The 72,089-nt window shown below is 38.3% G+C and overlaps 1 long non-coding RNA gene across 1 annotated transcript; it reads right to left on the bottom strand.

Moving 5' to 3' along the window:
• Nucleotides 1–22,714: 22,714 nt before the first annotated feature.
• LOC118908208 (uncharacterized) lies at nucleotides 22,715–63,572 on the bottom strand. Its single transcript, XR_005023100.2, has 3 exons — nucleotides 63,456–63,572; nucleotides 33,410–33,515; nucleotides 22,715–22,909 (listed from the first exon to the last, which is right to left on the bottom strand). It is a non-coding gene; the product is annotated as an uncharacterized LOC118908208 (long non-coding RNA).
• Between the last annotated feature and the right edge of the window lie 8,517 nt (nucleotides 63,573–72,089).

The following is a 72,089-nucleotide window of genomic DNA, read 5'->3' as shown; positions in this document are numbered from 1 at the left end:
TTTTGGTTTTGCATCTTCCTTTTTTCACATAAATTATCTTTGCCTAATCCTGTCATGGGCAGAGAAAACACAAAATCTTCAAATTCAGCCTGAGTATCAAAATGGCTTTGACAAGCCCATAATAAGGCTTCAAATAAGCAAAATGAAAATTCAATATGGATGATCATAGCTCAGCAAATTGAGGAAATAAGCTCTAGAAATGGTAGAATATTATGCACAGCAGGAAGATCTTTAGAAACTAGTTGTCCATGGGCTTCACACGGATTAGCAATGTAGGCACATGATGAAATAATGGTAAAAAAATAGATTTTGATAGGATATCATAGAAGAAACATAACATGAATTCCCTATAATAGTAATTTGTTTTCTCCCCAAGAAAAAAATGAACTATTATCAGAGAATTGTTTTTCTGTTATGGGGATTTATGATTTGTGGATATGTCTTGAAAACAATAATCATAAAAGCATACATCCATTTACTGAAACATTTATTAAATACCTATTACATACCAGGCATTGTGGCAGGGTCACAGTGAAAAGTACAGTCCCCACCACAAAAGAACTCGAGTGTAGCCTTAGAGATTCGCAGATAAAAGACAACGAAATCTGAAAGAGGTATATGCACAAGATGCTCAAGTAACAGAGAGCAGAAATGTCTAAGCCCAACTTGGCTGCAGAATTTGGTCAAGGAAGGCTCCCGGTTTAAGTTAGGAATTAATCAAGAGGAGAAGGGAGTGGGGTGGTCATTTCCCACCAATAAAGCCACTTGAGCCATGACATGAAAGTAAGTGACAATGTGGCTGCCTTTGGCTAGTAAGGAGGTAGATAATGACCAGCATCACTGATGTGAGCCTGGTTGGTGGTGGGCAGCAGCTGGAGAGAAAGATATGCCTTGGGTCACAAATGGAGGGCTTGAATTTTAATCTGTAATTAATCTTTGTGCCTCTAAGACAGTACTTGACCCACTGAAAACATTGTGTGTTTACTAGTTGTACACATACATGAGTGCTTCACAAAGCCAAAGTGAAAAATGATGGCAACTAAGATATTTGAACTTGAGAGCAGCCCGCCTCTACCCGTCATCTCACGAGGAATGCTTATGACATGTCCTCTATTTTCCCTGATGACATCAAACAGAATAAGGGAAACCAACCGAAAAAGATTTAAGTTCTATGTAAGAAAGAACCTTGACTGTGAACAAGTTACTCGGCAAATTAGCTTGTCTGTGCAAACTCATGGAGATCACGGATCCTTCCTTGAAGAGTTCTCCCAGTGTGATCACCACCTACTCTGGGTGCAGGCTTAGGTGCAGTCTTGGCTAACTGAACCGGAAAAAGCCTCTGCTCTCATCTGGGGTGCAACTTCATCTTTCTGATATGCAGGCAACAATTCTGAATGCAAGTTCAGGGTTAACATAACATATTTCTCCCTGCTGCATCCTGACTGATGTGATTACAGTTTTATTTTGATTGCTTTCAAGGTAACCTTTTCTGCCCTTTATGTGTATTCAAGAGAGTTGGCAAGTAGTAGTACCCACGTTGCTTTACAGTCACCTGAGGAGGGTGGAGTGGGAGGGAGACAGAGGACATTTAAAGAAAGAACAATTTGTGTGGTCTCTCCAGAGGCCCTCCTGCCGCCACCCCTCATTACCTTTATCAACATTCTGTTTCTGCGCTGGAGCTCACCTGCAGCATGGGGAACCGAAGGGCAGTAAGCGCTCCCAGTCCACACCTGGGAGCCCCTCAGAGCATCCAACAGTGTTTCCTGCCACAAAACCTCCGCCCAGCCAGGGGCAATCTCCCTACTTGTAAAAGGCTTTGTACAGTTAGAGCCAACACGCAGAAACACACAACCTGATTTTCATGATAAAGGCCCATTTTGCATGTGAGAAACACGCTCAAGACCCTTGCTCAGTCTGAAAGATCTCCAGTGCCATTTTTGCAGGCCTGGTGGCAGCCTCCTTGGGCTGAGTGGCAGCAGAAGGAGTCAGGAGACGTCTGCATTAGGGCAATGGCAGCCAGGATTTGCTAATAGAGACAATACTTTGCCCAGAAGGCAGTTTCCAGCTGCAGCCCTGAAGCACACACGTTGAGAATGTATCACACAGAACTGTCAGTCAGTACTGGAGCCAGAAAATTGTTGTTTCAAATGTTACAGTACAGGAAAATCGCCTCTCTGCACTTGCTGCCAAAAAAATGACAGCTTAATTTATGCCACACTGAAGCTACATTACAGAGCCATTCAGCTTGGCAGTTAAGTACGCTCCATGCTCACATCTTCCCCCTGTGCAAGTGCGCTGGGAAGAAATACACAGGGGCTATAATAAGGACAATTGGCTGCAGGCTTTGCCATGTCAGGGGAACTAAATACAGGTGAAACAGTATCAGCAATAAAATACATCACCCCCCACCTCATTTGTAAAACCCACTGCCACCCCTGCCTTGCAAATATTGAGGAAGGCTCTGTGGCAATATTGTTAAGCACGGGATAGATTAGGGGAGAGATGTACTGGTGTCAACCCCCTGGGTTTTATGTTGAGGGGAGGTGCTGCAGTATTACCCTGTGACTTTGAAAATTATGTCAGTATCCTTGATGCAGACCTTCAAAACTTGGCAGTCAAAACCCTTTCTGAAATTAAAATTCTGACAGTATTATGCTGTAGCCAAGTATCTGTATTTTTCATCTAGATGTGCACTAGAGTATTAAAGATACACTTAATAATCAAGTATTTTTCTTAGAAAACCAATCCAAATAATTATCATCAAGGTTGCGTTTCACACCCATTTCTGTAATTGTCACACACAATGAACCACCAAGTACTTGAATGGCAAACAATGACTTCTTCAGGCAGCAATCACAGAAAAGTTAGAGATTAGCTCCGTGTTCTTTTTTTTGCATTCCCAGTGGTGAAGCTTCCCTAATGTCATACAAATTCGAATACATTAACAGTCTAATTTATACTAGCATTTCAGATAAGGAATCAAAGTCGCCTTGACATAACTGTGTCAGAGTACACTGTTACCACTTCATGCAAAGGATGCCAGATTTCAGAATCCCTTTCATGGGTACCCTCTTTTCCAGAATGGCCCTGTGGAATTGGAAGCATTAGTGGTCTTCAGAATATTTTTCCAAGAAGAGATTTATAAGCAATTTACAAAATATTTATAAGGCAACCCTTGTAAAATACCACAGCCCTGAGAAAGCACATTCTCTGCAATTGGCTTCTCTGTGCTCAGTAAGCCATTCATAATAAAATGAGCGGCCCTCAAAAGAGAGCAAATGCATTTGCAATGGCTGTTGATGTGCTATAAATCATTCTCAATAAAACGACTTGCAGAGATAAATGATACATATCTATTTAATAATCCATTACCCAAAATAAATATTCTACCTTAAAATAAAGCAAAAGCACTCGTGCTGGTTGTTGATGTGTTAGAGCTGCTCGGGCTGATGGTAAGATGATTTGTAAAGTGGAGCTGTGGTGCTGGGTATTGTGTCTTGTGTGCTCAGGAGAGATTAATATCTCTTCATAACTCATCAATAGAAATGCCTTCAAGTTAAAAATATCAACCAAAATGTTCACACGCTTCTGTAGCCATACTCATTTTAGCGTCTTCACTGGGGGCCTTTGTTGTCAACATGGGCTTTATTAGTCTGGCTTTGCATGGGGGTGATGCATTACTAGGCTATGCAAAGAGGGCCAGACAGACAAACCTCTAAATTCTAGGTGTTGAGCATGTAAAAGAGGCTGCTGTTAAGTACACCAGAATCATCACTAAACAATAAGAAAAGCACTCACAGTCAAATAAGCAGGAGGATGAGGGGTTACTCTAAAAAGTTGAATTTTCCCAAATTTCAAATCCTACCAACCTGAACCTGATGAATGCAACATAGCACGTTTTCCACCCAAGTACTGGTCTTACGGCTCCTTCTTCCAGCAGCCTTTAGTCTGGGTGGCCCTTGGCTCAGCTGTCAGTACTGCTGGTCACTAAGCAGAATGACTTGGGACAAGTCTGCTCTCTATGTTTGCTTGCTGGTCTCCCTCCAATAAGGGGATTCACACCTAGGTGATCCACCAGCTTTAAACACCTGTAAGTCTTAACATTTTGCTTTCTTTTCATACTTGTGTAAATTTAAAAAAAAAATCTTTTTTACTCTTCTGCCTTTTCTGGTCCCTCTGTCTTGAAATTTTTTTTTAATTCTGAAGAGTAAGGACTCTTTCTAATTAAGCCTACCATGGTTATCCCACACACAGCCTTAAAAGGATGACTGCGGTTGTCATTTTGGGTAAATGTTATATTCAATCCATTGAAATTTACTATTCAAATATTCCTATGCACCTGTTCATATAAAACATGGCTCCTGCCTCCCCTCAGCATCCTGACCCCAACACCAGAGAACTGGCTTGTTCAATGCCTTTGTGCCAAGTGGTGTTCTCTGCCCTTTTGCCTGTTCCCCATTCACAATCTCACCTGTAACTATGGCCCATCTCTGACACAACTCTTGCCTGAAGCTGAGTGACAGGTGCAGTCTGACTCTGACTGACTGACAGCTCCATAAACCCTTCACACACCCTCATGTCACGCTAGATGTTACCAGCTCATGTGCCCAGGTTTTCAATATTCCTTAATTTGAATGTTTCTGTTGTTCTTATATCTTAACAAGCCTGACTAAAAATATTCCAGGCGAATAGTGCCTAACAAATATACCTCCAGAGTCACAGGCAATTCTTTCACAGTAATTTTTCCCCTTAGAGTTTTATCAGTCCACTAACAGGAGATCAACGTGCCAAGATGAACTATATTATTTAACAGGAATTTATTGAATACCTACTCTGGGCCATGTCTTACGTGAGGCCTTAGAAGAGACATTATCTTTTACCTAACGAATATATGTTACTGCTTAGCTAACTTTTTATCTTTAATGGAAGTCTCTCATTACCGTGCACTTCGATACACTTCTTTGAATACAGTATGTAAGTCTTTTCTTTGTGAACAATGGAGGATTTACATCTTCAAATTAGTGTCTGTAACATGCCTGTGGCTCTCCAGAGAAAGAGTCCCAGAAGGCAGCAAAGTATGGTTGTCACTTGGCCAAAGTTTCAATTCCACATTTCTCATTGAATTATCCTGATATGAATGCAGGTTCCCACTTCTTTAAGATCAACTATTCCTGAAACTATGGAAACCACAGGTATAATTCCTATCAATTTTCATGGCAGGTCTCACTGCTTACCTGCTGACTGCCACCTGCCTGACTGCCTGATGCCTCCCCTCCTGCTGTCCTCTGCATGGCTTCTCAGCTTTACTCTGAAAAAGCACCTCCCTTCTTCCCTGCCTGCACCATTTTTCCTTTTTAACTTGGGAAGTTAATGTTTCTTTTTAACCTCTGAAGAGGAAAATTGTCTCATGAAGTTGTCCTTCCTAAGGCATGTGGTGCCCCTTGATGAATCTAGAGATTTACCTAAAATATTGAGAACTCCAAAGAAAAATGACTCTTAACAAATCTAAACAAGGTTTAGCCAAACCAGCTGACTTGTTAGAGATGTATATTTCAAGGTCAATAGAAGCCCTTGTTCCTTAACTGGAACCCATTCACAGTTCCTTCCAAAGGAAGCTCAGAGGGTCCCCCCTAGAGGGCTCCACTATCCTGACATGATGTTTTGAAAATTTCTACAAACACTTTGTAAGAAAAATCACTGGCAGCTAGAATAATTTGCAGACATACTGAAACCTCTGCCTGTCCCAGTGGGACATAGGACATACTGATGCAGCCATTTTCTCACAAAGTCAAAATCTGAGTGATCAAAATGTTTTATTCCCAGATATTAATTGGGACTATTATCCAATAACTTTGAATACTAATTGAAAGTAAAGTTATTTGTCTTTAAGGTCCAAATAAATGCAAAACTATTTTGTCTTAGCTTCTCATGCCCATTTCTATTCCATCAAAAGCCTCACTGACAGTGTCAGCCCCATGGTTCTGTCTGGTTTCTGACCCTCTAACTGAAACCAACACTCTAACACCAGGAGAGTACAACCAGCCCTGACTTTTTTAATCAATAAAAAGCTAAGGGAGGGATAGCTACAGGATTTTAAGACCTGAGCTGAGCAATTTCCAGGTGGGACTTACTTGCAAAGTGAGGGCCCAATCGGGATTGAGAATGACTGGGGATGGATTAGGACACAATAGCTTTGAACTGATGAGCATAGCTAGGACAGGGTCTTGAAGCAAGTTCTGATTATCAAGTTGCTTTGGTTAGATCACAGTCTTATCTTCTAAGAGCAGGTATTTCCTGGAGCAACTAGCTAAGTTTTCTTGCCTGGCTCCACCATTACTTGATTCAGGGACAGGGGGTTGTTTTAGTCTCAGTTCTCAGGATCTCTACTTACCAAAATAGTATCAGAGAGAAGCACCCCAGAAGTTCTCAAATCTACATGGTTAGACTAACATTTCTATAACTGCCCCCACCAGCTCCATGAAACAAACAAATGAACTGCCTTCATTCCTTTCTCAGTTCTCCTGATTCTGTCCTAGGTTCTGAGTCAATACCTCCTTCAGGACATCATAACAGTGTACCCGCCTGAAACTAGATGCACACATTACTCCCTGTCTGTTCTTTTGTCATGTCATTATAATACACAGGAGGCCTGTTCAGGGTTTATCTGTGTTCCCTGGGAAGTCTCTCTTTAGGACCAGACCTAAGGTTGGCTGGTTTTCAGTACTGGTAATCCTATGATACTTCTTTGATCAAAACTTCATAAGAGCTTTTCTCTTCCTGCCAACTCTTTCTGACCACAGTTCAATCCTGATCTTTTATAGAAAACATCCAGTGTCCTCTTCCCTTGTTCTCACCCTACTTCCTGCCTCTTGGTCAGTTTTTCCATGCTCACCTCCTTGTCTCTGACTTAACCATAGTCTGATACTCAAAACTGACACCACGTTTGTGTTGACCTCCCCTGCTCTACCACGGTCATTGGTTTTCATTCATACTCTGTCTGTAAGTTCTTTCAGTGGCTTTGAGGCCAGTACTCTGTGAGCCCTTGGTTCCCACATGAGGTTGTAAGTCCCCTCCTTGATTTTGATCTCACTCTCACCCTATTATGAGTGAGAACAGGTCAGATATTTCCCAATAAGCATCCGAATTGCTACTTTAAAACATGTGCTCTCTTCTCTCAGGAGTTACCTCTAAAATTTAAAACCTCTAATAATACAAATATAGCAATGACTATTTTTTTTTTATACTGTCATGTTGTAATGCCTGTTTTAAAATGGAGAGGCTCTGGGAGAGGATGTAGCTAGCATGATAGTGAGAAAAATTGATCTGCACTTCGAAAATGAATTCAGGATGCAGAACCAAAACCAAAGAAATTAGCTGTGGAAATTAGCTGTAGGTACTGAGCATAGAATGAATAAATGAATGATTAGACTTAGCAATTACTGCATTGCCTTAGCACCAGTTCCATTTCATTTTTAACTTGTGGTGACTTTGGCAAATTGCTGTTCACACTGGACTAGACTTGCAGAAAGCACAAGTATGTCCTTTTTTCTCAGGAGACATTCTCCTCATCTGTGATTTAGCTCACATGCCTCCTAAGTTGGTGCCAACATTTTCAACATACATCAGCGAGGAGGATGTCATTTCCTACTTGTAAAAGTGAGTTTAGTTATGTAACTATTCAAGTCACCAAGGTTTACTTGATTGTTCATATAACTGCTAAGAACAATGAATTATTATTCAAAGGAATGAAAGCAGGTGTGCATGAAGAGTTTCTTGGTGCTTCTACACTGAGGTGAGCACAAGGTCTCACAATGCCGTATCTAACATTTGCAATGTGTTGATGGTAAGTAATAAAGACTAACATGTGTATTCCTTCTGCTGGACTCTAAAACCAACTATCTTACTTAAACCTTAGTTATCAGGTTAACAAGATATTTTGAGTATATATAGCTATTGATTAAGTATATATATCAGATATATAAAATGTAATTAATCAATCTGTGTAAAGCCGTACAAGGCAGGTAGAATAACACTCCCAGTTTACAAATGAGGAAACTGAGGCACCAGGAGATTGAGTCAATTCCCACAGTCATATAACTGATCAGTAATGAGCTAGGATTTGAACTCAGGCAATCTGGTTCCAGGCTTTCTACTAACCACCATGGAAGGCTTCCTCAAGAAGGGACAATAAACCATTTTAAGTCGTTTATGTTATAATACATTTCAACATGAGCCAGGATTCAGGATAAGGTGAGACTTAGTTGAATGCCATCAGAGAGTTGGGACTTCCCAGAGGGCCTCATAATAGGTCCATCCCACAGGCCAGCATCTCCATTTCTGTGTCTCTAGCCCAGTACAGTCCTTGGAATGGTGGAGGGGATTATTAATGTCCTGCAGTTTGGAGCTGAGATTGTGAAAGGAGGGACTAGACCTGTGATCTCTGATGGGCCAAGCCTTTCAGCACGGCTCAGTGGTTAAACTCCAGAACTGACACTCCTGGACTTAAATTATGACTGCGCATCACAACGGTACGATAGTAGGTGTGGTGGCTATAGCCTTATAAACTCCACCCACCATTACCACCCTAAGTAAGCCAATACTCTTCAGTAGAAACAGAATACATCCCTTCCAACAAAACTGCCTTGCCAAACCTTTCCCATGTTGATATTTGGTGACCCTGTTCACCACTGACAGTGGGCATGCAGTCTGGCCTATGTCACCCTCAGTGTCTACATCTGGAAAGTGGGAATTTCAGCAAGGATGAAATAAAATCATTATATAATTCACTCAGTGCAGTAATCAACTCATAGTAAGCACTTCGTTAACATTACTGTAACCTGCTTTCCTCTGTAGGTGAATTACTGGAATTCATAGTCTCTCATCAGTATTTGAGACAAGTCACTGGAAATTACAGATTTATCCTTAGGAAGGTTGTATAGACTGAAACATTAAGTTTCATTGCTTTTTATGTTATTATACTATTGGGACAATTAGTTACATGTCCCTAATTAAAGAGTGGAAAACAATTACTTTAAAATGCAGTGTGATTATATAAAAATGATGTAAGCATTCTAATTTACTCAGGCTTAAATGTTTAATATTATTAACCATAGTAATAAAATCATAGTTCTATGGATTCTTAATTTATTAACTTTTCATTATTAGCCTCAAAGAGCATTTATTAGACACCTATTAATTTAATTGAGAATTTAATAAATACCAGGCACATATGGAAAGAAATATACCAATGCAGCCTATATAAAACCTTGATTATGCTTTTTTTCTTTTTACCATCCTCAGCTGACTTCAGAATGTCTGGATTTAAAAGCCTGGTTCGCTAGCTCCTTAAGAGTTAAAGTCACATCTTCTAAGAGGGCAAACTAATTTATTGAGATACTGATTTGTGTTTGCTCAGACTCTGTTTTTTGCCCTCCTCCAACTTCAGTCAGGTTTTGTGGTCCTTTTTTCTGGAGGGTGGGAAAGGGACCTGTCTTGGGGAGAGGTTTGTGGTCATGGGTGGAGAGGACAGAGGCTACTTGGAGTTAACAGCACCCCTGTTCTTCTGTATGAGCTGGAACTCATCAGTGACAATACTATTTGTTTTGGAGGACAAGAAGAGAGAGGAAGGTGTCCCTCCTTTGCAAAAAGAGAGGTGGGGGAAAGAGATTTCCTCCAGACTGGGAAGACGGGGAAGGCCCACAGGCTGAAGGGATAGTGTAGAACCCACACCAGTCGGTGTCAGCATCCCAGGGAGGTGGCAAGCTCTTGAGAAAAATGGCTGTGTGTGCAAGTCAGGAAACCAAACACAGGCACCAAACAGGGGCTTCTATCCTCTACATAGATTTCTGTTTCCCACAGAAGAATCCTGCCAGAATTCAAGGACTGCATTGGTTTTGTTAAGGGTAATGGTTTGGTGGCCCAGAGGTTCCTGATGTCCTAGGCACCATTCATGTCTTCTGGAGTTTTGTATGGCTACAGAGAACAGGATCCCTAATGCTCCTATTTTAGGATTTAAGTTTCTTTAGATAATATAAAGGAATAAACTTGTCTTGCAGACCCTATCGCTTGCAGACTAATAGCTCTGCCATAGCATGCCTTAGCATAGTACTTTGCACATGTTAGGTGCTTAGTGAGTCTTTCGAATTGATGTAATATTGCAGGTGGTAATTTATGGTAGCAATGCTAATTGAGGTTTACACAGTAAAGTAGACACTTGCCCCAACAGAGATTAGAAACTATCTAGAAAGCTATTACTTCAGTGATTAACAAGTAATGTTGCCACAAGGCAAGTGTATGTTAACAGAATATGTAGAAAAGGATAAACAAAATAGTGCCAGTTCAGCGAGGCAATCTTTGTGTCACTTGCTAGCTGAAAGGATGAGTTATGCCCTTGTTTAATTTGTCAGCTTTCCAATTAGAGCATCATTGGTGACCCTTCCTCCTGACACAGGCTATTTTGTGCTTGCAACAAACTTGGCCATTGGCCACATTTCCTGTTATTGATGATGTGAATTTATGTATTGCAGATATAAATGATTTAATTGCATATATAAATGATTTAATTGCAGATTAGATAAATATGATGTAGACATTCCCGATCACATAATTATTCAAAAGATGATAATAATTTTGTCCCATTTGTCAAATAATGTTACTGCATTTTAATTTACATTTTCAGAAGATTTAATTAACCAAGTTCTAGGAATTTAGATGGGAACAAGCTACCTTAAATCCTTCCCAGAAGAAGGCAGGATATAAATAAATAAATAAACAGACAAGAGCAGATTGTCCCCTTTACTGATATGATTTCTTTTCTCTAAAGATTCCATTTTTTCTTTCAGAGAAGAATGTGGTATACTTGAGGTAACCCATCGAAATTAAAACTAATAATTAGAAAAAGCATACAGCAAGTGTACCCTGATTTAGCACTAACATTCAAAGATCCATTTCTTTTGAAACTGTTCTCTAACATTAACTTAAATCAAGGATACTTAAATAAAATTGGGATCCTGGGAGTCCTTAAACATGGGTAGGAAAATAATTACATTTTTTATTTTTCTGGTAATCAAGTTTAGCTTTTCCACATATTGAAGTTTATGTAGACAAGGTTTCAAGTAGGAATCCTTCATTCAAAGCGTCATCAGTGAGTAGCAGAGACCATCCTGCGTGCCTTTGTGGTCCCACACTTACAGTAGGTGCTTAATAAACACTTGGTAAATATTTAATAAATGTCTACATAAACTTCAATATGTGATATAATAATAAATATTAAGTTCTCTCTTAAATCAGAAAATTATTAAGAGGAGGTCAATATGTTCTCACCTTTTCATGATACAATTTGTGCTTAATACTTTTCTTGCCAGGTAATGAATTCTTTTTTTAAATTTCATTTTTAATAACACTAGTGTATATACTGCATGTTTTGATACTTCTAATACATCATTCAGCTTATGTAACATACATGTAAGGGAGTGAGAAGGAAGTAAATGATTTACAGGTTCTGACTCGATTTTCCGCAGGCCAACTGCAATTTAAACCTGTGCTACAGCTGTTACAGATCAAACCCAAGTGTTTGTTCATTGCCATAAAGGAGGGACAGGGACCACTAACCTGGTGATGAGTCAGCAGTGGGTTAAAGAGATGAGTACAAAGGATGGAGACAAGAGGTTTGCAGAAAAAGGCAAAGAGCAGTGCTTGCTTTTCTGCTATTGTGCACGGAGCATTAACAGGTGCAAAGGCCCAGAGGGAGCGAGAAGAACAAACAGAAAGATGACAACAGCCGAAGACCCACAACCACAAGGTCAGGGCGGGTAGCAGAGAAGTCTTGTACAATAGAATGTGGGACTTCAGTAAGTCTGAGAGCCCAACACAGCTCTCATACTTGAAGAGGCATTATTATCATAGAAGGAGACCCTTACTCCCATGACAGGAGTATAGAACAGAAACAAAGAACTAGGCAAATGAGTCTACAGATTTTGGTCACAGTTCATTATGGCTTCAGGGGAGAAGAGCAAAATAAGAATGCTCACAAGAGGTATTAGGCAGATGTTATTACATATATGTGAACTTAGGCAACTGCTTTGTCAGTACGCATTTACTTAACTAATCTAGTCTTGAATTAAAGACCTCTACCCATAAGGACTCTGAATGAGATCTGTCAAAAACCTGGTCAAAATCTGTGGAACTTGCTAGGTTTTCTTTTACACCAACACCAATTCCATACTGGATGATTTAACAAGTGAGTGTCCCTGGTTTAGATATTTCCAGGTAATTAATTAATTAATTAATTATATTAAAGTATCATTGATATAGCACTAACATTCAAACATCCAGTCTTATGATGGTTTCACATACACAGAACAGGGGTTCAACATTCACCCGTATTCAAGACCTCACCCCCTCCACTGTGGTCACTATTTATCAACATAGCAGGATGTTATAGAGTCCTTAATTGTATTCACTATGCTTTACTATCATCCCAGTGACCTACCTATGTTGTGATTGCAAATTATAGCACCCCTAATTCCCTTCTCCCTTCCCACCAATGCTCCCCAACCCCTTCCCTTTGGTAACTACTAGTCCCTTCTCGGTGTCTGTGAGTCTACTGCTTTTTTGTTCCTTCTGTTTTGCTTTGTTTCTGTAACTCTACAAATGTGTGAAATCATTTGGTATTTGTCTTTCTCCACCTGGTTTATTTCACTTAGCATAATACCCTCTAGATCCATCCATGTTTTTCAAATGGCAGGATTTCCTTTTCTTTTTATGGCTTAATAGAATTGCATTGTGTGAATGTACCACATCTTCTTTATCCATTCATCTATTGATAGACATTCAGGTTGCTTCCATATCTGGACTATTATAAATAGTGCAGCAATAAACACAGGGGTGCATATGTCTTTCAGGTAATTTATTCTTAAGCTTCCACTTCATAACAGAAAAAGCTTTGGACTAAGGTATTATTTCTATTATAGACTCATTAATTACATAATCTTATTACCTCTGAAAGGAAATTTTAAATAGATTGTTAAATGACTGTTAAAGATTTTGTTTATTTTGAGTGAATTCTTCATCTTTATAATCTTATGTTCATCAATCACTGAGGAATGTTTCCTTTAATTAATGAAAAAATTTAAAAACGTGTATCTAATAAATAAACTATTGGGTAATCAGTAACCTATACTTTGGTCTCTTGAATCTAGTGATGTGCAATTTTGCTTAAAAGAATTTGACAAAACCTTGAACCTTTGAAAAGCTTGTGATAAGGAAGATCCAGTTTTGATCATTACATTAAAATGATATCATGAGGAACTCTTCTCAGTTTGTATATTCAATCTTGGCAAAAGACCAGTATTTACAGTGGAGAGACGACAGTCTCTGTCAGCACTTGAATACTCTGTTTTGAAAATAACACAGGGACAGATGCCTTCTAAGGACCAAATGTACACCAAGACCAAGCAACAGTCAGGGAAATGCTATTTAGGATAGATTTAATTTGCAGGAGTAGTTTTAAATGGTAGGTTTATTTCTGGTCATAACAGTCTGACTTCTGATAACAACTAAATGTATTGCAGTACAGCTTTAAATACAATGATGTGATCATTTTAAACTTTACAATGACACGCCTTAAAAGGAGACCCAAGAGACAACTTAACAATTTTCTCCCGAACTACAAGAGTTCTGCAATAAGCAGAGGGACATTCTTAGTTTCTTTAACATGATGACCCTAATAAACAAAAGCCTCATGTGTCATGGTTTCTAATTTTTGTTTGTAATTATGATGTAGCTTTACTTCTATTAAAACAATATATCTTAATATATATACTATTTTAATGCCTAATAAATGTTATTTAAGTAAGGAAGCAAGTAAATTTGGGTTAGGGCTGTCCTCTCTGAGTCTCAAGAGAGAAAATAGGACAAATGAAAATGCTCATAATTACAATACATTTGGATTGTTTATAACTGTGTCCAATACTTTAAAACTAAAAAACTGAGAAGTCCCAAACAATATTTTTAAATAGAACACACTTGGTATTGACTGATTTGTAATGTCTGTACTTTTGATCACCATATCAGAGAACATGGCTTCAGGCTAGCTAAAGGACACCTAAAGACAAACTTTTAAAGACTCAAGTGATGTTTTGTCAAGGAAATTAAACACCCAGCCAAAGGGCATGATAAATGAATTTGCTCTCTCCTGGGGGAAGGGGGAGGTACCCCTGAACAGGCCACTAGGAATCCTCTCTTTAATTCAACCCATTCTGACAAGAAACTAATTAAACCTGATTCCAGATAAAGTTGATTCGACTGGAAGAAGAGCTTGGAGCTTGGAGATGAGGACTGAAACACTGCTGTGTCAGCCATCCAGCCGGGAGAAGGCTATGGGAAAGTTCTTATGCGTGAATAGAAAATGATTCAATAGCAAAACTGAGCCAAGCCATTGAGAATCTATGTCATTCTTTATGTCAAAAGATAAGAAGGCATGGGCTAATAGTGGTGTCACGCCTTTCCTGTACTGCATCCATTTTCTTTGGAGAGCTAAAAATGTAGGGATAATTTGGTACAGTATGATGCCCCTAGAATGATCCACAGAGCAGATGAATATTTTTCTTGCCCTTTTTTCCCAGTTTGTCATGGACTGATAGTTCATAAAACACAGTATCACTAAACTTAGTATATCACTAAAATAGGGAACAACCAAGCAAAGACGTGTAATTTATAAGCCTTGTTTTTTTATTATTTATTCAACAGTTATAAAATTGCTCTGTGAATTACTCTGAAAATGTCTAAATGCTGACTCCCATTTCCTGGACTTACCTCTTTGCAAACTGACAAGGGCCTACAGACCACACTTGATGTGTAACTGGTGTGGTAGAGAGACTTTGTTTCAGACAGATGTGTTTAGATCCCACTTGTCACTTATTGTATGTGCAAACTGAGAAAGCTGTTTAGCAATGATGTGTAAGAGGATAAAACAGAATCAGCACATTTCCTAACCTTACTAGTATGTTCAACACCTAATTTGTGTGAAAATATTAAGATGTTTCTATTTAAAGTTTTTTGAGGAACTTCTGTACTGTTTTCTATAGTGACTGCACTAATTGATATTCCCACTAACATTGTAGGAGGGTTCCCTTTTCTCTACAACCCCACTAACACTTGTTATTTCTTGTCTTTTAGATAGTGGCCATTCTAACTGGTATGAGGTGATAGGTCGTTGTGGTTTTGATTTGCATTTCCCTGATGATTAGCAATGTGGACCCACTAAATGTATTTCTAGGAATTTATCTGAAGAAAACAAAATCTCTGATTCAGAAAGATATATGCACCCCTATGTTTACTGCCACATTATTTATAATAGACAGGATATGGAAGCAACCAAAGCATCTGTCAATAGATGAATGGATATAGCCAAGGTCATTCTCATTTGTAACTGGTAGGTGTCCCCTTAGCTTGTGGTATATATACACAATAGAATATTATTCAGCCATTAAAAAAGAAAGAAATCCTGCCTTTGTCACAACATAGGTGGACCTAGAGTGTATCATGCTAAGTGAAATAAGCCAGGCAGAGAAAGACAAATACCATATGATTTTACTTATTTGTAGAATATAAATATAAGGCAGAACAAAGTAAACAAAACAGCAGTAGACTCATAAACACTGAGATGGGACTGGTGGTTACCATGGGGGAGGCGGGGAGGGGGTAGGTGATGGGGATAAAGGAGCACAAAAATCTCAGTTATGATATAAGTTGATTAAAGGGATGGATGTGCAGCATGGAGAATACAGTCAATGATTCTGTAACAGATAGTAACTGCCACTCATTGGGGTGAGGATTTAATAAGGTGTGTAACTGCTGAACCACTGTGATGCACACTTAAAACCAGTGCAGTACTGTGTATCAACGATACTTCAATAAAAACCTGCATTAGAAAAAAAATACCAAGATATTCCTGAATTCCTTTATTTGTTGCTGTGACCTGAAACTGTTACCGAAAGACAGAACTTTTCTAGTTTTCTCCATTTCTGTTAAGATATAATTTCAGTTCATCACAGATACTAATGAGGCCAAGGCTTGCTAATAACACATCCTAGGAAAGGTCAAAAGCTAAGAATAATGGTTTCTGGTTGGAAGATTGGAAAAACCATCTGACTACAATCCACAGGAGTAACTACAATGAGCAACTTAAATTCCCAGATAATGTCTTAGGTGACCTCAGGCTGACCTGAGGGAGGGTAATGAGTAGTGGAGAACTCAATAAATATTGTAAAATGGCTGTTGGGAAGAATAACTTTCTGAGTTGACAACAGATTTGTCCACTGGGTAGAAACATAGATGATATGCTACTTCTTATGCAGTATCATTATTATTTCATTATCTCAAGCACACTGTCGTCAAGTTTACTATGAAACACACTGGCTTACTCACAGGACCTGCAGTTTTCCAAATATTTTTAGCCATGAGACCTATTTTCAAGTGTAACCTTAAATGGAAGCCCACATATTAAGTAGATGAAATCACAGTTGTGCTGCTGGAAGCTGGAGGACGTATAGTATTAGCGCTTTGTCCATTATGCCTTCCTGACTCAAAATGCCCAGGACATTTTGAACTTCTTTGCACTAACATTCTACTGAATTCCACGGAAAGTGCAAATGAATCAAATGAATGGTCAAATTGCTGAAAATAGCCAAGGTCATTCTCATTTATAACTGGAAGGTGTCCCCTTTGCTTTCAGTTCTCCACTGAGATGTCTCTAAGGTGTTGCTAATCCCTGAACCTGCCTCCTGCAGTCCTCTGCCACTTCGCCCTGCACAGGACGCTCTCCCCTCAGTCCCTTTTGTCTCTTCCCTTGTCTCTGTGGATTTTCCCCCAGTGTCTACTCTGCCACAAACTAGCACACTTTCTCATTCAAAAATCTGTAACAAACTCATTTCAAGGGCTCTGCTGTACCACTGGAGCCTGTAGGTTACTACAGTGGACACAGAAAGGGTAGGCAAGCTGAACATCCTTTGCCTCTTCTGTCTTAGCCTTCAGCCTCATCGGGTCAGAGCGCCTGGTGTGCCATTCCTCCTGCCAATGGTTAGCCCTGTGAATGTCAAGGGAATAAACGTAATATTAACATAACTGTGCTTGTATCTTTTTCTTTGGGGGATAAATTCTCTATAAAATTCTATGTCTATAGGTCTTCAGAGTATATACTACCACTATAGGTTCAGTTATGAATAAAGGCAAGGTTGACAGAAACCTCATATATTTAGGGATTTCACTGGATTTTTCTTTTTCTTTCTGAGTTTATGGCTTTTAGTATACAACCGTAATAGCTCTTGTAACACAATTATCTCACTAATTCAGTTAGTGAAATCAAAACACAAGTTACACACATGTTCCAGAAATATATAGATGACAGCTTCACTGCATGCATTCAGGATAAATTATCTTCAAATGAATAACATCAATGTAGTCCCTCTGTAAGTCATGCCAGCATGTACTACAACTTTACAAGACAGTAGGATCTAAGTCAATCTCATACTTACGTTTTTAATCCAAAATGTTTAACCTTGCTCACTTACAATGACATGCTTTATAAACATGTAGGAAACAAGACTCATATCCTTTATTAGATATTATCCTTAATAATTTCTGAACTTGCTGACACATAAACAGAATTACGGCCAGTTTTACAAATAATTCTTCTCTTACAGAGAATTGAAATACATCTCTTCTTTCTATTCAGAAAGAATAGAGTTTGGGAAGAAAAAGAAATTCTATCTAACCTCTGAGGGTTTGTTTTCACATTACTATATATCAAACCCTTAATGTTTTCCATGGACTATTAATATGCTATATCAATTCTATAAATCCTATCTTGATAATTAACTTTCAAAAGAATGTTTGGTCACAAACAACTGTAAAACATGACCAAATACCTAACTGTGAAAGACTGGGATTTCTAGAACGGTTCTCCAGATAAACCTGCTAATACATATGCATTACTTACTGGAGATGAGAGAAACAATGTGACCCTAAACCACAAAGGAACACCTATGCTGTTGAGAAAGGCCAGAGACTATTCTGCCTCCTGTAGGTGCTGAATGGAAGAAGCTAATGAGAAAAAGAGTGATTGTGACAAGCAATTATGTCACCTATGTGAACAGCTTAATTTTCTAAATTAGCCACTTTGATAATTATGACATCTCATTTGTCTTTTAATTCCATGAGCCCTGGAGTTTACCTTTGATTTTTTCCAATCAGATAAGAGGCTTTGATAAGCCAAGGGTCTATTATGTGTCTGAAAAATTCAGATTTCAGGCTGATTGGCCTTGCTGTTTGCTTGAGCCAGAGCAAATGTCTCTCTCCACAAGGGCTCTCCAAGCCTTGCTGTCCTTGTTTCTATTTGCAGTAGTGATGGAAGAATGGTGGTGGGAAGGGGGGGGTGCCAAGCAAATTAATAATGTCAACAGGACTGAAGAGAAAAGTATTCATCGACTTCAGAGGAAAGGGAAACTGTATCTTGAGCACATTAAAAATCACTTTAGCAGTATCCACTTTGCATACATGACCCCAAATTACCAAGCTAATCACAAATTATCCTGACGTACTCACTGAAGTACTTTTAAGATCTTCAGAGACTACGTATTCTTGTTTTTATTGTATTGACTTACAATAAAAGAGCTGAAAAGGGGGATGCTTACAAAAGAGCTGGGGCCTGTATATAGCTAGGGGTGTTAGAGAGACAGAGCACTTGAAAGAGGAATCCCAATGCCCAACTGTGTTTCTGGAGCTGAGTACATAGGAAATAAAGAAGAGTCCTGATTTAATCAATTTGCAGGACCTTCAGCAATCTCCTGGGCCCTGTGACCTCTCTTACTTGAATGTGTGTGTACTTGGCAGAGGATTCCAGGAAGTACCAAATCAGATGAGAGAGTAAATAATTTACATCATGACAAGAATATGTTCCTATGTTCTTCAGAGACAAGGGTCTAAGATGAGTGTTCAGATCAGAGTGCTGTACCTCAAACACTTAGAGAATTCAGGAAAATTGTTTTACCCCCTTATATTAAGGCAGGATCATGTATAGTTTGCGCTAATAGGCAGGCTTAAGGAATCAAGAGATGGCTTGACTACTGATACACACACACACATACACAGTCATACACATGCACGTATATATATTCCTATATCCCACCAGGACTTAGCCTGACACCATCGATGAGTGGGTGACACTTTTACTGTCCACATATTCTGAAGGCTGTTTGTTATCCATCCTCTTCCTTTCCTATTCAGGGTTGCCCTTCTGGCTTATTTTAATATGATCTCACCCAGAAAAAGAAAGTTTGCTTGCATATTCCTGGGCCTCCCATATCTTAGAATAAATATGAATTGGCTTAAACAGTGATTGCCAAACTTGAGTGATCAGATATACGACACCCCACCCCAAAAGACACCCAGGCATAATTAGCCTTAACTGGGGCTTCTTGTGAATCTCAGCAGTTGTCTGGAATCTTTCTGAGTCTTTGGACTGTGCCTAGATATTCTTGAGCTTATGCAGAACTCTGCACCTGTGACTACTCAGAATATAGGAAGTGTCATGGTGTTTAAATCTGCAGCAATACATGGAAGGCTGGGAGTCACGACCAATGCTGAGATCAGAATGAGATACTCTGCTAGAAAAACAGGCAGGTACTAAAAGTCAGTTTTTTTAAAAAAAAAAAGGCAATCCATTCTTTCCCTTTAAGGGAGAGATTGAAAGTACTGAAACAGGTTACTTTTTTGTTTTTTTTATTTTGGTATCATTAATATACAATTACATGAGCAACATTGTGGTTACTAGACTCCCCCCATCACCAAGTCCCCACCACATACCCCATTACAGTCACTGTTCATCAGCATAGTAAGATGCTGTAGAGACACTACTTATCTTCTCTGTGCTATACTGCCTTCCCTGTGCCCCCCCACTACATTATGTGTGCTAATCGTAATGCCCCTTATTCCCCTTCTCCCTCCATTCCCACCACCCCTCCCCCCCATCCCCAGTCCCTTTCCCTTTGGTAACTGTTAGTCCATTCTTGGGTTCTGTGATTCTGCTGCTGTTTTGTTCCTTCAGTTTTTGCTTTGTTCTCATGCTCCACAGATGAGTGAAATCATTTGATACTTGTCTTTCTCTGCCTGGCTTACTTCACTGAGCATAATACCCTCTAGATCCATCCATGTTGTTGCAAATGGTAGGATTGTTTTCTTATGGCTGAATAATATTCCATTGTGTATATGTACCACATCTTCTTTATCCATTCTTCTACTGATGGACACTTAGGATGCTTCCATTTCTTGGCTATTGTAAATAGTGCTGCGATAAACATAGGGGTGCACATGTCTTTTTGAGACTGGGCTCCTGCATTCTTAGGGTAAATTCCTAGGAGTGGAATTCCCAGGTCAAATGGTATTTCTATTTTTAGTTTTTTGAGGAACCTCCATATTGCTTTCCACAATGGTTGAACTAATTTACATTCCCAGCAGTAGTGTAGGAGGTTCCCCTTTCTCCACAACCTCACCAACATTTGTTGTTGTTTGTCTTTTGGATGGTGGCTATCCTTACTGGTGTGAGGTGATATCTCATTGTGGTTTTAATTTGCATTTCTCTGGTAATTAGCGATGTGGAGCATCTTTTCATGTACCTGTTGGCCATCTGAATTTCTTCTTTGGAGAACTGTCTGTTCAGATCCTCAGCCCATTTTTTAATAGGGTATTTGCTTTTTGGGTGTTGAGGCATATGAATTCTTTATATATTTTGGATGTTAACCCCTTGAAACAGATTGTTTTGAAAGTATTGAAAGAGACTGAAAGTAAGGCAGTATTTAAAGTATCTATGAAGCCTCTTTATAAATATATCTGCCAAACTTGTCATTAGCTTATTTATCATTTCATTTTTTTAATGGTTGGAATATTTTTTATTAAGATATAATTTACATATAGAAAAATTCACTCTTAGTGTTATATAGTTCTGTAAGATTTGACAATGCAAATAGTTATAAAACTACTGCTACAATCAAGACATAGAACAGTTCCATCAGCCCAAAATTTCCGTGCCCCTTTATAGTCAATCACTTTCCTGACCCCAAGCCCCTAACAAGCAGTGATCTGTCTTTTGCCCCTGGAGTTTTGCTTTTTCCAGTATGCTATACAAATGGAAATCACACAGTATGTGATATTTTTTTACTTGGCAGAAGGCACTTGAGATTCATCTGCACTGTTGGGTGTATCAATAGTTCATTCCTTTCAATTGATGAGTAGTGTTCTGTTTTACCACTGAACCACAGAAAAGGACATTCAGGCTGTATGCAGTTTTTGATTAAAAATAAAGCCACTGTAAGCATTCATGTGTTTGAATCAGGATTAATCAGAGAAATTCAGTTTCCAGATTCTCAGATTAGTGCCAACAATTTCACAAGTCCTCTTCCCACAGAAGTAATCATCCCAGCCCTTGATCTCAACCTTTCTTGAATACGGAACCCTCCAGGTCTCCAGGAAAGATTTCTTTCACTTCTTGCACAAACTTCTTAAATCCACATTAGATAAAGTCCCTATATCTTTTGTTTTCCCAGTACTTAAGTCTCTACATTTTAATTAATAAGGAAATATGAGCAAGTCTGTAATATTTACTCATTGTCTTTGCTACATTTTTAAAAGAAACTCCTTTACTTGTTGAGGATGCCCACAGCTTGAGCTTGTCTTTTCTCCTTTTTTACACTTGACATTTAAATGGGTGGCCCCAGAAAGATACATTAGTTCTTACTTTGGTTTGGCGTATTTTAAATTTCCAGTTAGATTTAACATTTTCCTGTTTTTTTCTGAAAATCAAAAAATGACAGCATAGAAAATGTCTACAAAGAGTGCTCATGGATAAATTGAGAGATTTTGAAGTTACAGGATATATCTATTCTTTTCAGAGGTGACTCCAGCTTTAAGAAAGGCAGCAATCCAATTAATAAACCATGTATATCAGGCTCTGGATAGTCACCTCACAATCATCACTTTTTTCAGAAAGCATGCACCACGGGTTTCCATTTGGAAAGCAGACCCTCTAGTTGTTCCAGTGCATTTGAAATGTCCCCCTTTCAACAGCATATCCATTGCATCAGACAAGATAAGGCAAGGTTTATTTTTGACGCTGGTTTTATTTTATCGGAGGGTAATGACTACCCATCCTTCTGTGTATTTGGGATGGGGCTCTCAGGAGACAGTGGAAAATACTGAGGACGGTTAATTTTTTCATGAGATCATTTTTTTCCCTTGACATGCAATTTGATGCTTAACAATTTTTCTGAAAGTCAAAAGGAGTACTACATTCCCTAATTTTCACAGGGCTATAAATAGCCCCTCACAAAGCATAATGTATAAAAGAGATGACACTTCTTTATGAAAGAATTTCCACTGAAAAGATAAAAGGAGGTCAGAACTCTTATGTGAGACATGTATTTTCAAGTATTCATAAAAATAGAAATCATCAGCAGTGGGAAAATTCTTCATGATAGACAGTCACACATAAGATATTGGAGCCAAAGCCATTTTCACAGGCGCCAACTGTAGTTTGAATGGAACCCAGCCAAGAAGCACTGCTGGGCATTTAGCTCGAGTGCCAAAAAAAGGGAAGAGTATGTACACACACACACACACACACACACACACACACACACACACACACACACCCAGCTTTAGCTCGAGTGCCAAAAAAAGGGAAGAGTATGTACACACACACACACACACACACACACACACACACACACACACACACACACACACACACACCCAGCTTGTAGAGGTATTTGCCAGAAACATTTTTCGGGTTTCTGCCATCTGGGTCCTGCAGCCATCAACCAGATCCTGTGGTGACTCCAGCTGCTGAGTCCTGTTTCTAGAGGTGGAATAATGTGGGAAAAATGAAAGAGGAAAAATTAGGAGAGCACTGACAGCAGCTGGAAGGATCAGCTAGACTGCATTTAGCTAACATCCAAACTCCAATTCGTTTGTAATGACACTGATGCTCTGAAAACTTGAAGATGTCTGCTTGGCTTGAAAGTGATCAGACTCACATTTTTACTGTTTTTACTATTTAGAAATCATCAGGGATAAATAGGGCAATATACAAAACACTGAAAAAAGACCAGGATCCTGGCCCACTGGGCTTGTAAATATATATATGTAGACAACATATCATTATTTTAAAAATCATTTCTTATCATGATATTGAGCCATTATGTATCAAGTCCTTATCATGTGCCAAGCACCAAATAAGATCTTTACATAAACTCTACTTTAAACCTTATGACATCCCATGAGAAAGCTATTCTCAGCAGCCTCTGTGTAACAGTGAGTGAACTGGCCTTACAGGGGTTAAGTGACTTGCTCAATACCCTACAACGTGTCTGAGATAGAGGTGAGATTCAAATCCATGTTGCAGGATATTTTAGAATCTACACTCTTAACCTCTGCTATACTGCCTTCCAATGCAATCGTGTGATGCCAGTCCTCCACAGCCTGGAAAAGTTCCTGTAACTTGCCAGCATACTGAATTTACAATAAGAGGCTAACAGAACAGCAGAGCACAGACAGCCATTCTTCTGGTGTTTCCCATGCAAATAAGTCTCTTCCACCCAGTTCTGCATGAGACTGCTCTATTATACAGCCTTCTAGAGGGTGCACAGAAGTCAGACGCCTCCTCTGAATAATGACGATGACATTGCCCTGGCATCCCATATCCACGGGGCCACGCGTCGGGCCCCCGGGCAACTCAGTTCTCATGGAGATAGCGAACGTGGCTGCTCACTTCTTCCATCCTTATGAGGATGAGTGTTAGGGCTGGAATAAAGCTGAACGTTAAGATTACTTCCTGCCAGCAAATGTTGATTTCGCTTTGCTCCAAGGGTCTGTGCCCTCTTGGTTGATCACTTCTTGCCATACTCTCAGTCACTACACCGAACAAAATGGGGTGTGGGGGGGAAGAAGGAAAAACCATGCAGGGTCAGATTCTTGTTCACCTTGTCACTTGGTTCATTTCTTCTGCACTCAGAACTCCTTTGTCATCAGGCAGAAAGGGAACAGGGTTGGGGGTGGGTAACTGGGCCTGAAGTAATTTACAACCACAGGTAACCAGGTTATTTTATACCAAAATGGTACTTCCTCAAAATCTCATCACACATATCAAAAGTTTTTTTTTTAGTTTCATTGAAAAATAATTGACATATATCACTGTATATGTTTAAGGCATATGCACGATGGTTTGATTTACACATTTTGTGAAATGATTACAATAGGTTCAGCTAATATCCATCTTCTCATACAGAGACAATAAAAAGGAAAGAAAGAAGAAAAGAATAAAGGAAAAATAATTTTCTCCTTGTGATGAGAACTCTCAGATGCACTCTCTTACCAACCGGCCTGTATCACACAGCAGGGTTAACTGTCGTTGTCATGTTGGCCATTACATCCTGGTACTTATTTATAACTGGAATTTGTACCTTTTGACCACCTCAGAAGCATACCTTAGGGAGTGATATTCTTATGCTTATGAAAACATTGTGTGCAGTTGAACTTGCTTAATCTATGATCATTTGCCTCTCTGAAGATTTGAGGCAAGGGTATTAATGCCATTATAGTGTTAAAACGCATCAGTGATTTGATCATTTGAAATGCTTTAATAAAAATGAATTCTGTTAGCTGATTCTGATTATCCAGCACCAGACTTACAGGCTTTTAAGACATTTTCCAGTTGTCAGATATTTTTCTGTGAGACATTTAAATATTTAGATTCCATTCTTTCTGGGTATTCCAAATATAGGAAACAGATATCTTAATAGCAGAAATATTAACAGGATTACTCTGTGGACCATCTTCCCTAATGGCCTTTGAAAATCAAATCATGTTCCTTGATTATGTATCAAACCTTTTTGCTTGAAAAGAAATAGCAGGTAGAAACCCAGGATTCAGTTGTGTTAGGGTTAGGGGTTTGTTAAGGAATACATTATTATGGCCAATTACAGAGTAGAATGTGTATCACAGGAGTCACTCAAGGATTTCTTCAAGAGTAGTAACTATCAATAAAGGATACCTTGTGTGACATTAAAATCTGTATTAAATATGCATTCATCATGTAGTCATTCATATGTTCAGCAAAACTCATTTTCATACATGTACATGCATGCCACACACACACACACACACACACAGAGATTTACACAGTAAAGTATTAGGAATCCCTCAGATGGAAGAAAAATAATTCTGATATATTAAGAAATTGATGCTTTCCATTACAGGTATCTCTTTTTCACCCTGGGGTTTTCCTCCCATTTGAGCTAGACTAGGTAGATCCCATTTCCGCAGAGGAGGGGTCTTACCGCAGTAAAGTAGATTAAAGGCATCTGATGCTCCAAAAAGAAGTCTCAGGCCATGGTTTGGAGTAAACCTTGACCCAGCTCCAGCAGAGAGAACATCCTCCTCCCCCAAACCTCCCTACTTGGGGCTCCCCTTGGACAAGGGAGGCCTTGGGACTAAGGCAGGCAGGCAGGGCCTTGTGCTCACAGTGCAATGCTGGGCTATAGCTATTGTTGCCTTAAAATTCCTTCTAACTTTGATGTGTTTTGCCAGCGAAGGCTGACAGGATAATGGAGTATGTGCTGTGGACTTGCAGGCGTGACTTATGCATTGCCCCCCTTCCTTCTGCCTCTCACCCACTGGAATGGGTTCCTGGAAGCCCATTCTTTCACTCCATGGTGCCCTGGGCTTCCCCTTCTCTACCTTCTCACTCCCAACAATTTCCACTGTCCTCTACCCACAGCAGGGGGCCTGGGAGTGGGTGCGGGTGTGGGGAGAGTCAGGGCCAGCTTCTGTGTGCCTGAAGGAGCCTTCAGGGTAGGGCATGGGTGGCTCTCCTGGCCCCACGCTGGCAGCACTGTGTGCACTTGGTGGGCACTCTAAGCTGGCAAGCCTCTTACCCACGCTCCATGAAGGCATGGAACCCATATCAGCATTGAGGTGGCAACCCCTGGGGCAGTGCATCCACTGTGGGTTGGAGCAGCAGGAGCTCTCTCCTCTGGAAGGAGGGACTGAATCCCCCATCTCTGGCTGGACATGGCCTGTTACATGTGGAGGAGGAGGGGTGCATGTGCACATGTGTGCCCCAAGTCTGAGCGAGGCTAAGCTGTGTTCTCCTCTGGAGGTTTAGCTACGGAAAGATCTGTTTCCAAGATCCTTTTAGTGGTTAGTCTAATTCATCATGTGATTAAAAGGTTGAGGTCCATGTATTTTCATTAGCTGGCTGTCAGCTGGGGACTGCTCAGCAACTACAGGCAGCTTCAGTTCCTGCCAATGGTCCTCCATAGGCAGCTCTCAACATGGCTCTCTGCTAGGTCAAGGCCACAGGAAGAATCTCCCTCCTCCATCCCATCACCTTTGACATGTCCTGTCGGCTAGAAGCAAGTGATAGCTCAGCACCCACAGTCAACGGGAGAGGGTCAGGATTACAGCAGCAGGACATGAGGAAGCAGAGATCACCAGTCACCCTGAATACTGCCGACCGCGTCCAGCATATAGCTCCTTCCTTCAGCAAGCTTACATTTTAGCTGGGGAGACAAGACTAACACTTCTGAATCATTAGGACAACGAAATACTTCCATGACTTCTAGGAAGAAATCTCCTACCACCACCACCTCACCCTACCTTTCTTTTAATGATTCTGATAAGAATTGACCAAGGAGTAATTTTAAGCACTGGACCAATTTTTAGGTCAAAGGTTAAGTAAATAAATAATTTAATCATTTGTGTTACAGGTGGCTTTTGATAAATTACCTCCTCGGGTGCAGAATATTATTCTATTTTTATAACTGAAAAGGGGAAAGGCTTCCTTTTTCCCTTTCCTTATGCCCAGGCCCATGGAGCCCTCCAAGGGAAGCTGAGTAGTGTGAGCCTCCTCTGCTTCTAGTCTGCAGCTGTTCCTCCCCAAAATCCTTATGCAGAGTGCAGGTAGGAGGCAGAGACTGGGAGCCAGCTATCGTAGAGAGATTTCATCCAGCACTTGGTAGAGGCAGGTTTGGGACAAGATCAGAATTCCACTGCCAGGCTAGGAAGATAGCAGCATTCCAGAGATGTCATGCTAAGTGCCCCTGGCGTGGAGGAAATTCCTGAGGTGGTAAAGATTCTGGAGGGCAGGGAATGGCCTGCAATGTGGAAGAGAGGGAGTGGAGACATACAAGGAAGGAGAAGTTCACATTAAGAGTCTCAGACTTAGCATCACAATCTAACCTGGACCCCTGTAAAGACAAGAATGATTCCCAGTAGCCTCTGAGGTGGGGCGGCTCACCCACCCTAAACTCACTGAACAGAGAAGATGCTTACAAAGGCAAATCCTGTGGTATATAAGCTACTCAATCAAATTATTGCACTATAATAAGAAAATTAAGTAGAGAATGTCTCATGATTAATAGAACAGGGGGTTTTGAAAACCCTTGAGGTGAGGAAATGATAAACACTTATGCAAAAATTGGAACTACACTTAGTTTTTCCAGAACACCTTCTATTTCTATTGACAACTTAGTTAAGTGACTTCTCCAAAATTCACTCCATGGTCGGTAACTTATAGACAGGGTCCTGGAATGTTTTATAGGAAATAATTTAAAAATGTATGATACAGCTATAATTTGTATCTTGCCACAAGGAAGATGCTAGGCAGACTCTGGGATAATACCAAGTGGAAAATGATGCTACGTATTAGGTAGGCCATGTTAGAGCATTAAATGTTTTAGGCAGATATCTCCATTTCATTTTACCCACAGAAAAACCAGCACGATGACATTAAATTATACCAACATCCTCTGGAATTCTTAATCTTGTTCTATGCATATTTGGGGTCAAATTTTCATTCAATAACCTCTGGTAAATTTTTCTTCTACTACAGATTAGATGTTTCTTACTTTTCTTCATCCAATAATTATTGAGTACTTTTTATGGGCAAAGCACTGTGCTATATAATAGAAAATGCAATGAGTTATAAATGTGAATGGATTGTGCCCCATTGCAACTTACATTCTAGCAACTTTCTGTTTGGCAGTCATTCTTCTGTCAATTCTAGTGTGATGGAATGTATAAATGAAACAGTCTGCTCATATTTCAATGATAAGCACACACCTTTTCATTCAGGAGTTTGGGTAATGATTTTTTCTAAGGTCAATTACTGAATCTAAAAACTTACTGATCTTGTTTTACACTATTGTGATTTTCTTTATCAGTCCTCCAGTCTCTTTTGCAGGGCTGAATCAAGCATGATATTCTTTTCATTTATATTTTTGTTTCATTGTTATTCTCTTAATATAAACCTTTTTGATTGCTATCAACTGTGAAAAGTGTTCGTGGCTAAACACAATAGATGTATCTCTGAAGCATTGCATGCAAATTGAATTTTTGTAAATTCAATTACATTTATACTTGGACTATCATTTCAGAGGTATAGTACAAAAGAATGTACACGGCTATGAAATGGTCAAATAATTTCTGATGCTCACTTGAAATTATTAAATGAATATGCCTATGTCTTTTCACTTTGTATAGATCATACAAGCTCTGATCAATGAAAGGGACATAGAAAAAAATCCACTGTCTAACATTTTACCTGAGTATTGAACATTTTTCTGGAAACCCTACCTGCATTTTAAACTTAGGAAGCTGAATTCACATTGGCGCTTTTCTCTGATTGACTGGTTCACTTATTTCACTCACAGGGAGGAGAGTTGGAGCCCAACTCTCCACAGTTTAAAATTTTGCCATTAGGTTATTCTGATAGTTTGGGATATCATCTGGAATACTTAATCCACTTCTGATCTTATCTGACACTTTGGAAGTGTTTCTGTTTTCTCTTTTCAACATGAGTCAATGTAGTTCAGGGTGTAAATCCTACTAAAAAATTTAAAAAGGAGAGGGATATAGGTGTAGAATGGAGCTGACTTTTGCTGAGTGTTTTCTGACCAAAGCCAAGTACTCTAGATACATCATTTCTCATTTCATCCTATATTAATGCTAGGAAGAATATTAATGTATCCCTTTGACAGTTGAGGAAACTAGTAACTTGCCTGAAGACACACAGTAACTGCAGTGTGATATAGGGGAAGGATGGAAATTGGGAATCAGTCAGATATTGAATTTGAACACCTGCATGGCACTGGGAAAGGGGTTTAACCTCAGTAAGCCTTAGCTTCTCCAACTAAAGAAAAGGACTAACACTACTTCCTTCCAGATTCATTGTGACGATAATAATATATGCACAATATGTAGCATATGATCAATAAATTACAGTGCTAGTTATATACTGAACTCAAGCCCAAGTTCAAACTCACAAACTCACAGCGTTTTTCCCAGGACCCCACCCCTAGAAAGTAGTGGCCTAGCTAAGGAAACCTAGAAACATCATAATCCCCCACAGAATGGTATTCTTGGAAAAAACCCATGAAAAACTAGGGTATCTCTGTTTTTTTCTTTTCTTCTTTTTTTCTTTCTAGGTTTCCCTAACATCAATCAGCAAAAAAATCAGCAAGGTAAGAGCTCTGAACAAGCTGAATTCCAATCCTGACTCTGATGTGAGCTGCACGACCTTGGGTGAGTCATTTAATCCTCTGGGCACCTGCTTCTTACATTAAAATGGCGAAGCTGGATGAGATGACCTCTAAATGCCTTCCGGCTCTAAAAGTCTGTGATTCTCATCTGCCCAGAACCTGAGAGTCTTTGTGTGACTCTTTTCTGTAATAAGTCTGTCAGGTAGAAACTATACCTAGAGAAGCGAATGATCACTTGATCATTTAAAAGCCTGTTTCCTTGTTCTCTGTTCCAGTTTATCAGGAATCTTGTCATTGAACCACACATGTAAACTGGAGCCAGAAAAAGTACCTACAATAGAGCTGCTTTCAGTCAAGAAACCAACCAAAGAAGTTGATGATAAGAGATAACGGCTGGTCTGCATGTATTGTAGACCATGTAACTTTCCATGTCAAATTAAAAATTGAAAAGGCACTTTGAACAAGAGCAGCTTTTCTGTAACTTCAGTATCTGCCATCTGCAAACAAAATTAACCAGCTGAAGGCCATTCAATAAAAGACTCACCCTCTGTTGCATTTTGTCAGGTCCAAAAATCTGTGTTTTAATAGATATAAGGCTATATCAGCATCAGCCAGTACTTAAAACACATGGCCCAGTGCATTCTTCCAACGGAACCTTACTGTGGTTAAACCTGAAAGCTAAAGGTATAATTAATTAAAACTATCCTGGCTCCCGATTAATTCTCCTGGTTTATATTTTTTCAATCTATGTCTTTAAGAAAATATGACTCAACAGACAAGTAAATAAATAGTAATTGAGTATCTGCTATTTGCCAGGCTCTTAGGTAGGCATTGCAGGGACAGAGCAAAGACAAATGATTTTTAAATGAACAAAACATGATATCTGCCTCAAAGAAGCTAATGGTTTAATAATTTCCCTAACTGTGAAATATTTTTGAGCCCTAACAATTAAACATGGGCTCTCAGCTAAAAAAAACAAAATTTTAAGGTTTGAAATGAATTTTCCCTACAGATGGAGGAAGCTCAGCTCATAGGGAGTGATGCTGAGGGGAGTGACAGAGGAAGGAAGGACAGTCCCTCCTGATTCTCTATCCCCACCTGTCAAGTTTGATGATTCTTTGGGTTTGTGATCCCAATCAGGGCATGCAGCAGGGCATGCAACAAGTGGGCTGGCAAAGTTGGCAGTTAGTAATGCTATCTTTTGAGATGCCTTTCACCTCATTCTAATTTATATGTATGAGAATAAATGAAAGATTAAGAAAGTCTTGTTCAAAATTGGACTACATCAAACTGAAAAGCTTCTGTACAGCAAAGGACACCCTCAATAGAACAAAAAGGCATCCTACAGTATGGGAGAATATATTCATAAATGACAGATCCGATAAAGGGTTGACACCCAAAATACATAAAGAGCTCATGCACCTCAACAAACAAAAAGCAAATAATCCAAATAAAAAATGGTCAGAGGAGCTGAACAGACAGTTCTCCAAAGAAGAAATTCAGATGGCCAACAGACACATGAAAAGATGCTCCACATCGCTAGTCTTCAGAGAAATGCAAATTAAAACCACAATGAGATATCACCTCACACCAGTAAGGATCACCAAGATCCAAAAGACAAACAACAACAAATGTTGGCGAGGATGTGGAGAAAGGGGAACCCTCCTACACTGCTGGTGGGAATGTAAGCTAGTTCAACCACTGTGGAAAGCAGTATGGAGGTTCCTCAAAAAACTCAAAATAGAAATACCATTTGACCCAGGAATTTCACTCTTAGGAATATACCCTAAGAATGCAGCAGCCCAGTTTCAAAAAGACAAATGGACCCCTATGTGTATTGCAGCACTATTCACAATAGCTAAGAAATGGAAGCAACCTAAGTGTCCATCAGTAGATGAATGGATAAAGAAGATGTGGTACATATACACAATGGAATATTATTCAGCCATAAGAAGAAACCAAATCCTACCATTTGCAACAACATGGATGGAGCTAGAGGGTATTATGCTCAGTGAAATAAGCCAGGCAGAGAAAGATGTGCCAAATGATTTCACTCATCTGTGGAGTATAAGAACAAAACTAAACTGAAGGAACGAAACAACAGCAGACTCAAAGACTCCAAGAAGGGACTAGTGGTTACCAAAGGGAAGAGGGAGAGGAGGGCAGGTGGGGAGGGAGGGAGAAGGGGATTGAGGAGCATTATGAATAGCACACATAATGTAGGGGTGTCATGGGGAAGGCAGTACAGCACAAAGAAGACAAGTAGTGACTTTATAGCATCTTACTACACTGATGGACAGTGACTGCAATGGGGTGTGGGGCGGTGGACTTGATAATATGGGTGAATGTTGTAACCACAATGTTGTTCATGTGAAATCTTCATAAGGTTGTATATCAATGATAACTTAATAAAAAAAAACAAAGTCTTGTTCAGCAACCATGTAACTCACAACATGACTTGCTATAATCAAGAGATGGGTAAAGGGAAAAGCAAGTAGGAGAGGTGGGAAATCATTTCTCTCTCCATAGTTACTCTCTTAGTCAAAAGGAGAGAATTAGCCTATGACAGTTTATGATCTGATTTGATGATGGAAATTTAATTTAAAGGCTGATATCTGCATATTGAGATTTGTGATATTGAAGATTTTACTCCAAGCATATTATCTTACTGATTCACAGTTTATAATCAGAACCCTGATTAAATTGTAGATATGTTTTCTTTATACATTATTATTGATACACATACACAAATCATACATAGGATGCATATTTTACTTATCCATATTACATGCAATGAAGAGAATGGATGCTGGCTTATACTGAATATATAATTCATAAGCTTTTAATATTACTTCTCAAAAGGTTTGAAAAAATCAGAACCTTATCATGTTCTGCATTTTGAACTTGCTGAAGACAATACTGTAATTATTTTTCTATGAAATGTGGTAAAGAAATACGGAACCTTTAATGAGTCTCCACAGGGAAAATACTTGATTGTCAGCATCTTGCTGCCCCTCTCGTTGCACTCCCCACCACTACGATCCTGATTTAGGACCCTACGGCCTCTGCCATCATTTCCTGCCTTTCCCCCTACTAATCCCTCCCTCCCACACTTGCCAGATTTACAGTCATAAAATTCCACATTCTTCATAATCTTCACCTTCACAGTCTTTGGTGTCTCCCCAGTGCTTGCAAGACACAACTTAAATACCTGAATTTCACACACAAAGCTCAGGTAACTGGCTCCAGCATACTGATGTAGGCTTGCTTTGGTCCAGTAAAGCTGGGACTTCACCACGGAGCCTTTGTCAACACCTCTTTCCCGCCTAGAGTGCCCTTTCTCTTGTTTGTCATTCTTAATGCCCTACCCATTCCTCAAGCTTTTTTCCACAACTCCCTCCCAAATCGCTCTAGCCAATAGGAGTCTCACAGCCTGCATTCCACCATAGCAAGGTAAAAACCACCTTCTCCTGCAGCCTCACCTCTCTTGCATTTCTATTTAACTTCTGTTATCTGGTTTATGTCTTGCTTCTGATGGGATCAGGGACCGTAAATTATACTCTTTCCTAATCTCTAGGCATGTGGGAAAATAGGAGCTTTGTTGATTTTGTGTGTTAAAAAAAATTTTTTTTTAATTTTGATGATTCTATAAAGGAGCCAGTTGATCCATTGTCAGGAAGACTGAGAATGTTTAGTTAAGAAAAAGAGTGACACTAACAGTCCTCAGAAAGTCAAAGTGGGCTGTTTGTTTGTGATGCTGACAATTGGTTTGGATATACTTGGTCAGTCATTTAACTCCTAGAGCAGGTGAGACTTACGTATCATTTGCCCTCATTGGAGACACAGTGGAAGTGGTAGTAGCTTTTTATATCACCACTTTTCCTGGTGATACCAATTTCCATCAGTCTCCAAAGGAGAGTTGTCCTGTTGGAGGAAAAAGAGAAAAACGCTTGTGAGGTCAAGTGTAAATGAGGCCTGCAGAGTTCTTTAACAAAGTAACACTAAGAATCCCAGGGCTGGCAATGGATTGGGAAAAATGGCCAAGTAGGAAGGGGCAAATAAACTCAATGGTCCTAAATCGCAGAGATTCCCACTCTCTTGGGAAATGTCTTTAATGATTATTGCTTCCACCAACACAATGGCCTCAGGGGTACTGCTCCCCTTTAAAGCTGCAGCTCTAAGATAAACCATTCTTCCCTCCATCCATCATGTCCTTTTCTGTGAAGTTGAAAGATGAATGTCCATGTGGGCAGGAGCCACCAAGCCATGCCTGTGAATTCTTGCCTCACAGGTTTTTCTTCCCTTTCATGGTCATTACTGCTCCCACCAAGTGTAAAGGCATGCGCCAACTTCCTTACACTACCTGCACGCTGAAGGACAGAAGGGGTGGCTCCTTTTAGCATTTGGGGAAACTGGCTCCTCACATATGGAATAAGAGTTAACTTTAATACAATTAATCCGGATGACCATCTCAAGTCATATTTTTACAAGGGAGAAGGGAATAGACTTTTCCTCATTCTTCCTACATAGAACTCTTGATGCTCATTCTAGTCTTTTGAGTATCTTTTCCCTAAGAAAGTAGACCATGCAGTTTGGATAGGAAGGAGACAAGAGGATTTTTTTTAAAAGAAGTCCTGGCTTCTATACCTTTTAGAGATAAATTACATTTGAGTAGGTTATAATAAGGCTAGAAAAGGAGGAGTATTAGTCTTGAAAGGAAAACTTCAAAAATAGATGTATATAGTTGTTTGCTACACAAAATGAATATTTTCCTTATAAAAGATATTGGAGTGCAATGAAAGTATTGTCAAGCATTGGTGCCTGTGACCACACCTAGCAATGCAGTAGGCACTCAGTAATTCTTTGTTGAGTACATGAGAGTATTAGGCAATAGGGGTGTAGAGCCAAGATCAGAATAATGGCTACCATTTTTGGATTTAGCTCGCTATTGATTCTCTCTCTGTTACCTGTAATCCTTACAAGATTAGAAATATTAGGATTGTCACTCCTACTCTTTCAGGTGAGGAAACAGAGGTTTTAGTGGGCCTAAGAAACTTGAGGTCATACAGCTAATGAATGGTTGAGTCAGTGTTAGATTTTAGAGGTCTTAGTAAACGCTTGCCTTTTTTTCCTACCACACCAATGGTGTAGGGGGAAAAAAATAATACCTCTAGTCAGAAGATGCAGATTCCTTTCTCTAACAAATTTCTTTCGCCAATTTGACCCTTGCCATGCCAATCCCCACCTTGCTCCTTTCCATGATATCACTCATGTCAGAGCATCTTAAGAGAGTCTCTGAGCTTGATTAGCTCAACACTTCAGATGGTCTCTCAGAGGCTTCTAGATGCAAAGGGCCACAGCTAAATAGCTAGATGCAGAAGTATTTGGAAATAGGTGACAAAGCTGCTAAGGGCTTAGATGAAGCTTGCAGGAAGCATTTGACTTAGAAGTGCAGGTCTTAGAGTTTGTATTTGTTAGGATGCTTTTGGTTGCAAGTAATAGGAAAAGAGAATGGAAATTTGTCTCACAAGAGAGTAAATTCAAAAGTAGAGTAAGTTCCAGGTACATTGGATAGAGCTATCCAATGTTTCCACCAGGGGCCTATTTCTTCTTTTTTTAAAGTTATTGCAGTACTATTAACTATATTCTCTATGCTGTACTTTTCATCCCCATGACTTACCTATTTTATAATTGGAAGTTTGTACCTCTTTATCTCCTTCACCTATTTTGCTCCCCTTCACCAGTTTATTCTTTGTATTTATGAGTACTTGTTTTATTTATTTGTTCATTTGTTTTTTAAATTCCACATATATTGAAATTATATGGTATTTGTCTTTGTGTGACCTATGCCACTTATAATACCTTTTAGGCTCAAAATGTTGTTGCAAATGGCAAGATTTCCTTCTTTTTTATGGCTGAGTAATATCCCATTGAATATATTACCACATCTTCCTTGTCCATTCATCTACTGATGGACACATAGGTTGCTCCCATGTCTTGGCTCTTGTAAATATGCTGCAATAAACATAGGGGTGTATATATTTTTTTGAATTTGTGTTTTGCTTTCTTTGAATAAATACCCAGAAGTAGAATTGCTGGGTTGTATGCTATTTTTATTTATAATTTTTTGAGGACCCTCCAGACTATTTTCCATAGTGATGGCACTATTTTATATTCCCACAAACAGTGCACAGGGGTTCCTTTTCTCCACATTTTCACCAGCACTTGTTATTTCTTGTCTTTTTAATACCAGCCATTCCAACTAGTGTGAGGTAATATCTCATTGAGATTTTGATTTGCATTTCCCTGATGGTGACTGACAGTGAGCATCTTTTCATGCACCTGTTGGCTATCTGTATGTCTTCCATTTTTGAATCATATTATGTAGGGTTTTTTGGTGTTGAGTTGTATAGTATTATATATATTTTGGATATTAACTCCTTATCAGATACATCATTTGCAAATATATTCAGCCATTCAGCAAGTTGCCTTTTTGTTCTGTTGATGGTTTCCTTTGTTGTGCAGAAAATGTTTAGTTTGATGTATTCCCACTTGTTTATTTTTGCTTTTGTTTCTCTCACCTGGGAAGCCATATCCAGAAAAAAAATTGCTAAGGCTGATGTCCAGGAGTTTACTGCCTATTTTCTTTTAGGAGTCTGTGGTTTCAGGTCTTACATTTAGGTCTTTAATACATTTTAAGTTTATTTTTGTGTATGGTGTAAAAAGTGGTCTACAGTTTCATTCTTTTGCATGTAGCTATCCAATTTTCTCAATGCTATTTGTTGAAGAGACAGACTCTCATTATCCCCTTGTATATTCTTGCCTCCTTTGTTATAGAGTAATTGACCATATAAGCTTGGTGTTCCATTGATCCATGTGTCTATTAGTGTGCCAGTACCATACTGTTTTGATTACTATAGCTTTATAGTATATATTATAATAGTTTTGGAATTAGGGAGTGTAGTATCTCCAATTTTGTTCTTTCTCAAGATTGTTTTGGTTATTGGGGGTCTTTTGTGATTCAGTACTCACTTTAGTATTATTTACTCTAGTTCTGTGAAAACTAGATTGCTTTGGGTAGTATTTTAACAACACTGATTTTTCTAGTCCATGAGCCCAGTATAGCTCTTTTTGTCTCTCCCATTTGCAGTTGTCAGGCTTTGTACTCAGCTGATTTCTCTTGTAGATGATACAAGATGGCTGCCAGAGATGGTTGAAACTGGGTTTCCTTGGCCTCAAGAGATACAGAAGAGAGAATGGGGAGAGGGGAGGGAAAGAGCATGAGCTGGGAAGGAACCATGGAATATAATCGCTTTCCTTCAGCCAAATTAAGGTTATTTAAATTACATACCTCTTCCTGGATTTATAATGGTTACCAGAGGAAAGCTATGTACTATTCTGGGGGCAAATATCTGAGAAAAGGGGATGTTCTCTTAGGAAGATAAGAGTAGGACGGACTCTGGGGGAGCAACATTAAAGTGCTACTTTAGGAGAGGGCTCAGATGATTAAAACTTAGGTAGCTGACAATGGTCCCATGAGTGGCCAAGTGGACTATGGCCTTGAGGCAGATCTTCCCAGTCCAACATACAACTGAAATTTAGGGAAAGTATGTAACATACATATGTACATGTTTTCAGCTTCTTAAAAGAGAAGTCATAATATATTTTAGGCATTTCATTGAGAAAACTCTGATAAGCAGAGTGTTGCCAGATTTACAGAGAAAAAAGTTAACTTTTAGGCAAGTAACTACACATTCAAGGAGATAATGCTGTTTACTTTGAATAGTTTAGATAACTTGCATCAAATACTCATTTTGTTGTTGTTTTCTGTAAATCCTTTAGAACACCCCATTTATACCCATATACATTCTCATGGGAGACAGCTCATTGCGAAGGGTTGGAATGTGGACTCAGGAGCTAGACGGCCTGAGCTGAACACTCCACCCTGCCGCTTAACAGTGTCTCAGGTAAGTCATTTAACTCCGTGATTCCGTTTCCTCCCCGTGTAAAATGGCAATGATAAGAAGAACACTAATAAAGATACTCAGAGAATTAAATGAGTAAATAAATGTAAAATGCTTAGGACAGTGACTGGTCCTATTATAAGTACTGTGTGTAAGGTAGATAAAACAAGCATCCCAGTATTTACAAAGAAATGGTCTACCCTGCACTTATTCATGTAACATGTGGTTATCACACACTTCCCTACATGTTCCTGGCCTTTGAGGGCTTATTTGTTTGGTGTTCAGGGATGCCCCCTCAAGATCCTGATTTTACTCTTTACAACCCCTGCTTAAATCAATGGTCCAAAATCTGCTAGCATCTGACTTCATAGGTCAGCTTCTCTTATTTCATAGATAACAAAATGGAAGCTCAGAATTGCCAGCTGTCTGGTGTTTAATGGGGACTTTTTTCCCCTCCCTCCCCACAATTTTTTTTATAGTTCACCTATCATACTTGTGTGCAATTGAATGCCTCTCCCACACTACACTTGCCAACTCTATCTCCAGTAATTATTCTGTTTTAGTCCACTGCGATGTACCTGCCAACACTCTGAAATGTGCAGGTGGTAGCTGCTGAGCACTGCCTGCCTCGCTCTCTCTCCTATTTGCATGCACCCTGTGGTGGCAACCTAATGTGATGGCTCTGACACCGCTTACAATGGAGACAATGACAGGAGGCCAAGGCTGCACAAGTGCCTCTTCTATTTACCATCCAGATGATTTTTTTTTTTGCATTCCCTTTCCTTTCTTTTCCTCAAAAAGAGACAAGGTAAGAGCCCGCACACACTATGCTTTAGGCTGGTATGAGACACTCGTGAAATACAAGAAATTAAATGTCCTCAGGCAGCCCTTTCTCTCCCCACCACCTCTGCTCCTTCCTCATCCACATTGCATCTACTCTGAACAACTGAACATAATACAATTCATTGGTGACTCTTTTGACTCATGAGAATATGTTTTTGTCTTGACTTTTTCTCAACAGAGATACCTTTTAAAATGTATTCTATATTCCTTTAGGGAATGTGACAGGTAACATCTAAAAATGATGGGTTTTGCTCTAACACACCCCATTTTTGCTCATCGATTCCTTTCTCTTTATTTCCTCAAAAATAGAAAATATTTGAAGCTGGAATCTTCTCAGATTGGCCTGAACTTAGCCATTAAAAAAAAAAATTCATTACTTCAAAATTGCTGAGCTACATTCTTTCAATTATTTTTGAATTATGGAAAAAGTATAGTTTTCCCTTCCTGACGATGGACTCCAACCATTTACTAGTATGACACAAAAACAGCGATCAGCTCCAATCCAACAAGACTCGTTTTTTGTGAAGAGTGAAAAGGAATCCAAATTTGAAGTAGCATGTTTGGAGGCCTTAACATCATGAATTTCTGAAATTGCAAGCCTGAGTGTGCAATTATCACATTTTTGTCTCAATCTTTTTTAAAGTGCTTCTGTTAAAACTCATTTTGAAGCAGCTCCAATAAACTATTAGTGACAAAAAGGCAAGAAGCAGAAGCTTCAGACATTTTCTGAATTTATTCTCTGAGTAAAAGTATAGATCAAATGCCTCTTACAGGCTCCCCCATTTTCAGCCATGTCCTTGATCGCCATTCCCTTCTCTTAGACATGCCATAGACCCGCTCTTCTCTCCAGTTGCTCCTGATTCTTTTTCTCCGCTCTATCCCAAGATGCTAACCACCTTGGGCCTCTTTCTATCATTAACATTTTTTTCAAAGATATAGTGAAATACAAGGACATACAGGAAGCATGGCTCTATCCTGGTAGTATAAAGGGCTGTGTCCAATTTTTCTTTTTTTCCCTTCCCCAGGTGCTCACTCTCAGATACTATTTGTTAGATGTCTCAACACTCAAAACAGAGGCTGAAAAGTTGCATGGTTGTTTTAAGGATTGATTGTTTAATGGTCTAAAAAGGTCTTAGGTGTCTCATGGGTAAGAACAAAAGAAGGAAATTTGGGATCAAATGAGTTACTTCCTTTATTTTGTAAATGAAATTGAGGCCAAGAAAGGTAAAGTGACAAGTGATTACATTTATACATTTTTTTCTACCTGTTTTTATTGAACACCAAGTGCCAGCTACCACACCAGGCATACAGAGCTGAGTAAAAATTACATGCACTCAGGAGAAGCTGACATGTAGCAAGTAGGCACGTAAAGAAATCATTGTAACCCATGTGGTAAATACAATGAAAGGATGCTGAAGGCAGAACTTGAGGAGAGGCATGGGAATAAGCTTTCACCTTTGGAGGGTGGCAGAGACAGAATATACATATATAAAATCTTCTTTATCCATTTTTCCATAGATGGACATTTGGGTTGTTTCCATATCTTGGCTATTGTGAATAATATTGCAGTGGGCATGGGAGTGCAAATAACTCTTTGAGATCTCGATTTCATTTCCTGTGGGTTTACAGCCAGAAGTGGGATTGATAAATCATATAGTTGTTCTACTTTGGATTTTTTGAGGAAGTGTGTTCCATAGTGGTTGTAGCAATTATATTTCCATCAGTAATGCGTAAGCATTCCTTTTCTCCACATCCGCACCAACACTTGTTATGTCTTTTCTTTTTGAGAAAAGTCATTCTAATAGGTGTGAGGTGGCATCTCATTGTGGTTTTGATCAGCATTTCCCTGATTAATGATGTTGAGTGTCTCTTCATGTACCTGTTGGTCATTGTAAGTCTTCTTTGAAAAACTGTCTATTCAGGTTCTCTGCTCACTTTTTATTCGGAATTTTTGCTTTTTTTGCTATTGGGATGTATGTGTTCCTTATCTATTCGAGATATTATTAGATAGTTTGTAAATATTTTTGTCCATTCTGTAGTCTGCCTTTTCTTTTTGTGGATGGGTTCATTTGCTGTGCACAAGATTTTAGTTTGATGTAGTCGCACTTGCTTATTTTTGCTTTTGCTGCTTATGCTTTTAGTATCATACCCAAAAAACTGTTGCCAAGCAATGGCAAGGAGCATTTTCCCTATGTATTCTTCTAGGAGTTTTAAAAACGTTTTTGGCTCTTATTTTTAAATCTTTAACCCATTTCAAATTAATTTTTGTGTGTGGTGTAAGATAGGAGTCCCATGTAATTCTTGTACATGTATTTAGTCTTGCCAACACCATTTATTGAAGAGATTATCCTTTCCCCATTGAGTATTCTTGGCTCCTTTGTCACATCTTAAATGAGCACATGTAAAAAGGTTTATTGCACTCTCAATTCTCTTTCATTGGTCTGTGTGTCTATTTTTACACCAGTGCCGTACTATTTTGATTACTACAGCTTTGGATAGTTTGAAATCAAGAAGTGTGATGCCTTCCACTTTGTTTTCTCAAGATCGCTTTGGTGTTTTGAGGTCTTCCATGGGTCCATTTAAATTTTAGGACTTTAATTTTTTTTCTATTTCTGTGAAAAGTGCCACCAGAATTTTGATATGGATTGCATTGACTGTATAGACAGCTTTGAGCAATATGGACATTTTAATAATATTATTTCCTCCAATCCATGAACATGGGATAACCTTCCATTTATTTGTCTTCTTCAGTTTCTTTCATCAGTGTTTTATAATCTCAGGTACAGGTGTTTCACCACCTTAGTTAAATTTATTCCTTAGTATTTCAATGCTTTAGATGCTACTATAAATAGGATTGTTCTCTTTATTTCTCTTTCAGGTATTTTGTTGTTAGTCTTTAGAAATACAACTGATTTCTGTGTGTTCATTTTGTATCCTGCAACTTTACTGAATTTGTTAATGCTAACGGTTGTTTGGTGGAGTCTTTAGAATTTTCTCTCTATATAATTTTACTTCACCCATTCCAATTTGGGTACCTTTTGTTTCTTTTTTGTGCCTAATTACTCTGGCTAGGAGTTCCAGCACTATGTTGAATAGGAGTTGTGAGAGTGGACACCCTTATTTTGCCCCTGATCTTAGAGGAAAAGCCTTCAACTTTTCACTATTGAGTATGATCTTAGCTGTGGGCTTGTCATATATGGCCTTTGTTATATTGAGGTGCATTGTTTCTATACCCAACTTGTTGAGAGTTCTTATCATGACAGGAAGTTGTATTTTGTCAAATGCTTTTCCTGCATCTATTGACATCTGTATAGATCATATTATTTCAATCTTTCAGTCTATTAATTTGATGTATCACACTTATTGACTTGTATATGTTGAACTATCCTTGCATCCTAGGGATGAATCCCACTTGATCATAGTAAATGATCTTTTCAATGAGCAGTTGAGTTGATCTGTCAACATTCTGGAGAATTTATATATCTATTTATCAGGGATATTGGCTGTAGTTTTCTTTCCTTGTAGTGTCCTTATCTGGCTTTGGTATTAGGATCATGCTGATCTCATAAAGTGGGATTGAGAGTATTCCCTTTTCTCAATTTTTTTGGAAGAGTTTGAGAAGGACTGGTGTTAATTCTTCTTTAACTGTTTGGTAGAATTTACTAGGGAAGGCATCTAGACCTGGAATTTTCATGGTTGGTAGGTTTTTGATTACTGATTAATCTTTTTATTCATTGTTGGTTTGTTCATATTTTCTATTTATTCATTATTCAGTCTTGGTAGGTTGTATGTTTCTAGCAATTGATTTCTTCCAAGTTATCCAATTTTTTGGTGTATAATTGTTCATAGTAGTCTCCTGTGATCCTTTGTACTTCTATGGTAAGTATCAGTTACAATGTCTCTTTCATTTCTCATTTTATTTATCTGTGTATTCTCTCTTTTTTTTCTTAGTCTAGCTAAGGGTTTGTCAATTCTCTTTCTATTCCAAAACCTGCTCTTAGTTTTACTGATTTTTTTCTATTTTTTTTTCTGATCTGTTTCATTTATTTCTGCTCTTATCTTTGTTATTTCCTTCTTTCTGTTAACTTTGGATTTCATTTATTCCTTTTATAGTTCAATGAGGTGTAAGGATAGGTTGCTTATTTGGGATCTTTCTCCTTTCCTAATATGAGCATTTATCTCTACAAAATTCCTTCTTAGAACTATTTTTGCTATATACCATAAGTTTTGGTGTATTGTTTCCATTTTCATGTGTTTCAAGATATTTTTTATTTCTTGTTTTATATTATTTATATTTTTTATTCTTTGACCTATTGGTTGTTCAGGAGTGTGCTGTTCAATTTACAGGGATTTGTGAATTTTCCAGTTTTCCTCCTATTACTGATTTCTAGCTTCATTAAACTGTGGTCAGAAAAGATATCTGTTATGATTTTATTCTTTTAAAATTCACTAAGACTTGTTTTGTGACCTATCACCTAACCTATCCTGGCAGATGTTCCATGTATGCCTGAGAAGAATGTGTACTCTGCTGGCATAGGACAGAATGTTCTGTATATTTCTTTTAGGTCCATTTTTGTCTAGAGTGTAGTTTAAGTCCAATGTTTCCTTACTGATTTTCTGTCTGGATGATCTATCTGTTGTTGAAAGTGAGGTTTTGGAAGCCCCTTTCTGCTATGGTATTGCTATTCTCCCCTTCAGATCAATTGGTATTTGCTTAATATATTTACTTCTTTGATGTTGGGTGCATATATATTTATGGTTAAATCCTCTTGATGCATTGATCCCCTTATCATTATATAATAACCTTTTTGCTTCTTTTAGAGCTTTTGAGTTAGTCTATTTTGTCTTCTATAAGTATAGATACCCTACTCCTTTTCGGTTTTCACTTTCATGGAATATCTTTTTTCATCCCTTCACTTTGAGACTTTATGTATTCTTAAAGTGGAAGTGAGCCTCCCAGTATAAAACATGAGAAGAAAAAACTAGCAAAGGAACAGTTCAGTTTTTGAGCAGTATTTAGAGGAAATGTCAAGGGCTTAGGATAGCCTGTAAAGACAGCAAAAGATTCTCAAAGCAAGAAAAGGCCTTCAGGCAAGGATCAAATTCAGGATAGGAAAATATTTCAGGGTAAAGTTGAAGTCAAGGATGAAATCATAAAACTCTTTGTTAAGACGTCAGAAAAATGAAACTTGTGGACACGTTCAGCTAGACAAAAGACCTTCCTAAATATCTTTAAAATGTGCCTTCAAGCAGTATAGCACAGATAAGACAAGTAATGACTCTAGCATCTTACTACACTGATGGATAGTGACTGCAGTGGGGTGGGGGAAGGAGTTGATAATATGGGTGGATGTTGAAACTGCAATGTTGCTCATGTGGAACCTTCATAAGATTGTATATCAATGATATCTTAATTTTTTAAAAAGTGCCTTCAAGGCTCTCCTGATTTAAAAAAAAGGCTTCTAAGGATCTTAGAGGCATTGTCCTGCAACAGCTTCTTAGAGAGCCCAAGATACAGAAGGACCTATATTGAAGGGCTTTGTGGAGTGGAATATAAGTTGATTTATAGGAATTCCACAAAGTTTTTAAAGAGATTATGTCAGTTGGGAGTTGAAATGGTCAAAATGAAAAGAGTACACCTGCACTGGAGCTCTGAACCACCATGTAAGAAACTGGGGAGACCATGTGGAGAGGTCCTGGCCAAGACACCAAATATGTGAGTGAACAGTTTTTGGGCCTCCCATGCCAAACTAGTCACCAACTGAATATTACCAAGTGATCCCATTGATACCACATACAGTAGTAGAGTCTTCCAAATGAACTGTACTCAAATTTCCAGTAGATTGCGAGTATAATGAAATGAATAGTAACTTTAAACAATTAACTATGTGATGGTTTCTTAGTTGCAATAGATAATTGGCAAAAAAATTTGTCACTGCAAGAATGACCTTAACAATAGTAACAATACAGCCATCATGTTTCTCTAGGTTTTAAACCTTTCAGTGTTTTCTTTCCTGATAGCATATACATTCTGAGTCTGATATGTACAGCCATACTCTGGACCCTGTCCAAATTTTCATAATGTTTATTTCACATTAATTTATGCTTAAGCCACATACCTTGCATTTCTTCCCTGATTGGTTATCTAAATGTTCCACAACTCACTTTCTGAGCAGCTATGAAATTGATCTTAATAGACACAAATCTGATCTTGCCAATTCCATGCTCAAAACCCTTTAGTAGTTTTTCTTGAGATAAAGTCCATATTCAGAACCATTTATCCTTCCAGCCTTTTCTTTGCCCTTCTCCCAGCACTTGATAGCTTTGAATCTCCTAAAAAACCATGTTTAATCTCACTTTTGGACTCTAGCACATGCTATTTCCTTTGCCTGGAACATTTTGTCTTCCAGTCCTCTTGGCTAACTACTAATCATTTGAATCATAATCTTTATCTCTTCAATGAGACTTTTCTTGAGCCTTTGTTCTTTGCTTCTACCTCTTGTGCTTATAGAAGCTTAGTGTTTAGCACCCTCACTTGGACTAAATCTTACTCCAAAAAGTGAATACAATTTTGGATGCATGAATTCTAATGACCTTATATTTTTATTTTTATTTTTTATTTATTTATATATATATATACATATATATATATATTTTGTGTGTGTGTGTGTGTGTGTGTGTGAGGGCATCTCTCATATTTATTTATCAAATAGTTGTTAACAACAATAAATTTCTGTATAGGGGGGTCAATACTCAATGCACAATCATTAATCCACCCCAAGCCTAATTTTCGTCAGTCTCCAATCTTCTGATGCATAACGAACAAATTCTTACATGGAGTACAAATTCTTACATAGTGAATAAGTTACATGGTGAACAGTGCAAGGGCAGTCATCACAGAAGCTTTCGGTTTTGTTCGTGCATTATGAACTATACACAGTCAGTTCAAATATGAATATTCATTTGATTTTTAAACTTGATTTATATGTGGATACCCCATTTCTCTATTATTATTATTTTTAATAAAATGCTGAAGTGGTAGGTAGATACGAGATAAAGGTAGAAAACAGAGTTTAGTGTTGTAAGAGAGCAAATGTAGATGATCAGGTGTGTGCCTGTAGACTATGTGTTAATCCGAGCTAGACAAGGGCAATAAACATCCATGTATGCAGAAGATTTCTCTCAGAACATGAGGGGGGAGGTTCTAAGCCTCACCTCTGCTGATCCCCATTTTCTCACCAGATGGCCCCCTGCGACTGTGCCTGTCTTATGACCTTATATTTTTAAACAACTAAAATGTGATTGACAAAATTAGTTTTGCATTTAATATACTTATCATTATAAAATAAGAAAAGCTCACACAGTGCTGAAATATCAGAGCCACCATGATATTAATATTCCTGTCTTCATGTAATTCCATGAAAATGGAAATAAACATAGCCAGAAATATTTCTTAAAAGATTAAAAGTCTCATTTTTCTTTCTGAAAACTCAGTAAATCAAAAAGCCCTACATCAATTCTATAGGTTATAACACTTTCCAATTTAGTTTTTGCTGAAAAGCTACTTTTTCTTTTTTTAATAACAGCTTTTAAAGTGAAGGATTTTGTAATAGTGGGTTAAAAGATAAGCCCTATATTTTCTTCAATTATAATTATGTGGTAAATTTAATGAAATAACTTTGAAAATATCCGGTTATATAATCCCTACAAAAGAAGTCAACTTTTTGCATAAGGTTTCTTATCCCAGAGTCAGTAGAACAATTGGACCAATTAGACCTTGAAGATTTGGGGATAAGTTAGCTCCCTCCAGGATGCTGCAAGAGAATTTGAATGCTCATATTCTTTATTATCCCAAAGATGGTACATGTCTAGTAAGCTCTCGGTGCTTAAAAAGAAATTAATTCATTACATATATTGTACGTCTGAGTGGTTTCACTAAGAATTTTGGGACACTATGTAAAGTTGTATAGTATTATAATAGTTTACTTCTTGCCTTGCTTTTTCATGTTAATGATTTGAAGTATTTCCAGTTAAAAAAAAAAATTCTCAGAACAAGCACTGGCCCTCAAGGGAGTTCACCAATATAGGTGCTACTTAAATGTTTTAAAACAAAGATTTGCTTCCAGGGAGTAGCTTCCCTTTAATTTAAACCCCATAAAGCAAAATCATGAGAAAACAATGGAGCTCTGTTAAAGAGTAAAGAAGGCCCTATATCACCTTTTGTAGTAGGACCATGGTTTTATTTTGAAGGTGTGATTTCTCATGAGTTCTTGACATTTGGTTTGTTTTACAAAGACCAGCTTCCCTGTGTCTTGCAGAGCTTCACATTTAAGTTACCAGTAACCATTAGACTTGTTTTCAAAGCTGCCTTCCAGTGGACCAACCCATCTTCCTCCAGGGAATGTTGGGACATTTGCCGTACTTTAGAGGAGTCATGTGCTCTCCAAATGGAGTTAAAGCAAGTAGGTTATGTGTGTCACAGCTACAGAAGGCAATTCTAGAGTACATGATTTGGCTTGTGCCAAAGCTATACCTTTTAGGGCTGCATTTAGACAATCCCTGACGCCAGTGTTCTACTTTGTGCTTATAGCCAATGGCAGTGGTGCCAGAAATGACTGCTTCATTGCCACAGATATCATTTTTTCTTACTCTCTATCTTTATTTGATACGGTTTTGTTAAAAATATACCACCTTATTAAATGGACACCTTACCCTGGTGCTTACTAGGAACATTACGGTTGGGAGTCACTCAACACTGCATCTATAATAACCCTTTTTCCTAGCATTGTGTCTTTTAATTTGATCATAAAAAATTTTGTTCTCTTAGCTGAACATCCCAGTTTGGGAACACTTTTTTTTTTAGTAAAAAGTGAATCTACTTGGCAACTTATAATGGAAAAAAGTAAGTGGAAATTATTTACCCCTGTCCCATTTCATTGTTGTCTTTGGTGACAAAAGTACCAATATTCAATGCCTAAGAACCCAGTAATTAAAAGTAATTAACTTTGTGTGCTCATACTACAAAGTGGGTGACATCAAATCACACAGAAGTATATTTGGGTCCATATATGGGAAAAAAGTTCTAGTAAGTTCTGTACACTGCAGCACCCAGAGGATATACTATGATGTTTCCAGTGAGACTTTCTTCAGACTTTATGACACCATGTCTTTAATACACAATGAATGTACTAGGTGTTTAACCACAATTTATTGATGTTTATATTGTTTTATGAAGAAAGGTCTTCACCCAGAAAAATATCAGGATGCCTCACTCATGAGGAGCATACACTTCTCACTTTTTTAAAAAATAAGAGTGACTAAAATGCCAACAAAGGGCCTGCAGTGCTGGGGGAAGGGAGTAGGCCCTGACAAAAATGTATTTGCTGATCTGGAAATTCAATTATTAATACAAAAACTATTAATGGAAATATTTTGGTCCACTTCATCAGGGTAGAAGGATCAACCTATATGCATTGACAAAGTTCACTTTAAACACTATAATAGATAAGAGCTCTGGAAGTTTACATATTCAGGCCTTCCATAGGCTCAGCCCTTCCCACAACACTATCTATTCCTCCCTACAGCAACCAATTCAATTTCTAGTACATCTTGCATACATTTCAGATCTGCTTCTGGGACTGTGCCTAGACCTGGAATGCTTCTCTGCACCCTGAATCAACTGGATGAGTATCCACCAGGCTGTCTGAGATCTTGCTTCAAATACACAAAGAATTCTAACTTTGAGGATGGCCTCTGCCTCAAGCCTCCTGTATTTGTGTCCTATCTACCACTCAGGCCCCCAAGATAAAGAGACAGCCAGAGCAAATTCTGTGAGTGGAATTGTTGGGTACATTCCTAAGTTCCCTGTCCATCCATGGGGAATTTATCCAAAATATCAAAAGGTTTGGACACAACTAAACATGATCACATATAATTATAAAACAATACTTTATCCATTTAACCAAAGTGACAATAGTAAGATTTCAAAGGCAAATACAGAAGGTTATAAGGTTGTGAGCAAAATTTATCTCTTAATATTAAAAAATTCATTTTTCCTAAGTAATCAAAACCTGATGATAAAAACAAAAGAAGTCATTTTGATAAAACATAAAAGAAAAATAAGTTTTAGTTATACGTAAGTACAGTATTTATATTAAAGCTTATTTTTTAAAACCCTTACAATAATAATTCAATTTAGCCAGCTTGATTACACAAGGTAAAATTCTACCTCTTCTCAAATATTTAATTTGTCCTCTATTTTCTCCTTTTCTATTCTGAAATAATCAGTTCTACTTTGGGACAAATTTACTTTCTTTCCCCTAACAAAAATTCATCATCATACCTCATGCCTTTTCTTAGTTGTTTCCCTTATTAGTTCTAGGAGTTTTAATCACATACACTAGACTTTTTAGCCCTTAGAAACTATAACTTGTAGTGAAAATAAAGTAGTAAGCAATTGTGAACTGTCTGTTACACCACTATTCTTTTAGATTGGCAAATGTTTTAATATATTTCATAATCTCTAGAGGCATATGCTTCCTCTCAATGCAACTTTCCAATGTGGCACAAGGTATTTTATTAAAGACCCAAATACCTTTAGGTTCTCTGTAATAAGAAAGCCCAAATAGATAAACCTATGTTCAGTAATTAATATTTTATTTCACTATTTTATCTTATTTGAAAATGATTTATATACTCACTAAATTTCTATCATTAAACTTAGCAAAACTCTACAGTTTCCAGTTAAAAAAGTTTTTGGAAACGACTTTTATGTACACATACTATAAAATATAATTCTTGCTAAAAATTTCACCTAAAAAGTCTTAGCCCATTTACATCTAACAAAATGAAATCACTTGCTCCCAACAATTATATTTCAACTACTGACAAAAACTTCATGAGACAGTAGACAAAGTCAGTCATCATCCCAAGATATTTTTCTTGCTGTGAAATTTTGCAAGAGATAACACGAATTTATTTGACCTTTAGTAAGCCTAGGAAGAATAAAAGTATATTTAATGCTGATAATCTCTAAAGACCTATCTATTTTAATAAATAAATGAACTTAAACTAGCTTTAATACTGAATAATTTCCCAGATAATTTGAACCTAAAAAGCATTTGAGTTAGTTTCTATTATATTTATGAGAACTTTAGGAATGTTTGATTTATAAGTGCTTAATTTTAAGCTAACTAAATAGAAGTATTCACAGATTAATTCTGACAATACCATCTGAGGGTTGAAAAGTATCACATCTATAACATACACATAAACATACAGACAGACCCAAATAGATCTTAATAGCTCTTTAAAAATTTTAGCAATGAGACAGGTATAATAATATAAAGCTCATTAGTTTACAAAAATGCAGTTGGATCCAAACTGTGTTTCTGGCAGATGAAATAAATTGAGGTTACTTTCTTAGTTAACTAAATCTTCTTCTACTAAGATCTGTGGAGAAGATATTTAAGGTTTTTCATTAGCCCAGTTTCCAAATGCCTCTTTTTTTTTCTTTTTCTGACAAGAAATGTCTCCCTAAAGTTTGTATTTCAAAGACTGTCACATATTCTATAGAATATAGGGGTAGAAAATCTGTATCATCAATATGCAGAGAAAATACCCAAGTTTTCACTAAGGATTTTTGGGTTATATTTGTCTATTATGAGAGGTCTAAAGTAATAACTATTTAAATTTTTCCTTTCCTTAAGTACAAGACAATTCTGTTTCCAGGGGCCTGATTTTTTACAGTATCTATTAACATTTTGAGATGAATAGGGGGCATTTTGGGATTGGTATGGATAGGTGAGCTTTCAATTGCTTCCAGAGCCACATTTCTGTTTTTGTGGAGATTTGCAAGACAAAGAGTTGTTTACAACTTCATAAAGAACTGGATTGCAGCATGAATATCAAAGGACTAACCCACCTTTCCAACTAAATTTGCTTCTTTATATCAGGGATATTTCCAACTGAAGGGCTTTATAATTTAGAAGATCTGTTGAAGTCCAGGAGACACGAATTCTTTGTGGTGGGGTCCCGGATACAACCATAAAGCATACTTCATAGGAAGGCCTGAAGCTGAAGCTGCCAGAACCTGACCATAGAACCCTGGAAAGTAGAAGGAATTTAAAGAGACAGCAAAGTGAACCCTACTGCTCATCTTGGGTGCTTCCACTAAACTCATTTCCTGGCTTTTAGTATTTATATGGGTAATCCACATACCCCAGGCCCAGAGATCAGGCCAGAGTGTTCTCTGTAAATTTTGTAGGAAAAGGGAGGCTACAACAGGCAGATCAGGTTGTATTTTCAGAAATGGAACTTATGTAGGATATGGAGATTAATTTTTGTTCTAATTTCTGTCCTAGCTAAAGGAGTTCCAAAGGCCAGCCATTATGTTCCTTTATGTCTATTTTTTAACTTGTTTTTTCCATAGGTACCAATAAGATAATTGTTTGGAATGAGAGCTCTCTAAAAAAAAAATCGTCAAATACAGAACTTTTTCCAATTCAAAGGATTGGTCATTGGCAAGTAGGATCTATTAATCTCAATCATGACTCAACCTAATAAGCTTTTATGGCTTAACCAAGGACATAAGAGGTATCCCATAAGACAGTACAAAAGATGCTCACAAGATCCAGAAAATTCACACACAGAGTTAACTTGAGAAAGCAAAGGACTTTGTTGTCACAGGTGATAAGAATTATGTAGTGAAAACAGTGTTTCCAGTCTCTCACAGGAATGTGAGACTCCTCCAGTCACAGACCCACTAATTCGTCATACTGGGCAGGTGCTACTGGAATGCAACTTTCCCAGCAATAACAAGACAATAAAAATTGAGATGACAAAGGCCCCTCATAGTCTGGGATCCCTTCTAACAAACTCCCCTTAGAGCTGACATGGCTAGACAAAGAGAATGCTCCTTGTGTCTTCATGGCTTGGAACCCCATCTATCAGATTGACCACCAATTGCACACCAGTACACGTGTACCTTCTGGATGGTGGAGACCAGAGAGAATATTGTCACTGATCACAAAGCCAAGCTCTTAGAACACAGAACAAGACAAAAGAATAATTTCATCAGACCCATGGTTTTCCTCCTTATGACAATGGACACAAAAGATGGAGACAAAAGAAAACAACGACCATCTCTGGGACAAAAAGGATCAACAGGAAACAAGAGTACTCATAACAAATCTTTACCAAAGTCACCATACCCTTAACGAAATAAATCACACAAATATGTTCTCTTGTTAATCTAAATTTAGAAAAAGAAAAGGACTCCCACCACTCTTACTTCCAATAGACACTGTAGGCAGAGATCTAGGAGACTGACATGGTAAGAATTCTTACCTTATGCTGGCTCCTGTGAGGGGTTCCTGGCTCTCTCAACAGCAGAAGCCCTGGAGTGAACAATGTCCAACCAGGGAAGGTCCCATCTCTATTGCCAAAACTATAGGGGTGGAAAAGTTTTCCTTTCTTCCCTTCTAGGTTCTTTGCCTAGTCTAACAACTAAATTGATATGAGAGATTAACAACAGAAAATCAAAAGTTTAATAGCATGTATACCTTCTGTATACATTGGAGAAAACCAGGAAAAGTGAATAACTCCCCAAAATGACCAAAGCCATCACCTTAAATACCATCTTCAGCTAAAGACAAAAGGAGGTGTTGCAATAGGGAATCAGTAATGGGCGTTTACCAGGAAAAGCACAATAAACAGGGTAAGCTTGTTGCACAGACTTAAGTTGTCACCCTCTCCATTGACAAGAGTTTCTAGAAATTGAGTCATCCCCCTCTTCCTAGTGCAGCAGGGGAACACCTTACAAATGGAGATTTCTTTACACATATAAATTTCTCTTACCAAAGGATAACTTCTATTTAGTTAGAGATTTTTCCTATGTCTGCTGTTTCTTGAAAATAGTTAACTTAGTAACCAATATGCCAAAGAGGCATATTTTGGGGTATCAAAATCTGTTCCCCTTCAGGATGCAGACATCATCTGTAGCCCAGCTCAAGTGGCCTGTCCTCTGCAAGCTTTGTCCAGTTACTCTGACTAAACATGCTCATTGCCCTTGACTCCTCTGAGACCCTCATAGGCAGTAATCATACAGTTATTGTAGTAATTTATAATATAATCTGCTCCCTTAGGTGAGCCCCATAAGGGCAAAGGTCATACTTACCTTGTTTGCCATCATACCCCCAATGCCTGACATATAGGAGCATAACAGCTACTGGGTCAATAAAGGAATGAATGAAGTGGCTAATTAGGAATTGGATGAAATTAAACATGATGTCTAAATGTATAAACTATTTCATTCTAGATTAGGTTTAAAGATGTAGGAGAGGCAAGTGTCACCTCATTGAAATACTAATTTATTCTGGATACTGCTAATTGGTTAAGAATAAAGAATTGAAAATCGGGCAAACCAGACAAACTTTAACATTTGGCAGATTACCATCTCTACATACATTTCCTCACTTGTGAAATTTTTTTAAATCAAAAAAATTCTTAAATGTACTGAAATGGTTGTCTTCCATAGTAACCTTAAAAAATGAACCAGATATGACTCCTCCTCCCAACACTGGAAAGAGAAAAGAGAGAAAAGAAAGAAAAATACAATGGGCACTAACGTTGTTCCTAAGTGTTTTCCAGTGAGCAGTTGGTCCCTTGCCCTCGGCACTCCATCGAGCCCATGAAGTATAGCTCAATGAATAACTAACAGATGATTACATTTATGAGGAAAGAGTACTCAGGGCAGACAGCTACTTCCTACAGGTGACAAGCAATCTTCCGCCAGGGCTTCACCTGACGAGTCATTTTGGGACGTGATCACAAGGGTTGGAGACTGATGAAATTATCCTGTCCAACATCAAACACAAAGTGGTTGTAAATCAGCAGAGGCTGTGGCAGAAGGAGAACAGCTCATTCTTTATGCCTTGCAGACAGTCTTCCACCTGGGGGCTGCATCAAGCATCCTAACAATCATTAAGTGACCCTTTAAAGAGATTTAATTAAAAAAAAAACATTAGAGTATCTATTGATTTGAATCCTTGAGCTATCTTGAGGAAGTTGATTTGAAAGCAAGTTATATGATTTAAAAACTTGTGTGTGTTGAGGCTAACTCAGCATAGCACAGCAACATGAATAGATAAATAGATGCCTGTCTGTTATAACTCTCCATTTGACCTTGCCTGACGATTGTGTACTGGACTTAGACTATCACTGTGTTTCCTGAGGGTCACTTAGCAGAAGGCAAACCAAAATAAAAAAGCAAGCCAGCCAGAGTTTAACCTGGTCAAGGGAGTTCTGCAGAATCAGAAATTGATCTTGCAAATGCCTTCTATAAAAAAAGAAGGAATAAAATATGGATGATTTATTTGTGGTATCTGCTGAACAGCACTTGATTTACACAGGATCTAAAGAAATGTGGAGAAACCATTTTTGAAGTTGCCCTGTGGATGGACTCATATTTTAAGAGTAAAAAATTGGCAGGTTTCATTGAATAGGGAAGGAGCTTTCTAAGGATCCCATTTCCCCATCACTGTGAAAGGGATTTATATGCATTGTTGCCTTTAGTGGTGTTGGGAAGTTTCAGTGTAAATCCTTTAGGTTTCACTGTAGGAACCAGCTACTCAGAGGTTCCTAATGCTTGATGATTTGCACAGAATTGTGGTTTAAAAAAAAATGAAAAAACTATTTTTTAAATGGTTATGCTAGAACGGTAACTAAGCTTGCCCAGAGTCACGTTGCAGTCTTATACAATCCCAACGCCTTCCTGATTTACTTGCAGAACCTGCTATGCAAGGGCATTTGAGTGGCTCTGCGTGAAAGGCCTGTGCACACTTAAATAGGCTGTTTGAATAGGAATTGTGACTGATGTAAAAATACCCCCTGTATTTTATTTAGCTCTTAGTTCTCCATTTGTAACTGAAATGAAGCTTCTAAAATGCCTGGGTTCTTCAATTTTATGAAATCATATATGTACGACTGATCTCCTAATGGTGTTCTTGAGGTCATTTCACATAGATGATTGTGTAGGACATTAGTTGAAATTTTTTTTTTTTAATTTAGAACTGCTTACAAAATAGTCAATAAGTTGGGGGTGTTGGTGGGGAAAGAAAATACTTCTGATGAACAGTATTTGAACAGAAAAGGCAAATGCATATAGCAAGAGCTTCTGAGTTCCCAAGGAGCATGCTCTCCAGCACTTTAGCGATTGCTATTTTGGTGCAGGTTCTGCATGCTCTCTCACTAGTTGCACTTTAATTATCCTGCACTTTGTTCCAGGAAGGTATGTATTGGCTCCCTGCCAATGGGGGCTAGGACTCTTCTTGTCACTACAGTGTTTAACAGCATGTACAGAACAATATCCCAATTAGATCTTTAAGTGTTAGAAACATGATACCTCAGTACATTTTTCTTGGAGGTTGATCAGTGGGAAGTTTCAAAAACACACAGAAGGTAAGCTTCATTCTAAGCCTTTAAACATCAGCCCAAGAAGGCAGCCAAAGAAGCTGAAAATATAACGAGATATGTCAAAATCTCCTCAGCTTGTAATTTTTTTTATCTTAAAAGCAATTCATAGGTCAGGATGATCAGACCCATTTTTAAAGAAATGGGTCTTTCTTTTGCTATTATCACCTCCGAACACAAAACTTCATTTCTTTGTAACAAAGGGACCTTTTTGCCTCTAGATTCATACTGTTTTATTGCCAACTGGAGATTTCTGGGTAAATTAACGTGAGGGGTGCTTTTCATCCCATGTTATTAACATTCCTTTTTCAGGTTGATTCTCCAAACTAATAAAATGAAATGAATCTCTCTCTCTCTCCCCTCTTCTTCTCTCTCTCTCTCCTCCCACTGACCACCACCACCTTCCACCCCCAATACGTCAGAGAGAGTAAGAAAAAAATATGTGGCAAAGGAAGCCAGCTCCTTTTATTCTTCTACCCTGTTGAGACAATAATTGTGTAAAATGTCTGGATTAAGTTCAAATAGCCAAAGACAGCCTTTAATTTACACCCTGCAATGGGTTAAGAGTCCAGTCAGTCTTCTCTATCAGTCACTCTATAACAATTAAACTAAATTATTTTAAATGTAAAGCATTTAAATTCTGCCGATTGGCCTAACAATGAAGCACCACATGGATTATCACCTCCGATTATTAATTCAGTTTTCAGAGCATGTAAAGGCTTTGCATATGCCTGTGTTGATAAGGCTTACAGAGCAGTAGATGGAGACCAGGGGTCACAACCAAGGACAGCAATAGACACAGCTCTGGGTTCTCTGGGGAAGAAGGGAAAAGTAAGCTCAGATTTTCACACACCACGTGTGGCTTTTCTCTCTCTCATACACATACGCAGAGACTTTCTTCTATGATGTTAGCACAACAGATGCCTTTAAGTGTAATCATTTGGTTTGATATATTTCAAGTTTTTCTCAAAATACAGTATTTCAAGTTCACTGTGACCTTTTCAAAAAAGAATAAAATACTTCTGCTTTCTATTATTAATCATTCCTAATTATGTACTACTTTCAAAAAATCCCCAGTGATGACGAAAGAAGGAACCGTTCTTCTTTCAAGATACTGGCTAACATTTAAAGAAAAATGATTGTCCAATATTCTATGAGTGAAGTACCACCACAGGTGCTGAAGGGAAAAATGGGATAACTATTGGGCAAAGGATTTAAGTGAAATTTCAAGTTAGTAATATCAGGGTAAAATTTGATCAACATGGCTAATTAGAGACATCTGAGATTATATGATGTAAAACTGCTCTCTTTGTGAATCTTCTTTTTCATGGGTTTCCCTCCAAAACTGACTGGCAATGATAGGTGTCTCTGATTACTTTCCCCAGTTCTACTTGATCCCCACAGGAAAGGGATGGGTTAGCTGGAAAAGAATGAGTCATCTACTATCACACCGTATTTTACAAACCAAACAAGCAGTGTTTATGAAAGGCAGAGAATCGACAAACTTGGAAGTCCTTTATGCGTCCTCAGAACAGATATAATCTTGGCAGGAATGGAACAGAATTTACCACTGGCCCTCAGACTTGACTTTAGGGCCTCTCTGGTGCACAGAGTAAAGGATTTAAAAGCTGATCTAATGAAATGTTTTTATTAGGAGAATAAATAAAAATAACAAAATTATGCAGAGGAACCTTGAATAAACTCAATTCGATGACCAAGCCATCTATTTTAACAGAGATGCCTTTCAGTGATGTGGTAGGTTCCAGATATATCACAAAACCTTTATTTTTTTCCAGCATCTTTTTATGGATCAAACCTCTGCCATAAAGTCCTGTGACTCACCCAGGGCTGCATAGCCAGTCAGTGGTAGGCCAGCCCGAGAACCTGTGAACTGACTCCCTCCATAAACTTCTTGGTGCTGCTCCCAAGCACAGCCTTCATGTGATGATGAATTCCTGCTCCCAGAAGATGTCCAGCCCATCAAAGTAGAATTGTTCAGTTACAAAGATGACAACTTGCTTTCTGAACTTCCCCTTCCATTGCTTCAGTGGATACTGTGCAATGTCATGCTGAGCCCCACCAAAGTAAAAAGAAAATCAAATCAATACTACTGATCTTGTCTTTATTAAAAATTCTGGTATTTTACTCATTCTGGATTTTTTGCAGTAATCTAAATTCTTAAAAATGTCATTAAAATATTATTTTGATATCTGGGCTTTTGGGCACCCCCAGCTGCCTTAAATTTTATACCCCAGGCAAGTACCTTAACAGCCTTATCTAGTCCATGGTACTTTACCTGTGACTAAAAAATTCTATCCAATTGCTCCCAGTTGGGTATCACAGTGAGGTAGATTGTATTTGAGGAAGCACAGGAAGGAAGCAGTGACTGTCATCTGGCTCCTGCTCCAGTCTGTGGGTTCAGGGTGTGCAAGTTTCTGTGCCCCCAGACAGAGAGCTCACCGTCACCTACCAGGGAAAGAGGAAGTGAGATAGGGGCCTCAACTGTTCTGGATTCCTTAAGAGAAGGACATGGGACCTGGTCAGCTTACACACCGGGAAGTCCTTCAACCACCGCTATTTTCTCTATTGCTCATCTATATTATGTTTAAAGCTAATGTCCATCTGGGGGCTGTTCAAAATTGTGAAAGGATATGGGGAAAGAATGACTCTCTAGGGTGGCATGTAGCAGGTTAATGGACCTACATCCCAGAATGCAGGGATGGGAACCCCTCAGCCTCCCTTCCAAAAAAACAAACCTGTTTTAAGTATTCTTGTGAATGACAGCATTCATTCAATATATGCTCCCCAGTATTTTATTTTAAGAAGCTGGAAACAAACTGGAAACACATTTTGCCAGTGTTTTCTTAGCCTAGACTATTTGAAAGGGGGAAGGCAGTACAAAAATAAATATATATACAAAAATAAACCTCAACTACTATATATTACTGAATTCTTTCAATCAAATGCAAATTTAATTCCAGTGGTGGTGACAACCTCACAAAGATTATCCTCAAATTTAGCCTGGCATTTAGCATGTGTTTCTTCATGTACCTGATCTTGCTCCAAATTAGAGTCCTGATGACAGATTCAGTAAGATAGGGCATGTGAAAAAGGACAGAAAACTCACTCAGGGGCATTTGATAACTACTCAACAACTATTAGACACTTCTGCTTTTCTACTAAAACAACATTCTGGGGCAGAATTCAAAATTAGTCTAGTCTGGGATGGAATCTGCTTTTCTGTTAATTGTACTACCAATCTGAGTGGAGCAGTTACTTTGAAAATTAAAATATTTACATTTTAGAAATACATTTCCAAGAAAAGTTGCAGCTACATGGGAGGAGAAAAAAACTGATGCTCTTTGCATTTCATGATCTTTAAGTTATGTCTGTCTTCATGGAATTTGATAGTTTATGTTTTTCCAGGCTTTCATTTTATTTTAGCTAACACCCCAATGAGAAAACACAGCAAGTAGGTAAAAAAATCATCTGTGAACCATAATAAATGGATTTCTGCCAATGACAGGTCATGATACAGAAAAAAATCTGTGATGACCCTCTTTCCTCTACACTCATTTATCTCTTCCTGGTGTCCACTGATAGATTCTTGCTGTATGATTTATTGCAGAAAAACACCACCTAGAAATGGGCTTTTGATAAAATTGTTCAAGGATTCCTGAACAATAAATCCTAATCTTAACATGCAATGCTGCAGAATGTTTCACCTTTCTTATGCTATAAATAAAATATGCCAAATGTGATAATAAATCCATACATTTAAGCATTATCTATGTAGTTTAGGAAATAAAGTCATAGTATGTATGCCTGATGTTAATAGCAGCTCTAAGCCTGAGGATACTGATGGCAGTATCTGTGCATTTGCCATCTAAATTTTTAGCACTTTACAGTACTTATGAAATTTCATGGCTTTTATCCGCCTGGGAAGGCTTGCTTTGCAGAGCACATGTGGGTTAAGCATAATCAGTTTCTGGTGGCTTGAATCAAAAGAGATGTTTCCTGAACACAGACAACTTGCTCTGGAAGACAGCTGAAATTTTCAGTTCAAGCAGAGACCTTTCTCATAATCATCTACTGGAGGAAGCAATGAGAGGCTCAGTCATTCCATTGTAACCCTGCTAGTGGCACAGGGTGTTCAGCATGCAGAGCCCTACTATTTAGGCTTCTTCTCATAAGCTCAAGGACAGGTACCTGACCTCCACACATGGTAGAAAGTTGGGGAAGCCAAGCCCTACTGATCTTCCCTGAGCTGATATGCTCCTCACTGTATGTAAACATAAAGACAGATTTTAATTACTGATTGCTTCTAAAGCTTCTAAACAATTGCAAGTCTCCATCTATTCGAAAAGATGGAGGCAAGATCTTAATCTGGCGTAGGGTTTTCTCAAACTTAGCAGAATGGACATTTGTGGCCAGATAATTCTGTGTTACAGGGGCCCTTCTGTGCATTTTAGCATGTTGAGCAGCATCCCCGGCCTCCACCCAGTAGAGGCCAGCATCCTCCTCCCCATCCCCACAGGTTGTGACAACCAAAAATGTCTCCAGATACTACGAATGTCCCCTGTGGGGCAAGGGCATCCCTGGTTGGAAACTATTGATTAAGCCTATAAGAAAGAGTTAACAAAAACCATGACATTAAAGAGGACAGAACTACATTTAACTGCAGAAAAATGAAAAGGACTCGATTCGAAAATAAAAGATGCTGAGTTTGGGAATGAGAATGAGTTGACTTTTATTTTAGAGAGGGCTGAAACTATTTGTGGAGTATCTTCCTATGCCATGCACAGAGCAAAGTCCCATAAAATCCTGGTAGTTTGGTCAGCTGCTAAGAAAACATGTGTTAAATAACACATTTGTATAATCATTTATTTACACTGAATCTGACAGAATAAAGATATGGATATAAAAACAGTGTGTGCTTGAAAAGGGTTACCACACTAGAAAGAAAGAAATAGAAATGAGAATAAAAAAACCTAAGGGAAGTTTTTTTCTCCAACAAACTGGAAGTGGAGAAATCCATTATACCATGTGTAGCTTTCTTTGTGTCCTCAGATATTTATTGAAGGTCAAAGACAGAGATGCCTAATGGGTTATGATTATGTGAAATGAAGTGAGAAACAATGTTTTATAACAGCAAACACTTTTTATAGTGACAGTGTATTACGTTCACTAAAACATCTTACAACTGTCTTTTCCCTAGTATCCATGGCTCAAAGCAGGAAAATAATATGTTATTCAAGAAATACATAGAAACTGGGGGTGTGACTTGTTCAGAGCCAGGGCTCTTGTCTCAAGATCCAGGAAAATTCCTTCTATGCTTTGTCCAACTTGAATGACTATTTACTCTAAAAAGTATTCTATACTTCCTTCACATCATTTTTTTCCATCTCAGTTTTGAAAAAGGTTGTATTTTAGTAATAAAAGATTTATGAAAATTTCCATCAGGGCTCCCATACTTTTGAGCTTGAAGATACCTTTGTAATGTCAAAAAATTTCAAATATATTCTCATTCATGTACTCATTCCTTAATTTATTTGACAAATATTTATTTGTGCCTTGTAAGTGAAAGGCCCTAGGGCACTGATACGAGAAAACAGAAGGAATCCCCGCCCCTGCGAAGCATGCAGCCGAATGGGTAACACGAGCTCACTGTTACATTTTGGTACTTAGACACAAGGCCCAGAAAAATGCACACACTCCATTAAGTGCTTGTTGAAGTTTACTGCACGTAGATAGGTAGAATAAAATCTAAACAACTTCTTTTTGTCCTGTGAGACCCTGAAACATTCAGCTCCAACCTTTGTGACCTTACCTTTTAGCATCTTTCTCTCCCTGATTTCCCTCCAGCCATACTGGCTCCTCTGTTTCCTTAGTCATTAGGAAATAAAGCTCCACCTTTCCAACCAGCCCAACATGCCCAATGGACTCCTCTCCTCACGTCAATATCTTTGCTTGGTGAGCTCCTGACAGTTTAGTGCTCAGCTCAGACGTCACTACTTCACTGAGGTCTTTCCTGATCTGTCTCTAATAGCCGGTTTTATTTTATTGATAGCACTAAGCACTATTTGATAGTTTCTTATTTATTTGCCTCCTTATTTATTGTCTGTCTCTCTGTAAAGAATGTTTATCCTATGCAGACAGGAGCTATGTCAGCCATGTTTATCAATCTAAAAGAAGGTCTAGAACATACTGGAATCACAGTAGACCCTCAAATTTTGGTGGAATGCTGAAGGAAATAAATATATATGTTAATTATAAGATGCAAAGTACTACTAAGGAAATAGAGAATTATCATGAAGAACAGCAGGAGAGATCTATAAGGTACAATTAGTGAAGAATTTGCTGAGAAGTAACATTTAGGCCAAGACAAATGCTATTAGGAATAGGGTGTGCACAGGCCCCAAGGGAAAGCAAGCTTTTTGTCTTGCAGGGGCTAATAGGAATGTGTGATTGAAGCTTAGTAAGCAGAGGAGAGGGGAGAATAGAAAAGTTAAGAGGAAGCATGTCATGCACCATGTACAGTAGGTGTTGGCAAACAATGGCCTATGGGTGAAATCTGGCCTGCCCACATGTTTTGATAAATAAAATTTGATTGGAATGCAGACATGCCCATTTGTTTAAGTATCATCTATGGTTTTCTCACTACAACACAAGAGTTGAGGGGTTAGAATAGAGATGGTTGTTTTACCTACTAGCCTAAAATATTTGCTGTCTGGCTTTTACAGAAAATGGTTATGATCTCTGAGGGGGGGTTGAGGGACAGGAAGGGGATTTAGGGAAGGAAAGGGGCTTGAGGCTGAGGGAAGGGGCTTCGGTTTCATTTCAATGCAATGGTGTGGCAGTTTTCACATGTCGGAAGGCTCTTTGACACTCCTTCATTCTAGAGGTGGAGTTTATGTCCCTTTGCCTTGAATCAGGCTTTGTGACTCCTTAACCAACAGAATACAGAAGTGACACTCTGTGAGTTTCTGGGCTCAAGCTTTAAGAAACTGACTACTTCTGCTTTGTGTCTCTTGAAACCTAGCCACGGTGTTGTGAGGAAGACCAAGCAGCCTATAGAGGAGTCTGCTGGGCACATGTAGGCAGCACATGGGCCCCAAGGGCCAGCACAAACTCACCAGCCTTGCGAGGGAACTCTCCTGAAAGCAGATCCTCCAGCCCCCAGTAGAGCCGTTTTCTATAAACCATGTTCAGCAGAGGGGAGCTGTTCTCACCCAAATTGCAAATTTGTAAGCAAACTAAATGATGATTGCTGTTTTTAGCCACTATGTTTTAGGGTGTTTTATTACACAGCAATAGGAACCAGAACAAATGGGAGGGCATTAATGTTATTTTTTCTACACAGCTTCATATTTCTTTTACTGTAGATAATGTAAGATCACTTGCTTAATGTTTATCCTGTCTCTCTGTTTCCCTATCTCCCTTTCCCTTTTAAAGTGTCTTCCAAGTGATCACCCAGTTTCATTAATTTAATACATAATTGAATGCCTGCTCTATGTAGGAGTCTGTAGCATAAATACTCATTGTTTGTTATCTTGATATCTGAACAGGATATTCAGTATGAGAGTGAAGGTTCATAGTTTGAGTACTTCTGTCAAAAAAGAGGAACATGTAGCTAGACAATCATTTATGCAATATTATTACTTCCATTCTTGAATTTTAATTGTGAAATTGAGTAAAGCCCCTCCTCCTTGCTGTTTTATAAAACTTCAAAGAACAGTTCAGTGGCAATTATGGAATTCTCATATTTAGAGATTAAGCTGGCACTTCATAAATATCAAATCAGCATCCTATTTATGAATTCACTATTTTTCTTTAAATACGTACATTTAGTGCCAAATTTTTTCTCAACATTTAAAAATTCAGTCATTACCAACAGAAATTGGACGTTAAAATTAGAAAAACGAGTACCTGAACATGAAGAAAAGGATTCAGAAAAACTGAAAAATGCAAGTATTCCCATATTGCCCCTTTTGGAAATCTGTCCTGGTATCTGAAGATTGGTATAGAAAAAAGTTGATAGAAAAATTTCTTTAGTGTTATGCAAATATTCAATATACGAAGAAAGCTACATTGCCTGCATATGAAGAATAAAATTACTGTTTTTTTTAATCCTTTCATTTTGCAGATCACAATAACAGGGCAAGTTACCAAAAAAACTGTTTTCTGCCAACTTTATGGTTCAAACGCTGAGTAGACTGAGATAATTTATGGTGGAGAAAATGATCTGCATCTGCAATCTCTAGCTGAAACTGCCACGACTGAGCTAGTTCTTATAAAGAAGCTAGAAATCTGGCGCCACGGCAAATGAAGGAAATGAGTTTAATCACTTAACAAGCTTGCTGCTTTGGATCCTGATGGCTGGAGCTGAATGAAACATCGTAAGGAAAGAACAGCAGGAAGAAATGTTGAATGTCTATGGACCACTGATGGCTGGGCATGTCAAACAAGCCAAAACAAGCACATTTCAAAGGACATAGAAGAAAATGAAATACAGGACGATGATATTATGCGTTCAAGAGGGAAATTCTGTGTTATCTAAGAGCAACTGAAGGGGTATGACACTGACCTGTCATGGAGCAGATCCTTGTATGCCAAAATAGCCTCATGGAATCAGCGTTTCAGCTCAATGAAGACTATGTTTTCAGAACTCAGTCATAAGTTGCATTTACTGCCAAATGGCTCTCCTGGGTCAGGGAATGCAGTGCAGAGAGGCCAAACAAGGGAACTCAGAGGAAAGGACAAAAGAGGGGGGCAGAGCTGCAGGCACAAACAAAACTCCGGAAATTGATTCAAAAGTTCTTTAAAAGAGAAGATGGAACACATTCATAAAGGAGGCCTCCTAGAGAACCGGTTTAAGGACACTTTTTCAACAGAGTCCTCAGCATTAAGTTCCTAGGTTGAATAATAGTTTTTCAATTCTCAACTTATTGTTATGCATATAAGTGTGTTATGTTTACTATTTTGTATATTTAAAATACATATTATATATATTCAATATTACATAACAGAACTGGGTTTGAATTCTAGCATAATTACTATGTTACTCTGAGTAAATTACTTGAATGTTCTGAACTTCAGCATCTATAAAATGTATAAAAGGATAAATATATAAAACAACCTCATTTGGGTTGTTTAAAGGTTAAACGGGACCATATATGGGAAGTACTTGGCACTTAGTTGGAAGTTATTTTTAAGGTTGAGGATAGGGGTTCAGAGACCAGAAAGTATCCCAGCACAGACTGTAATGGAACAAGAATGTCACTGGCCACAGAGAGAGGATCAGTAGAATCTGGAAAATGGGATAAAAGAACATTCTGGATTAAACAGAACCAAGGCTATTCCCTCACTCATACTGTTAAGGGATTTCTATTAAATGCTTAGCATTGATGCAGGAAATTCCATGAATAGCTTTTGTAGCTTGTTGAATAAAATTGCAGTTTTGTTAACAGTACAGAAAATGAATATAATCCTTATTCTATGCTTGTGGGTTCAGTCATTCTCAACATTTCTGAGAGAATATCCCTTCATAACTTTATTCACTTTTACCAAAGGGATAAATGTAAGGATGTTAGAGGTCATTTCCTAGAGTTTGCTGTGGCTCAAAACATCCCTGACCTTTAAGCTACCAGAAGAACAAAAAAATGAGAAAGGAGGTGAGAGCAATCAAGACATTCTCTCTCCTTCCCAACCCCCTTTGCAGGGCCACACAGCATCTCCTTAAAATGCAGACACTCTGGATAGATGCATTCAACACTATCAGGTACCATCTTGGGTTGAGACCTTACTAAGATTTAGTTGGCAGGCAGTTGAAAACTCAAATGAGATAAATACTGTGAAGCAGAAGGAGAAGAAACAGGGAACTCCCAAGAAAGACAAAGGAAGAAATGGTGATGAAATATAAAAGGTAATCAGGATGGATTTCTTCAATGAGCTGAGGACAGCCTCTGAGTCATGGCCCCATCGTCAATAACAGGTATTCCATGTCATGGCTCTTTCTACCACCTGCGAGGTCATTATCCAAACAAACAACCAGTAGCTCCAACTCAAGAGTCCTTTACAATAACCCAACCAATATCTGAAAAGATTCAAACCATCACCTGCTAGAGTAACCTGTAGAATTAGTGTAGACTCTTAAATTATAATATATTTTCTCACTGATGAGAGATGCAAATTAGGTCATAACAGTGTAAGTGTTTAATGAACACAATATAAACTAATGAATTAAAGACTCATCCAGAAGTCTACACCTTCTGGTAAAAATAAGGAAAGAACCAAAGATAAGGATTACAGAGCATCTGTTTCTAAGGAGGAATAAGCCCATCAATAGAAATGAAGTGAGAAGTCATGGCTGAGTCACACACATGACCAGAAAAGAAAAATAAAATGAGGCTGAATGGGTCACACATACTCCATTTCACGAGAATCACAAGTTCCTTCATGAGGAAATATGTCCAAGGCAAAATCAAATCTTACACAGAGATTCTAGGATATCTTGTCTTTTATGTCTAGAGGGAGGACTTCAGCATCCTCTAGTCCAGTACTTTTCAAGCTTGGCTGCTTATTAGAAGCATGAGGGGTCAGGTCACCTTAAAAATTTTAGATTTAGGGAACTTCAGACCAGAATCTCTTAGGATGGATGCTGGAACCTGCAGGTTTGGGAATCCAGTTTCTGCCCCAGTGCCTTTGGTTGTAATGGCTCTTGGCTTTTGAAGCATTAATAATGAGAAGTACAAAGCATATTATAGCAAATACCCAGACATGTGCTACCCCTTAAAACATTTTATTTTGAAATACGTATTTCCACAAAAGAGTGTGTGGAAAACCCCTTTAAAAAAATTAATGTTTTAATGTTTAACAACAGCTGAAAAATAAAATCTTCCCATCAGTTTCACACAACCTGCACTGAGATCTTGAGTTCAGCCTGCTTTTCAACTGAACAATTTATGACACCGTTTAAGCACTGAGACAGAACAAAAAGCAAAGTGCTTGTGGCATTATACCTTCTTTATATCTTCATTCCCCCCAAGGGTGGCTAAAGACAAACCAAAGCATATTTACCACATTATTGGTCTCAATATTTTTTACTTTTTATGTTGAAATAATTATAGATTCCAAGGAAGCTGCAAAAATAGTGCAGAGAAGTCCCGTGTACTCTTCACCCAGTTTCCCCTCAAGGTAGCATCTTATACAGCTTCTGACATAACTATATGGTATAATATCAAAACCAGAAAACTGACATTGGCATGATCAACAGACCTTACTCAAATTTTTCCAGTTTTATATGTACTCTTTTGAGTGGGTATGTCTGTGTGTACCATCTATGCAATTTCAGACTATGCCATTCATGTAACCAACAACACAATCAATATATATGCAGAACTCCTCCCTCAACACAAAGATCCTTTCTGCTCCTTCTTTGTAGTTACACCCAACCCTCTACAACCTTTCTTTCCAAGACTCCCCACCCCAATTCCATCCCATCCCTAACTTCTGGCAAACACTAATTTGTTCTACATTTCTTTAATTTTGTCATTTGAGAATGTTATATAAATATAATAATCTTTTAAAATTGTTTTTTTCACTCAGTATAATTCCCTTCAGATCAATCCAAGTAATTACATGTATCAAATATAATTTGTTTCTTTTTATTATTGAGTAGTGTTCTATCATATGGATGTATCATAGAATGCTTAACCCACTGAAGGACATTTGGATTAGTTCCAGTTTGGGCAATTATAAATAAAGCTGCGACAAACATTCATGTACACATTTTGATGGGGATACAAGTTTAAATTTCTCTGGGATAAATGCAAGGAGTGTGAGTGGTTGTATGGAAAATATGTGTTTAGATTTTTATGAAACTGTCAATTTTTTTCCAGAGTGGGTGTAACAGTTCCCTACCATATGAGTGACTGAGTTTTTCACATCCTTACCAGCATTTGGTATTATCACTCTTTTCTATTTTAGCTGTTCAAATAGGTGTGTAATGCTATCACATCAGGTCTTTAATTTGTGTTTCCTTAGTAGCTAGTGATGTTGAATGTATTTTCAAGTGTTAATATGCCATCTGTATATCTTCCTTTGTTAAATATCTATTCATGTCTGTCTCATTTTCTAATTGAACCCTTTTTTTTAAAACTGTTGAGTTTCTGGATTCTTTATCTATCCTAGATAAGAGTTTTTTTTTTTTATCAGTTATGTGGCTTGCAAATATTTTCCCCAACCTGTAGCTTGTTTTTTCATAAAATTTTGTACAAAAAAAAAGTTCATATTAAAGGAGAGAAGAACATTTTACAACATAGAGAAAACAAGTAGTGATTCTACAACATCTTACTACGCTGATGGACAATGACTGCAATGGGGAATGTGGGGGAAACTTGGTGATGGGGGGTTCCAGTAAACATTATGTTCCTCATGTATTTTTAGAGTAATGATCCCCCCAAAAATAATAATAATGCCAAAACAAAGATAATATCAAACTATGATTCATTTAAAATATATCCATGAAGTTCATGTTTGCCTCTAATATGTCTCATTTTCTGGCTAACATTAAAATTAGTCTCAAGTTCTGTGAGTGATATCAATTGAGGACACCAAGGCATGCCACCTGAAGAGGTTGCATTTAACCAAGAAGTGCTTCCAGTGGATTCAGAGAGGGCAGTTCCCTGTCATTAAGTTCTGTGTTTATCTTTGCTTCATTCTGCCTTTCTCACTAATTCATGGCTTTGTTTAGTTAAGCGATGAAAGGTTTTTGGTGGAGCATCTGGCAAGACAAAGACAACAACCTCTATGGCTTCTACCACACAGAGAAGAACAACTTTCCATCAGTGTGGAAATAATATAAAAAAGTAGCTTCTTCTTCTTTGGCCTAAAACTCCTTCTTCTTTCCGACATTGTTTTAGCTATGGCTTTTCCATGTGACTGGAACCACACTCATGCTCTGGCCAATCCCATTATGTTCTCACCCTTCCCCAGTGCTGTAGGCAGTATTGATGCCCCTTATTATAGTCTTTTTCTCTCCCTCGAGGCCTTATGATTCCTTGGCCTCATCAGTTCAATATAGACTACAGGGTCCTACTGACCTAGGAGTTGTGCTAGAACCCTTTCTGTCACTGGCCTTTACCATCTAATCTCCTAGCCCTACTTCTGACCTAAAGCAGCACAACCTGGTCCCTACCTAACTCCCATATTCTAGTCTTGGGACTGTTATCCTAATCATTTCTCTGGTCTTGAAATTTGAAATCTGGGGTCTTGACTAGTTCTCTCCAGGATTCTAAATTGCAGTTTCTCAGGGCATACTTGGCTTTCTTCTCTGTCTCTCTGCATCCCTGCAGACTTATAGACCATGTAGGAATTTTCACTACACCTTGTGTCCTAGGGATCTCCACAGTAAGCAGTAAGCATGGGTCTGGCTTTTTCTACCTAGGCCGACTTATCTCTTCTCTCCCTAGACCATACGAGAGAGTAATGGTTGGGACTGAAGGATTCAGACACATTCTTTGACCTCTCTACGTATGTTCAATGAACTAAATGAAAACATATTTTAAAAACTAATAAATAAATACTATCAATAAGGAAATCGAAATTATAAAATAGAAACAAACAAGAATTCTGGAGCTGGAAAGTAGAGCAAGTGTGATGAAACTTAACAGCATATTGAGCAGGCAGGAGAAAGAATCAACAAATTGGAAGGTAGGTCAATTTAGATTATTCCATTGAGAAATGGAGAAAAAAAAGAGTAAGGAAAAATGAACAGTGTTTCATACAGTATGGGACACCATCAAGTGTGCCAAATATGCATAATGAGAGCTCTAGGAGAGGAGAGAGAAAAAGGTGCAGAAAGAGTATTTCAAGAAATAATTGACCATACTCCTAAAATTTGATGAAAAACATTAATCTACACATCCACAAAGCCTCAGTGAATTCCAAGTATGATAGACTTAAAGAGATCCACAACTACACACATCATGATCAAACCATAGAAAACCAAAAGCAGAGAATCTTGAAAGCAACAAGAGAGGTGACTCATCTTAATTGTTCTTAGTGGAACAGAAGACTTAATGCTGTTTATATGGCAGTATTCTCTAATTGATCTACAGATTCAGTGCACTCACAAAAACCTAGCTGGCTTCTTCAGAAACTGTAGAAGTGGATCATCAAATTCATATGGATATACCAGAAACCCAGAATAGTCAAAACAATCTAGAAAAATGATAGAGTTGGATGACTCATGCTTCTTGATTTCAAAATTTACTACCAAACTATAGTAATCGAGACATAGACCTGGTATAAGAATAGATGATAAATTAATATAATAGAATTGAGAATTCAGAAATACACCCTTACATTTTTGGTCAGTTGACTTTTCATAGGGGTACCAAGACCATTCAGTGGGGAAAGGATAGATTTTCAAAAACGGTGTTAGGACAGTTAGATATGCACATGCAAAAGAATGAAGTGGAACCCTATCTCACATCATACACAAAAATTGTCTCAGAATGGATTAAAGTCCTGTATGTTAAACTATAAAACTCTTAGAATAAAACAGGCATAAGTCTTTGTCACCTTGGGTGACACTTTCACTAAGTTAACTAGTAGCTTTTATATATATAGATAGATAGATAGATAATACCAAAAGCAAAAGCAACAAAATAAAAAAAATGGGTACACTGGATCTTGTCAAAATTAAAACCCTACTGTGCTTCCAAGCTCAGAAGAGGAATAAGCTCTATAACTGGGATTTCAGTCCAAGAACTACTATCTCAAAGGTCCAGGCTTTCATTTCTATGCCATGTGCATGAATTACCTATTGCTATATAATAAACTGCCTCAAAACTTAGTGGCATAAAACAATTACCATTTTATGGCTTGCCCTTTTGTGGTAGAAATCCAGACAGGGCTCACTGGGACGGCTTGTTTCTGTTCCACATGGTGTTGTCTGGGTTGGCTCAACCAATGTAGAGTAGCCAAGATGGCCATACTCACCTGTCAGGGGCCTTGGTGATGGTTGTAGACTGAAGAACCTCAGTTATCCTTTACATTTCCCCTCTTTTTTCATGACCTTTCCTTATTCAGCACTTCTATACATGGCAGCTGACGTCCAAAGGAGCAATAAACAGATGCTGCCAAGTCTATTAAGACCTAGGTTCAGAAGTGACACTACATCACTTCCACTGCAATACATAGGTTAAAGCAAGCCCAGGTGTAGCCCTAATGCAAAAGGAGAGGAAACAGATTCTACCTCTTGAGGGGAACTGGGAAAGTCACATTATAAAATGTGAAAAAGGAGGGATTGTTGCACTTTTTACCAAACAGCATGCCTCTGAAAGCAATTGGCGCTGGATTGCTGTGATGATGACTGGTGACAGAGAAGGCAGTCCACAGCTTTGTCATTATTCCAGACACTCTCAAGAAGTGGCTTAACCTCTGCATTCTGCTGGAATGCACCAGGGGAGTGTGCAATCAGCTGCAAGAATGTCACAACTATCGTGGGTCCCTGACCCAGGATTCCTCCAGCTTGGCAGCCCTTTGCCTGTTGTCCACTTGATCATTTATTTAATCAGATCTCGTGGCTTCTGAGGCTGTTTCAGTGTTATTCCTCAGTTTCCTCTTTCCTCTTTCTCTCTTCTTGACTTTAAGTCCCTGATCCCCTTAAACCTTGGTTTGTGGAATTTGCCCTCACTCGTATAAGGCACAGTCATAAGGCTAGGGGTGCCTCAAATGTCCAGCATTGGATTCAGCCCAATCTGGACTGTACTGAGAGGTGTCTGGGTGCACCTTATTTGGGGACCAAAAAGGAAAACCAACAGCCTTCTATTTCAAGAAAATAGACAGTCAGGTATGAATTCCAAACTTATCTTCCCTCAATTTCCCCCTCCATCTTCATCCATCCTTACTTATTTTCATTTTGCTACAGAAGAATGTGCCTCCTCCTCTTTAAAGACCAACTTATGCTCTTGACTCAATTCCCACACAACCATCTCCTCCAGGATTTCAGTCTCTTCTCTCTTACATCTTCTTTTGTCTTTCCAGCTCCATTAGATTGCTCTGCACAGGCTATAAACATGATGAAGTCCTTCCCAGCAATGCTTCCCCCCAACACACAAATATTCTTTGATCTCTACTTTGATTTGCCATCTAAATCATTGGAAGGAGAAGACAAACTCCCTTCTTCCATTCCAGTCCTTTATCCAGCCAGTTGCCTTCCAATTTCATGATCCCATTAAGACTGTTCCTGAAAGCAGCCTCTTTTGGGACCTAATTTTGCCAGCCCTCTCTCAGTTTGTGACAAGCTGCTACCCTCCCCTGGTGCTCCCCAGAACTTAATCACTCTGCGGTCACACTTCCCACTTCTTAGACCATGGTTTCAGCCTATGCTGCACTTTAGAGTCCTAAGTTGCCAATGCCTGGGCCCCACCTTAGAGATTCTGATTGAATTGACCTGGGGCAAATCCAGGGCAGCTATGCTTTCTATGAACCACTGATTAGCTCTAATGGACAACTGTATTTCCCAAGATGCTACCTTAGTTCTCTCTTCTTAGTCTCTCTAATATCTATGGGCGGTTTTATCTACTCCCATGGCTCTAGCCTTACCTGTAACCTCTAGATATCCCTAAAACTCATCTCCAGATCTGGGTTTCCAATCTCCCATTAGCACATTCTGCTAACCTCCCTCTGCAATTCTGCAATGACTTAAGAAATGACTATTTCCTGAGCAAACTCATTATCTTTCCTTCCAGATATGCTGTTGCTCTTCTTTTCACTCAGTCTCAAAGTAGCATCCACCTATAAACTAAGCTGGAAGCCTCCGAGTCAACCTGGATGACTTGTCCATTACATACCAACAATTGCTTACTTATCTAGTGCTATCTGCCTCTTAACTGTTGAAACATCAACAGTTAAAGTTGGTGTTTAAGCTACAGCACATCTCATTTTGCAGCTCCGCCATCTATTAGCTTATGTTACTATGTCACTAACTTCACCTCTCTTAACACTCTTTAGAATGGACCTGATTATACTACCACAGCGTTGTTCTGAAGAGTAAATAAAATAAGGCCTCTCATAATAAATGGCAGTTGTGGCATAGCCACAACTCAGCAGCCTCTATCTAAACCACAGATTTTATCACATCACACACCACTTATGAGACTTCAGCAGCCCTGCCATTCTCCTAAGTCATAGAAACAAGTGCAAAGAGCCA

Source organism: Manis pentadactyla, chromosome 7 (genome assembly GCF_030020395.1).
Source record: "Manis pentadactyla isolate mManPen7 chromosome 7, mManPen7.hap1, whole genome shotgun sequence".
Taxonomy (NCBI): domain Eukaryota; kingdom Metazoa; phylum Chordata; class Mammalia; order Pholidota; family Manidae; genus Manis; species Manis pentadactyla.
Note: the sequence above shows the minus strand (reverse complement) of the source record. Positions and strands in the feature narration are given on the sequence as shown.